Source organism: Pollicipes pollicipes, unplaced genomic scaffold (genome assembly GCF_011947565.3).
Source record: "Pollicipes pollicipes isolate AB1234 unplaced genomic scaffold, Ppol_2.1 Scaffold_5724;HRSCAF=6776_pilon_pilon_pilon, whole genome shotgun sequence".
Classification (NCBI taxonomy): Eukaryota; Metazoa; Arthropoda; class Thecostraca; order Pollicipedomorpha; family Pollicipedidae; genus Pollicipes; species Pollicipes pollicipes.
The window spans coordinates 12,552,430-12,623,099 of NW_023596746.1; the positions used below are offsets into that span (position 1 = coordinate 12,552,430).

Below are 70,670 nucleotides of genomic sequence, written 5' to 3' on the forward strand. Positions count from 1 at the left end.
TTACTCCTTGAGGTTTGCATGACTTATGCTGCTGCAAAATTTGACTCTATTTGTAGGAGCCGGTTACTTATTCGTACTTGTCACCCGAAGATGTTCCTCACTGTAGCACTACAGAAACACCCTGAAGTTTTGGTAGCGAAGATCATGGATAGCGAAAACTAATGGAATACTTTTGAGATATGTTTTCTCCGAATCACTCTTTTGCCAAATAACAGAGGCATCAAAAGACAGACAACAGACACTTAAACATATATTTATTGAAATAACCTGCGCAACCGCGCGTTAACACATAGTCAAGAACATCCTTGTACGACACAACAAAACAGGCGGTCGGTGGGGCGCGTGGCTGGAACGGTGCATCTCGAGCGTCTCGAGTCTCGAATGCTCGACAGATCTCCGCTCGTCTCCGCTACAGATCTCCGTCGTCTCCGCTACAGATCTCCGCTGGTCTCCCCCCGGGCCGAGCGCGTCTCTCAAGGCAACGGCGCCGTCGGGATGTCGGAGCTCACCGGCCGAAAGCCCAGCTCGTCGGCAATGTAGCTGTAATCAAGGGCGGGTCAGCGAGATCACTTTCACCGCAAAGGTGACCTGGCGGCCGCCACCGCTGTCGCAGCCTGGTGCGCGCGTTTGATAACCTCGCACGCACTGCGCCGGCCTTAGCACGATCGCGTGCCTGCAACTGTCGAGGGAAATCGCCGATGACGATTCTTGTAACAGGCAGTCGTAATTTGAATGGCTTTTTTTAGCTCTTTGAGCTCTCTTTGAGCTGAATGGCTCACACGCGGCACCTCTCGCGTCAAGGGCCCGGTAGTGTGTGCCCGGCAGTCCGAAGCCGGGCCCGCCGTCCATCCGTTCGTCTCCCGCCATTCACCAGTTCATCTTGCATTTCCGCAGCGTTCTGTTCATCCAGGGTGGGCTGCACACACCAGTCACGAGCGAGCACCAGTGCGCTCCGGGCGGTCCCGTGGAGTCCTCCCTCCCTTCCTCTTATGCCCGCGCAAAAAACGGCGAGGGGTCCTTGAGCGGTCCCACCCCAGTAGCAAAGGACTCCCGGAGGCATGTGATCTTGCCCTACCACCCTCCATTCTCCTTCATCCCATAGCCCTGAGGTGGTCATTACTGACCGAAACGGCCCTAATCCCAACCAAACCAAACAAAGTCCGCCGTGCTGTCAGGCAATTTACAGCCAGGGACTACGGTCGCACATCTCGCGGCGCAAGGGAAAGTAAAAGTGGTCTGCGCCGCTGCGGGCGCTCGCCCAGTGGTGCACATAACGGGACGGGCCGCTGAGGCGTGTGACCTTGAACCCACTGACCGCCATAACAGATCGATCGTCCCTGCGTCGGCCTTCGGATCGTGCGATGCGACCCTTCGCCCGCCACCGGCGCCTGGCGATTATGGTTTCGTAGAAGGACGACCGGTGATCTTAGCGCGGGGCCAGGGCCGCGCTCGCTTCGCGCATCAATCAGCTTCTTGCTTTTTCCGGGCGGCGGTGACAGGCATCGGCCATAGTCTTTTCAATTTTTGGGTTGTGACACGGGTCCTCGGCGACCCATCGCAGAGCAAAAAGCAAGCGAAGACGAACACTACGCCTGAGCTTTTCAATGAGGTGGCCCGGCTCTAGCCGCAACAGGTCAGTTTAGACTGTTCCGGGGGCGATCTTCAAGGCTGTCGTCACCGTAACGGAGCAGCAAATGTCAGCTGTGCGATGTGACACCACCTAAAGGGGTTAATGCTGCTCACCGTGGTGCGCCTCATCATACAGTCAGCACGCTCCGCCACCTTTCCACCCTGACCTCATCTGGCGTCGCTACCTATGATCCCTATTGCGGCTATCGTCCAGCCCGCCCGACCGAGACAGACGCGACTCATCTCCATCGCTCAGCGGTCGATACTCACCTGAGCTTCGTAGAAGGAGCCGTCCTCCTTGGGGTAACGTATGACTCCTCTGACGACGTTGACGCGTCGCACCTCGTCCTGGCCCTCGTCGTTCTGCACGACCACCTCCTTCAGCGCCCCCTCTTCCTCGCGATCGATCTCGTTGCCAGTCTTAAACCTGCGGAGCCGGACAAGAACACCGCGTCTGAGTATTTTCGATATGATCTGGAGGTTCCAAACAGGTTTTGCCATGTGCATGCAAGTAATTTCGTAAATGGACGAATGTCGATTCTTTGCTGCTGGTTACAATGAGGGCGACAGCAACCGGTAAATCGAATCTCCGGCGCCGCAGTGGGTTAAGGCCAGTCACAAGCCCCAACAACTGGATAACAGCCGAGGAAAATGCATCACACATGCGGTCTTCCCCGTTTTTAATCGATTCATTGCTGAGAGAGTAAAAAGTGTGGAGGGAGATAAAAAATGTTTCCACGTGGTTATCAACCCGCGGCCTTCCAGAGAACGGATTGACGGGTTTGGAACGGATAGCGATCAATGTAAAACATTCAGAGACTATCGCTGGCCCCTCTCTTCCACCATCTTTGAACCTGTCATCCCATAGGATATCAAGGTCCCATGACTACAGCCCAATGGCGCAATCAGTAGCAACGGATCACTGCCGTCAGCGAGCGCCGTGATGAGCTGTAATGCGATGGGTCGGCGCTGGCTGGCGCAGTGACGTCACGGCGTTGTCTGCGTCACCCCGTCCGGCGTGACGTCACAGCACCAGGCCGGCCAGCCGACTACCCACCTGAACTGGTAGTTGCCATCGCCGCCGAAGTCGTTCTGGTACTCCAGAATGGGGATGGGTGTGGACGACGCCGTCCTGGCACCCTGAGGTGCGGCCACGGTCACGGCGACCAACGCGGCGAGCACGAACTGAGCGACAGCGTCACGTCAGACACGGGGACAGAGTCGCCGCGGACACAAGCAAAGATCATAAGCTGAGCAATAGGGTCAAGCGCTCCAGGCGCTGCGCTGCGTCAAACGAACGCCATGGTGCTTTTGCTGACCTCGGAATACGGAGAGATCGAAAGCAGAAACGGAGCAATAGTTTGAGCGTGAAGCGCCCGGAGGCGCGAAGCCGCACCCATACCGAGCCTACTGTCAGGGGGCCTCATGGCGAGGAGCATTGGGACTGCGTCGTCGGTACCCCTGCCATTCCTCAGGTGTGCCCCACTTACCAGTTTCATGGCGATCTCCTCCGAGTGTCGCGCGCACACGCGCCGCTCTCCTTATATACTCCCATTCTCCGAGTTGGTGGCTGAACTAGAGCGTCGGCGGCCCGCGCACTCCTCCCGGCCAGGCGCCGGCCCGCCGCCCGCTCTGCCCGGCGCTGCTCGTTACCCAGAGGCGGGGAGAGGGCGCACCCGGGCCGCCCTGGGAGGTCAGCGGGCATACATGACCACTAGCTGGCGGCCTGACCAGGCGGGGTCGGTCCGAATCCGGACTGCGGAGGCGCGCTGTGCTCTGACAGTCGCGGGGTTGATGTCCACTTGTCAGCAGACAGCTAGCTAGCGCGTAGTTATCGAGAACGGCAGGCGTTTTGTGCGATGAACTTTCACCACTTCATGGCCAACGCAAAAGAAGCTCGGTGCATTGCTCTGTCTTATCATTTCAAGGTGCGTCTCCTCCCAGCTACCATGCACTTGCCCCGAGAACTTCCCGCATTCAATTCGGCCTCTGCCAATTGTTCATCACCAATTGCTGCAGATCATTGTTCCCGGACAAACAATGATCGCGTGCCTGCCTAAGAGCCCGTAATCTGGCGACTGCATGTTTTGCAGAGAAAGAACGTCGGACGCCCTTGCTGTACGAACGGCAACACACTTGAAGCTGGCATGCGGCCCTCTGAATGGGATACTCACCCGCTGCTGGTTTCTGCGAGTCCGGCGGGATTTCCCGGACCTACGCCCCACCCTGCTCGTGCACCGCCGGCCTTGACCACCTGACCGTCCGCAGGCGGTTTTGCGGTGCCTCAGTGGCTTGCATTCCAGCCGACTGCGGCTTCGGCCCGGGGTTGACGCGGTGCTAATCGCTGTCGCCTTCGCTCGGTCATCCAGACCTGTTCGAGCGGAACACGAACACCGCGGAAGAACGCGGATGTGGCTGGGGACACGCACCGAGGGATCCGCCGCGGAACCCGCCATTACGGAGAATTTGTCCTGACCGCACCGCCAGGTTGACAGACCACTGTCACACAGAGCGCGCGCGTTAAGTGGGGAGGTCAGGGGCAGCCAGGTACGCACGCATAACGCATGTCCCTGAAGTTTCAACGTTGAAACGAAACCGGAGCAACGCTCCTGTGTTCAACACCGGACACTGCTCAATCAGAGACGGATCCTACACGGACCAATCCGGAAATGGGTCTGAAACGTAAGAACGAACGCTGAACGCAAGACGGAACACAAAACGCTTTCTGCTTGTAACATAAATCGCAGCTATTGCCACGCTGTATTGCCAATGTACATCTCTGGTACATTAGCCTCGTCGAGCTCTTACAAAATGCGGACGTTTTGCTGCTGCGACACAACCATATTCCTCAGCCTGTTCTCCAGTCCAGTCCAAGTTCACTGTTGAGTAACCATGGGGTGTGATAGCATCCAAAGGCCGCTGTTCCACATTACATCAAAATGACACCGTATTCGTGACGCCAGTGCGTACCAAGTCGTCGCCCGCTCTTCAGGCACCGTCCCGCCCATCGGGTGCGCGTCGGTCCCCCGAGGCTCGTGCGCTCCGCCTGCCCGGCGGGGCGACGTCGTGCCGGCCAGGGAGTGACCTTCTGTGTAACGACTCCGCCTCGCCATCGCCGTTGGATAGCGTCCGGCCGTGCACGATAGCACCGAACAGCGCCGCGCCACCCGCAGGGGCCGAAAAAGCCGCGCCGTGCCGGGCGGGGACGGTGCGGCGGCGCCCGGCCCCGCCCCGAGCCCTTGTGCGCGGCTTTCTCCGGACGGCGGGCCCTCACGCACTGCCGTCACCTTGGGCGGCTGTGCGCCCGTGCCGCGCGGGGAGACGCACCACGCAGGCGACGGCCGCGTGGCTGGACCTGGCAGGGGTACATGTCATGGGTGGCGCCGAGATGAACTCGGCGGAGGGTGCGTGATGTCGCGTGGGAGCGCCGCGCTGGACTGCAGAGGACACACTGATCGGCACGGCTAGGTGACGTCACAGACGGCTTCGTCGCATCAGAGCTGTCCGAACACGGCCGCGGCCGCAGGAGGCAGTGGGACAGGGGTCCTGCAATGCGTCGGATGTGCCTGGAAGCTGCTATGGCCACCAGACCACATTGTAGCCACCATTTTCAATGTGATGCAGTTGTGATTGTCAAGGAAGTGCAAACAGATGTGCTATGAACCTGCTGCACACCGTGCTACAGCAAAGCCGCTTCGCGCAATATGTTGCTAGCAGAGCATTGACCTCCGTGTACGGGCCGGGCCGACCTTTAGGCACGCGTGCGGTGGTCCTAGATCTCAAAGCCGCTGGAACACAACTCACACCACTCCCAATTTCCTTCCCACGGTGAGGCCTTGGCGACGTGCGACGAATTCCCGGAGCTAGGGTTGGAAAAGTGCAGCTTTCAACATCGCAGCATTTTTCTCTGATGCAAGGACATCATGTCCACACGCACCTGACAGATGTAACAGATGCATTCGTTGCTCCCATATGGTAATCCGGGCCACGCCCGGTGATTGTCTCTGACGGGATGTAGCAACCCGGGTGATGAAAGTAAGGAGCAAACATAGAACCGATGACTCAGATTGATAAGCTCCAGCACCACACAGGCCATCGCAACACAAATCTAGCGGTATGGTTCCCCATTCAGTTGCCTGGGATTCAGCCCCCCCCCCCCTTCAGCTTTGAGGGGAAGGCGGCTAAGTCTGGAGAGAGACCCAATTCTCAATACTTTTTAGTGGTGGGTTGAGCTATTCTTCCTGTTCAGACCCCAACTTTTGCTGCAAGACTAGGTCTCTGAATATGTCAAAACCGTTTGGTGCAGTCAAGTTATTTCTACTCACTTTGGGCACTTCATTGTGTCCAACTGGCTGGAGGACTAAAACGTTGAAACGTTCACTGTAACAGTTTCTTCCTTCTGGAATGATGCAGCCTAACGGTTTCCATTCGGTGCTAAGACTTAGACTCAGTTGCGCTTGTCAGCTGATCTGGACCGCTCAGCTGGTGCAGTTGATCGAGGTCATGTTCACCGTTCACGCTGGCAAGTAGAGTCCTAACGTTGTCGACGTGTTCGTGGCACCATTCCACATACATTCTTAACGTCGTCCACCACTCACTGCCACTGCATCCCACGCAGTCATCCAGGTGGCAAGGCCACACAAGATCGGGATAATTTGATAGCGCCTACTCACGAAACAGCGAAGGCTGAGTGCCATTCGATGTATAACGGTAAATAACTCAGCGTGCACAGTGGTTTACAGGTGCAGCTCGAGCTGGCGGAAGCAGCCAGTGAGTGATGGTTATCGGTTGTAGCAATTATCTGTCGTTCAAGAGCTGTAGTATAGAGACGGAGTACAATCTCCCGAATTCCCGCGATGTATTTTCGTAACTCATCTGGTGGTCTTTTCACACATGCCGCATCTCAATTCGTTTTTTGCAGCATATTCTGCAGTGACCACCTGCTGCAGACAGATATTTACTTCTACCGCTAGTGACGTCATATCTGCGGTCATCGTCATTTGGAATTAAGAGAAATTAGAATAAGCCATTCTGAGTTGAAATCAACTTGTTAAATAGGGTTCTGAGTAATGTAGTGTGAGTGCTAGTTTGCTTAATAGCACAAGAATATAAAGAATAGCAAACAGCTTAAAAGCAAACAAACAAAAAAATAAAAAAATGAGTTCCATGGCAAGAAAGTGAGAATACGGGTATGAGCTGATTAGTCAGGAGATTATGGGTCTGAAGGAAGACCTAGGGAGGGTGCAGAGTATGTGTGCAGAACTGAGGAGTGAAAATATAGTTCTGGGGGAAGAGCTACAAATTTTCAAGGATAGGCAGAACTGTATGGATTTTAGTAAGACTGGAGATGATGTTCAATACATGGGCTACCCTAAGTTAGGTTAAATTAGTTAATTGCATGACAAGTGGCAATAGGAATTATGCAAGAATCAGTGACTTACAAATGCTGCTGTGATACAAACAGGCTGGATAGGATGGGATGAGGTAAGACCTCTTTAGGTTAGGCGTAGTAAGGCTACTTTCATGGAAATAAACATTGGTATTCTGTAACTAACAGTAATATAAGGTTTGTTTTCCCTGACCCCATCTTAACAGAAGCCAGATATGCCTATTGCGTTGGACTCGGTGATAAGCTCATGTGCAGGAGTCCAAGGTTTTTTGTTAGAATGTTTTATGCTTGTTGAATTTTCTGTTGTTGTTTTGTCGTTGAATTATTTTGCTTTGTTTTGTTTTAAAAAAATACTATGGAACAGAAGTGCAACGTGCAGCACCAGATAATTGGTGTTACATAGTTTTTGACGCTCATTACACTGTTATGAAATTACTATGCGTTAATGTATTATGTTCCGCTTAAATGGCTTAAGATGCTAAAAAACAAAACAGTTTTGTCAGGTTTATGATATTACGTCCATGCCAACTTAAAATGCATGTCTTTGTTTGCTGAAGCATCTCTCACTAGCCCATAAGTTCGGTCTTTTGTGAACTTGATTTTTCTGCCTCCTGCGGTCTTTTTGCGATGGAATTTCTCACTCCCACCCTGGTTCAAAAGCGATTAGAGTTCTAAATTGCCCTCACTGCTTACGAGAGCTGACCGTAAGAGTATATGCAGCAAAAAGCAAGCCATTTTTCCGGTCGGCTTTCCGCTGCATTCCTTCCTTCGCAACGCCGTGACTTCTTCCCTTCAAAATTGTCTTGGCCGCGATTAGGAGCAGCTGCCTCGCCCCCATTTGACGCCGTGTTAACTGTTGTCGAAAGCGCTATATCGTATATCGTCGTTATGAAATATGTATGCGTGTTTCTGAACAATGAATATACGATTGCATCATTGCACTGCGGGAGTGATTGCATCATTGCACTGCGGGAGTGATTGCATCATTGCACTGCGGGAGTGCTGCATCGCGCTGCGTCACGTCAGGACTGCTGCCAACTTCTTTATCTGTCTTTTGCCTTTGATCTGTCGCAAAAACCTTTTGTACATAAAGTGCCATCATGTTTTTGAGGTTAGGTAATCACTACCAAGGGTCGGTATCTAAATTTGCTTGATTTTATGAAAGCGCACGTGGCCATGAAAGGTTGTAGTCGAAATAAATGCTCCTGTTTGCCATACTTCCAAATGTTCCACGAATTTTGAAAGCATCATTCTTTTTACCCAACATGTCAAAATGTTCGGGGAATGTGTTTGAAACGGCGAAAATAATCCTGTTCAGAGCCAATTATATGTACAAATATGTATATATATATATATATGCATATATATGCATATATATTTATATATATATACATGTAGATAGATAACTCCATATATGAAACGTTCTCGGAAAGCAAGAAGTAGAAAAAACCATATGACGAGGACAGCATTAGCTATTATGAATGTAATTGTCAACGCTTTTTCATAGCCACCAATGCACGGCACACGCGAATTTTAGTGAACAGTGAGACGAGAGAGATGTGAGCATACATCTAATGAGAAAAGAGTTAGCATGCATTGGAATAATTTGAAGAACGCCCTGACTAAGCAAGGAACCATTACAACTACCGAGGATACACACACACACACACACACACACACACACACACACACACACACACACACACACACACACACACACACACACACACACACACACACACACACACACACACACACACACACATACACACTTAGTGCATAGCTACACACACTTAGTGCATAGCTACACACACTTAGTGCATAGCTTACGCGCTAAGAACTGACTCATAACAACATGTGCGGATCAACTTATGTAACTTAAATTATCCCGCGACGCGTTTAACCGAACAACGGGTGCATTACTAGGTAAAATAAAAAAGACGCCCGTTCAGGATGCACCATAATGTAAGTTGTTCAGTGCACTAGCGAGGAACACAAACATCATATAAGATAAACTGTCTTATAAACGATAATGGTTTAAAACACGCATATGGCACAAACAGAGTCATATGTGTCGTATGTCACTATGTATCATATGTGACACAAACGGTGTCACAAAAACGTGTTGTAGAAACAAAAACTGCCTCTCCCCTACGCCAGAGCATGCTTGGACACCTGACAGCCCATTTTTGGCTTTCCATTTTAGTATCTTGGGCAGAACATATTCTTCGCTTGATTTTAAAACCATGGGGTAGACAATTAAAAAAAAAAACGCCCAACGTGAAGTAATATTTATGTTATGCCAGAGAGGTCGTGTTGAGTTGCGTTGGCTCCGACCGTTGCCGGGTCAGGTGATGTCGGTTAAATGTAGTTATATTTCGTTGTAGCTTTGTACTATTGTCCCTTCGTCCTGATACTGGTACGTAGCGCTTTACAACGTTGACGAATTACACATACACACACACACACACACACACACACACACCTGTTTGTAAGCCCTCCCAAGTGGGGACCGCGCTAGACTACTACCGAGTGGGGACCACTTACACACCTCTTTAAACATGAGCTAGCGTTACGAAATTAACATCTTAGTGCTGCTGAAAACCCGAAGAGTGCGATGGTAAGCATTTCGTAGGTCTTGCGATAAGGGATCAACATCCGCAGGATGCTGCGAAGCGGGGACCAGCTACTATGACGTCAAAGATGCGTCATACGCCTTACACTTATCAAGCTAGGGACCGGTCTCCGCATTGTAATGTGTATCTAAATTGCCTTCATTGATGACATGGAAAGAAAGGGAATTTGGGTGAAAACGTCGGTTCGGTCACGTTGGCAAACCAACTGACAGGGAAATGGAACTTGGTTGCTGATGCCTTGCCCGCACATTCTTTGTTTTTGAAGGAGCCGTGATATTTATGTTGATCTGTGTTATATTATGTCATATTTGTATCATATTGTATTATATTGTTATATCTGCATTATATTGCATTATATAATGCTATATTTGTATTTTATTGCAATATGTTATGTGATGTTCCCATTATGTTGCATTGTGCTGTTATGTTTGCATTATATTGTATTATATTAAGTTATATTTGACGCATGGCACGATCTACAGTCAACTTTTTGGTTTGCAACAGATGATTTTCACTTCTTATGCCTACTCTTATGCTACATGTTGTGCCTTGTTCATTCCAAAATTATGTCTCTTCGTCTGTGTTCGAAATTTTTTCCAAGTTGACGCCAAAACTTTGTCAAGACAGGACGCATAACATTGTGTGCGAATTAGAAGTTGCGAAACTATGTGGGATTACATCACATTTAGGTGGTTGATTTCAAAGCATGAATAATGCGTAAAATGAAAACAGTACACAAATCTGAACCTCCTTGCATTTTTCAACATTCCGAGTTCTTCCGCTGATGTCCTTTCATTACCCCTGTCTTCGGTACCTGGCCGGTACCTGTCTGACCAGCCCACGGCATAGATGAAGAACAAGCACAATAACAAATCACTGCCTTGGTTGGAGTCAGGCGACGCCATATGACCTCAGCAGGTGAGTGCGTCGTAAAGCTCCAATGATGACGACGATAACCACGATCAATCGATAGTCCTGGTCGACGATGATCGACGAGTCCAGATCGACGACGATCTGGAGCAGGTCAGGTCAGTCGGCCATGCAGGTCACAAAATCGGTTTCAAACTTCTTGACATAGGTCACTACTGCAATCTGTAAGGCAATGTTGAGGTCTTCCGACGGGGGCTTTCTGCTATTCATTTTTATTTTTTGTTATTTCCATGTGGGGAGGGCAGCATGAGACAGCAAATCCATCAGTTCCGATCATGGTCCACCACAAACACACTCTTGTGCAAAAGGCTTCTTAGTTTGTTTGCAAACGGGTCAAACAACCTCACCGCAAAGCAGGGGTTGCAACATAACACAACAGAGGATCTAACGTCCGGAGCCTCTCGAGCTTGCAGGTAAAAGAACATTGCCACCGCAAGGCAGCGATTGCACACAACTCAGCAGGGGATCTAGATATGGAGCATTCCAAGCTTTCAGCTGAAACTACATTTCCATGGCACACTTGTGCTTCTGGATCACATTGCATGTGCAGAACTTAACATCCTTCCAGGAACGCCGGCACAGTGCAGACTCCTCCTTCAGTGCCGCTAGGCAGTCTGCCATTCCTGGGCACTTCAAAGAACCGATAAATGGTTTCATGCGCCTCTGTATAGCCTCCTTTTCTCTTTCACTCCACAGCACGACCTTCCTTTTGGCTTTGGGCCTTCTTTCATTAATCCTTGGCCCCCTGGGTGGTCCGTTTTCTGCTTCAGCTTGGGGATCGGATATATAGATCGCAATAATGCTAGTACTGTCGTTCATGTCGACACTGGGAGCGGGATCACCTTCGACGACATCGTCACTGCTGGGGTCAGGGTCATCCAGGGTCTTTCCTGCGAATCCGCCGATCCCTTTGGCCATCGCGAGTAGTATTTTACTCACTTTGGCAGCATGCACCGTCTTTTCGGGAAGTCTATAGAACTGCCTGTGGACCCGTATGTCATGGCCCATAAAGCGGGCCACGATATCCATTTCAATCTCGCTCAGTCGCAGCAGCTGCAGCATGGTGGCCACATGCTTTCTGTACTTCGTGGCTGTGATGTTGTTGACACGTGCCCTTCGCGCGAATGTCCGCACGCAGCCGCTGCCTCTGAGCGTGCTCGCATCTGGGGCTGCGCTGTTGACGAAAATGTGCGGACAGTCGAGAGGGACCTCAACGTCTTTCCTCGCTGCGATCAGCTGATCAAGCGTCCCTCGCATTGTGGCTGTCAGCATGATGGGCACATCGCCTCCTTTTTTGCCCCGAACCACTACATCTCCCAGCGAATGGCATAGCTCTCGCTCTACGGGAGACATGTGCTGCAGGACATCTTCATTGAGAGTTTGGTCCCTTTCAGTGTATGATCTGACCGTAGGCCTTGACGCTTCTCCCGGCCTTCGCCGGTTAAACAAAATGATGGATGCTCGCGCAGTCTCCGACAATTTAACATAGTTCTTGATAAAGAGTTCCTCTTCCAACAGCCGCCGAGCCTGCACCTCCTTCGTTACACTCTGAACATCCGCATTGAGGGAAAGGTCGACGGGCTTATTCCACTTCTTTTCCTGGAGAGTGGTAAGCGAACGAGAAGACACGTGTAGCTTCCAATCTCGTTGGTAGAGCAGGAGGAAATCGTCCGCAGCCGTCTTCGGGGTGGCGTCTTCGTTGGTGGTCCCGCGCGTTTTCAGTATGCCCGCGCATTCACTGAGGCCATAACCAAGCTTGAGAGCAAGCGATGGGTTATGATATTTGCCCTCCTTCACACCGGCCAGGTTCTTGACCGCGCCTACCACTTCCATGAACTTTGCGGGGTGAATAAACATCTCTAGACCTGATCCTGGGTTTGACACATTCAGCTCCAGCAGCAGTCGTCCTAGCTGCCGCATTTTTTCTCTGATGTGTGCATGTTGGTGGCGCTCGTGGCCCAATCTTGTGTAGAGACGGGCCCCGAACTCCATGATAAGGGCATCATGCCTGCAAGTGGACGGAATACTATCGTCTCGCATCTTCGCCATCAGGTTTTCTAAACCAGCCGCGGCATCTCTGTGGCACGGCAGCAAGGACCTTCCCTGGGACTGGACTCGGCCCCCAGAGGCAGTTTTCCCATGGGCGTGGCGCCGATGCCGAAAGAGGCTGCGTCTAGAAAAGAAACCGTGAAATTTCCCACATGGCAGCATATCTTCCACGTTGATATTCATATCTTGGGGTAGACGCCTCTTGGGACGATCGTTCCTCGCCCATCTCGGAAAACAGCAGAGTTATGTTTGAAATTGCCTTTATGAATGATACCTTCCAGAGTGACTCTCCTCTCCCTTGATCCTCTTGGAAAGGCGAGTGCGTCAAGTACGTCGGGTTCTTGTTTATGCTTCCGGAAAAGATGGCGCGCAGATTTTGTGTGCAGGGTATCGCAATAGGGACAAACGTTCCGCTTTAGGGATAGCTTTCTTGTTTTAGGAGATTTTTCAACAGAGACACTGTGTTCGCCGGAAGCCCTACTGCTGTTCTTGGCCACTACCTGGGCCTCATCCTGGTCCTCGTCCTCGTTCTCGTCTTTGACTTCCTCCATATCCTAGTTCTCGTCCATATTTTTTGGACTGGCCCTCGTCCTCGTCCTCATCCATGTCCTCGTCCATGTCCTGGTCCTCGTCCTCATCCGTGTCCGCTGCTGGCCGTGGGTCGGAGAGGTACGTAGGATCTTCATCTTCATCGTCATCAGGAGTGAGGCCAGAAGCATCACTATCATGATCTGCGGACAGACCGATCGCCGTTGGTTACCTAATGACGAGTATTAAGCAAAAACGAAAACAAAAAGCCAGTACGTCGGAAGAAGGATCGTTCGGGTTACTCAACGATGCGCTACAGTGCCAGACCTATCGGAGTTGCGATTCTTTTGCCGAGGGGACCGAGACACAACGCGCCGGTGGTCAAGGCGAATCAGGGTACTTCGGGCTCCGAAGCCAACGTCTTAGCCAACTAAGCCACATGGCCACGTGGCTGTTTAACCAAGGGGACATCGATTCATGGGGCGTCGGTCTACTGACCCCGCTCGGTGCTAGGGTACGGGCAAGTGCATGGTTGGCCACAGTTACTCTGTGATGCCTATTACATTGGATCACGTTGGTGCGTGTGTCCATGCGCATGTTCAAATTCTATGAACAGTTTCTTTCATGGACGGAACAAAAATGTTCGTGATGACGGATATCTTGGCAAGTACAAAAGAACCACTTTATATTTAACTAAAAGCAAGTAAAAAACAATGACGACACACAAGCTGCAAAACGTTACGAAACAACGAAACAAAGCAATGAGCAAATTTCCCGCGCAGAGCAGTTGGGATTTGCAGCAATGACAGACAGTCTATGCCATGACACGTTATTTTGTTAGGTGGTATGTACCACTGATCAGTTTCAAACCCAAACAGAGCACAATCACCCTTGGTTGCTACACCCACTCTCAAAGGGCACTGTGCGATCTGATGCTCTCGTCTTATGCTGCTGCTCACGCTTCATTCAATGGTTTAAGAAACTTTTTTGAACCATGCACCAACCTTTCTCAAAATATAACCGGATTAGGCTTGGGGCACTCTTTCTCTTGAAACCCATGTAGGAACTCTGAAATAAGTTGAAAAATGTGAGAATGCACGCCAATTAGGCAAGCAGAAGACAACTAGAGGCCAGGAGTGGCACACGGAAAAAGTTGAGGGGCCCTGGAGTGGCCAGAAGGGGCCTTAAGAATAGTCAGATAATTCTGTATTTGTAAAATCAAGCAAAGAAACGTTGGCTCTTACTCTAAACGATCATTTTCGCATGCGCGAGGAAAGAAAGCATTTAGGAGGCCCTGGAACACCCTGGAGACCCGTTTCATTACATTTCATGACGCTGTTTTTATCGTACAATCACACCCTCGCCAAACGATCATAACACATCAGCATGGAAGACGTCACGGCTAGTTGCTAGCATCGCCGAAAATCCACGCTTTCCCAGGGCACGCGCATGGGCATAGATAGCTCACGTGTCTTTGGTTGCACCACTGCAAGGCATGGGTAAGAGAACCGGGGATGGATAGGGGCAGGGGCTAAAACCTACATGCTTCTGAAAATTTAACATTGGCCCTTTGAGCGTTCACTGCAAAAATAGTCCATTGACTACCATCTTTTGCTTGGTTGGGTAATGGGCCGCTGGGCGCATGGGTCGTAGGGTTTTCCACGGCACGCACATTGGTCATGGGTTTTGTCGAGGTCTTTGGAGAAAAGGGAATCGGACAGCCCGTTTGCCTCCCATCTCGGCACCGCCCATGCTCATTTTCAGGTAAGTATAACAATGCATATATAGGTTTGTTCATGCTCTGAAGAGCTATGCCAAGAAACGCATAGACGGAGCACTCAAGTCATTCAGTCTTTCACTGAATGTCTTAAAAATCGGCACACGGCTGATCAAACGAAACGCAACGCACGAGTGTCATTCACTGAGGTCCTACCAACAAGGATCACTTGTTAGCTCGAGGAGATTGGGACAATGTATGCTCTTACCTGAAGCCACTATACTTCACCAGTGTAAACATGCCATCTTTGCTAGTGGTATGCTGAATAACTTCAAGCGGTATGATTGGTGCCTGTAACAGCAAGCACGAGCATTTGTAAAACACAACACATGTTGGTTGCCTTTTGACTGTACCAAACAGGTAGAGAAACATACGTTAAGCCGCGCGTATAGGAAACCAGACGTACGGGGTTCGATTCGCTGCCTGGTCCAGCCTTCCTGCCAGGGCGGACGCCATAAACTGGGAAGAGAAGGCTGACCACTGAATTGGGATTGTCTGCATCACAAGTCGGTGGGGAGCTAAAGTCGTCCACCGGGAGAGGAAACCAAACCCCTGCAAAAACATGTAATCCAGACATATGCGAGACGCACGTCAAGGTTAAAAAAGATCAATTACGCAAGACCCGTCAACCCTATTCACGTGTCTGTTCACACATAAAGTGCATGAATACAATATCATCCAGTCTGTTTACCAGAAATCTATCAGTTCCTGGAATGTCACCTTCTTGGCCGCCATGCTTTCTTCCATGAAGTGAATGCCACTTTTCATCACAAGCTAGCATTACATCACTTGGTCAAGGGAATGGTATTAGAAGGGAACACTTTATTCATCGCAGGTCTCCAAATCGCAAGAGCAAATAATACAGATTTAAGAGAAATGGCAAATGAATGGCTTTCTTAAAGATGAGTAGGGGACGGTAATAAAATGATGAGACGTATCCGACATCGCTTGTACTTGCTAAGTATTGCTTGTCGCGTATATCCTGAACCCACCACCAAAATAGTGTCATGTTTGTTTTCATGCCAATCAGACCCACTGACCTAGTGTTTAGGGCCAGTACGCCGGTCATGTCATATCCGTAACACCTGACCAGCCCGAACGAAAGCCAGAAGCTTACTAAGTATGAAAAAGAAGGCGTTTTAAAATGATTTACTCGATCAACCCGCACGCTTGCGTATGAAACAGAAGGCGCTTTAAAATGTTTACTCGATCAACCCGCGCGCTTGCTAAGCAGTCTAGGCCGTTTATTTCACAATTTTGTAAATTGACATGCGGAAAGAATGACCATTCAAATCATCAATAATTATTGGCAAGGTGGTGAAATATTTGCATCTGTCTGTCGAATTTTCATAACTGCTAATGCGTGCTAAGGATGAACCAAAAACACCGAAGATTAAATGTATATCTTTCTTCAACTTTTGAACAGCACTTTTGAGCAGCACACCGGAACCGACGATCAAAGGCCCGTTTGGAGGGTATAAGGGTCTAAAAAACTGACTGTAGGTCACGTAAAGAATCGCGGCCCGCAGGGTCGTGACTTAAAATACTATTCAGAGGTCCCCTTGCACCGTTTTAAGATCACCCCCCCCCCCCCCCTGAGACAATCGGCCCGAGACCACGAACACCGAACAGTCGGCTCCATGTCCGTCTGAGCCCTTGAGACCCATTTCCCAAGCAGAAACAGGGCCGGGGCTCGCGATTTGTAATGTTCGGGGTCCCTGGTACAACGAAGGGCTTCTGTGTCGGTTAGGGGCCACCGTGCCGAACTGTGGCGGCAAGTAGCCCCGAGTCAGAGCGATTTTGAGGGGGCCCAAAGAGGGGCCGAAGGGTCTCTCGAGACCAAAAATGGACCAAAGACTAATATAAGAGACCAAATACTAATATAAGATTAGAAGAGTCCGAAGGGCTGGCTGTAGGTCACATTAAGGACCCCCGCTCGTAGGGCCGTGATCTCAAATGTCAGTAAGATGATCTTTGGCACCGATGGGGACGCCTGAGACAGAAAACTCCTCTATTTCGGTCAACGATCGCGAACAACGAACAGTCAGCTCCGTGTTGGTCTGAGCTCAATAAGAAAAACATGTCTTTAATAACAAATGGGTCAAATGAGGCGATTTGGGGGGGGGATTTTACTATCAGGGTGTCCTCTGTCAATCCTGTGCCCCCCCCCCCTTATAAAACCTCTGGCTGCGCCCCCTGCTGCTCTCTATTGGTTAAAAGGCACACGTTAAGCTTTCAGTTTGTGATTTATCTAGCAGAGTGGACATATTCTCGTCTTATTTTGCTACTTCCTTTGCAGGCTACGCCCTTGATTTAGCTGCTCCCCAGCACTACCACAAATCACTACAGTCCACAAATTATGTTAGGTTAAACTATGTTTTGCCTGGAATTGAGAACATAGAGGGTGGAAAGCATATGCAATATGCACATTTTCAACAGATTAATGAGTTGGGCCGGGTATCTAGTATCTACTGTGTTATCTAATGGAAACTGAAATAAAAACAAAGGAATTGCACCTCCAGGTTACAAAAGACTGCTACATCGAGCACCTGTGGAAGGGTCCAAGGAATGCATTGGTCGAAAAGTTGAGTTTTGATGTTTTATTAACTGACAAATCATTCTCACATGACGTGGTGTGAGCAGGCAGGAAAAGCTATTTGCTCCCCAGGACGTGGAGGGCCACAAGCAGATCAGTCCGCAGATCACTATGCTTTTATGGCCATGCTGGTCAAAGTTGCATTCATTCTGAAGTGATCAAGCACGCATTAATTGCAGCTTCCAAAAAGCATGGCTGTTCACATCTCGTGTGTTGATCTGCTGGTTGAAAGGCTTTAAGGTTTTTTGCCATCACTACTCGATATCAGGGTTCACGTTTCCTATTCCGTTGGGGAAGGGGGGGGGGGGGTTCTAGCCCCCCCCCCCTCCGAAATTTAGCTATAGCTGTCAACTAAGAAATGAAATGGCGCCAAATTCAGAGAGAAATTGGTTTGTTGATGATCTTTGGGTTAGGCTTCATCATTTCACAAGTTTTGGCAACCCCCCCCCAAAGCCCCCCCCCCTACTCACTTTATGTACCTACGCCCCCACTCAGTGCATGCAGGTAAGGTGAGAATGGTGCACCCCATTGAGGGGTAAATAGGAACATGAGGTGAAAAGCACGCTGATCGAGTCGCAGCGGCCACAATAAGCACGTCAAATCATGATATTTAAAGAGCACTCTCAGTCCTTTTCAGAAGATCCGAGCTTTCTCCCAACAGATCTTGAGGTAGTTTGTTGTACACTCACTAAGACACAGTAAGCAAAGCAGTGTCTGCCAGCCTCGTAGCGGATACATGACAGGTGGAGGCGATCGTCCTGCCATGAGCGCATGGAGAGAAATCAAAATATTGGTCGGAGAGAGAGTGCAGGCCGTTCAGTAAAGGTAAAACGGCAAAAGAGACTATGGCCGGTAAAGTATAGTGCAGTGCAGAGTAGACGGTAAGGAAAGAACAGACTAATACGGTTCACCCGCCTGGGCAACTAGGTAGAATAAGGTAAAGAAAGGCAACTAGGTAAGAGAAAGGTAAACAGGTAACTGCTTGAAGGTAAGCCGGCCCGCCCGTCCCAAATTGCTCGATATGCGATCGAATTTTCCTCCCCCGACACGGCTCCTGTACAAAAATCGATCACCCTTTGAACCTGCGTGAGGTTTTCATCAGAAAAGTTGGTAAATATAGAAATGCAGTGCCGTGTGTGTGTGGCAGAACCAGATGGTGCCCATAGCGTCAATCACGTCTTGAGGAAGATCATGCCGAAAGTGGCCGGTTCCGATCAGAGGCCCGAAACATTTGTAACATGCCGAGCTATTTTGTGACATGTATTTCATGGGCGTCTCACGGTAGTGAAAATAGAATAAAATTACGTCCAGTTCCCTTCCGTAGTTTCAGGGCCGATGAGAGAAAAATAAAATTACACCTTATTTCCACCCCAGTCTCAGGGCCGATAATTAAAAAGCAGCTCACAAAAACTCACCTGAATAGCTTTGACACGCAGGGTATGCGATATCGACAGAAGAGACGCACAATTTTCCGTTATTTACATTTCACACATCCAGATGATATAATAATATTGCAAGCGACACACTCCGGATTCAAAACGAAAATCATGTGGCAAAGTAAGTGGGTAGCGGCAGTCACATTCAGCCATGGAACAGTACATCAGGCGGGGCTGGCATTCTCGCTTCCTAGACGATTCGGTGGGTCGGTTTGCGGTCAGTTTAGCGACGGCCTGAAACGAATGGCCGGTGTCCGACTCAGTATTGGTGGAGATTGTTTTGCTATTTTAAGTGTGCATGCGCCAGTGGTTGTTATCCAAGAAGGACAAAATTGCATTCTTTGATGGGGTGTGGGATGTGCTCGTGCACTTTGCTCAATTAAACACAGCGCTGTGCGAGGGCTTCAGTATTCACTCCGGGCTGAACGATGCGGAAATCGAAAAGTTTAAGGTTTCGAGCGCCAGTAAGTGGCTCTCTGACATCATTAACGGGTTTTGTCTCAGAAATATATAGTTTAATTTGAACCCATCTGAGAGGGAACACACATGGAGGCAGTTGGGCCTGTCATTGCAATCGCGTATAGACTATGTGATTGTCAGTGAGACACTTTGCGTTAACTTTGACGTGCAGCCAACATTGAGGCGCGGGCGTTAGAAGTGTCATTGTGTCAATAGTGTCATTGTGTCAATAGTGTCATTGTGACCACTGTCACGTCTGCCTCGCGCCGACGGAGCCCCGGGTTGTTTAGATTTTGCAATAAAGTGTTGGCAGACAAAGGCTCTGCAGATTCGGTGATTGCGGAAATAATGCGCGCAAGAAATGGTTTGGACATTTACACCGGTGAAATGAGCCATAGGGTGAACCTAGAAATGCTGCTTTGCGGCGTACGGGTAATAAGTACTTGGCGTAACAAAACGATGGCATATGGCGTAAAGAAGCAAGAAAAGCAATTGCCTGGTCAGGCTAAGGCAGAAGAAAAAAATGTCAACAATCTTGACAACAAACAACGAATGTTTTATAGAATATGTGTACAGAAACTGGATGACATAACATGACGTGCAAAAAAGGCAGTAATAGCCTGCGGGGCTATGTGGGTAGAGGACGGTAAGAATGTGACCATTCATTTTCTGAGCAGGGGTAAGGAAATGCACGTGCACAGGACAATTACTGAAATTAATCACGCTGGACAAGTGTTACGAGACAATGCAGCTATCCCAGGACACTACACGGAACATTCAAATGATGTGTTTATGTCAAAAGGTACCGATAGAGGAATGCCTAGATAATGATAATGATAATGATAGATAATGGGGTGATTTCTTTGGAGTGATTAAATCCCAAAACTCACCGATCAGGAACATGAGCAATGTGAAGGCCCAGTCAGCGGCGAAGAATGCAAGCTGGCGTTGAATTAGACTGCCGGTACCGCGGGATTTACAGCGAAGAATGCAAAATAGCGTTAAATAAGACTACCGGTGTCACGGGATTTACGGCAGATTTTTTACGCGCTTCTGGAGTTATCTCGAAAACACCGTGATTACATACATCAATGACGCTTTCGTTAACGGTTTTATCGTATCCCAGCGGCGAGAAATTGCAACTCTGATTCCCAACAAAGGAGACCTGGTTCGACCACAAGATAAAAATGTATATGTTGCTACATATAATCTATAAAATGGTTGCAAAAGTTATTGCACCTTGCATTGGCTATCATTCATAAATTGGTGCCTCCAGAACAAACTGGACTTATAAAGGGCTGTGTTACAGGCAAAAACATAAGATTAGGGGCAGATGTCATTGGCTGTGGTGATATGGGTCAGATTGGATGATTAATGATTGCATGCGACTATCGGGCCGACTTCGGTTCGCTTCAACATGATTTTTTATCTCTGTTCTCCAAGCGTGTAGTTTTTGGAATAATTTAATACCCCGGATTAAAATCCTATACAGTGATGCTTTTCTGACAATAATTTGCCTGTCGACAGTTTGCACCAAACTTGTTTTAATACAACTGCGGCTCTTTCCAGGGGCCTCCACTTAGTGGAATGTTACTCGATGTGGCAGTAGACGTTTTGGCGATAGGCATAAAAGATAATGGATTTCCGAAATCATAGTGAATGGTATAGAGGTTAACTTGTGCTTATGTCCTGAAGACTTAGCATTGTTCTGCCGGGACAATGAATCATCAGAGGCAGTACTACGCGTTGTGAATGAGTTCAGCAAAACTTTTGGGCTGGCTCTAAACGTAGACAAGAGGCGGGTGATGTGGTTAGGTGCTCAAAAGGACAGTCACCGGTCCATTTCAGGAATATTGTCCGTAAACAAAGTGAAAGCACCTGGTATATTGCTCAGCACAAACATCTTCTGTGGGGCGGATAATTTAGAACATATTTCCACAAAAATACATCAAACTATTAACTCATGAAGCCAGCGGTCATGAGCAATAAAGGGCCTAATCACTCTTCTAAATACCAGACATCATTTCAACTTGTATACATGTGCGCGTGTGTGATGTCCGCAAAGAAAAGCTTAGCGGCGATTCAGAGTAAAAGACTGCGACTTGCATGGCGAGGAACTAAAGTTTTGGCATGGCCGCCTTAAGTTGCTAAAAAGTAACAACCCAGGATATAAAGCACGGTAGGCTTAAAGCACACAATAGAAGCACGGGAGTTCACAATAAGGCCGTATTTATAAAACACCTATACCAGCAAGGGATCAAAATGATTGGCAGTTTAACCAGGAATGATGAACACATTCCTCAAACATCCTCAGGTAAGGGTCAACTCCCTGACGTGTGAAACTTTTTTGACCCAGATTGCTGGAAAATCTCTTGGAACTGAGAAGCTGTGCTGCTCATATTTCTTTAAAGATGCAACAAGCTCCTGTGCACCTAGAGCACTAACCAGATAGAAAGATGAGAATACTGTGGCCGTAGTTGGAAAAATATGTACAACATACCGTGCAAACGTACGAAGTCCACACAATTTTGAGCACTGCAACATAGCCTGCTCCCCAGATACATACCCATGAGACGATACTGATACATTCAAAATGTTACTGATAGCCCTCGAGGTGTACATAGTAATCAGGCGAACACGTTAGCCCGTTTTATACATAAATGTTATGTAGTAAACCGTATATGGGGGGAGCTCTTCACGATATCAACCATCGTGTCTTTAGATACAGTGTGGCATGCATTGTTCGGAATTAAAGCGTGACGACGTGCACTTAATTTCATCAGTTTTACCACAAAGCAATATACTGTCCGCTCTACACTATTGCATCACGCTGTGGAGCCGAACTACAAAGGAGTTAAGGGTTTGATAAATAATCGTCTATAAATCGAGAAACAGATCGCGAATGTCAGCAGTAACAGGCTGATTTTGCAGCTTAATGTACTGGATTGCTGCATGAAAGCGGTCTGGTAAAACATGAATGGTGCTAAGTAATACCCTACGTGTTTGTTCTCTTGTTTTGGGGCTGCTCCACTGCTGCACGACGCCCAACCCTGCCGGGTAGTAGCTTTTTCTTTCGCTCTTTTTTGTGGGTATTTTTTCTGGCGGTGGGTTTAAATGAGCAAGCAGTTTTCTGATGTGTGCCTTACTACGGGAAGTGTGGCACCAAGGTGGTGCACGGCTGATGTATGTATTATCATGCACGAGTGTGATATGTGATCCGTGTGCAGATCATGCATGAGTTTTTTATTCATACATTCTCCATGTTCATGATACATGTGTTAATTATGTCTTGATGACATGATTGTGTACAATGCAAGAATGAAGTATTGTATGAAATAAACAACAGCTTGAAACACAATTATTTACACGTTTAGAAGGCAAGCCGGGAGTATATAGTGGTAAGTATTTAGAGCAGCGCGAACCGTGCTGTAAACTGATGGTGGAGCACGAAAGGCAGAACCTCTATTTTTTCGCGTCGCTTCAACTATCAGAGTGTGCAGATAACAAGATCAAGCTTATAAAGGTGAAATATGCACCACAGTGTTATCTTTGAATGACGCGGAGTGATTTTGAGTAAGACTTTTGGAAGCATCGTCTCACGACGGTCGGCTGTTGTTGCGCGTCCGGTGGCCGCCTCCTGGTATTGTCTGCAACGGCTGACGTCGTCCGATTTAACGGAAACCGCAACACCGCCCATCACCGTTCTTGTTCCTAAGATTGGGAGCACGCACGCAGCGCAGGGTCAAAGCTTTTGGATACGCAGGGCTGGTGGCACGCAGGGTCAAAAACTACTAGATGTAATTTGTTTCACTGGTCGGTTTTACAAATAGATGGACATTCTGGGGACGGTGGAAAGCCGAAGCAGTTGAAGAGCAGCAGTTGGAAGCAGTTGGAAGACACGGGCAGTTGGCCCCAGATTGGGGTAGAACCTATCATTGAAGCAACAAGATTGCTTGTGGCATGTGGTCAGCGGGGCTTTCGTTGGCATGGAGGTCAACTGCTCCATACCCGAAACGTTAGGCCACGGACGATCGCCGCGCTGCGCTGCTTCATAAACAACACAGGGTCCTTTCATTGGTCTGCTGCAGGGTCCTTCCATTACATTACACTTCTATTCCAGGGTGTTTTGTTGTGGACTATCGTCATAAGTTCTCACATCTCCTTGTCATTCTCAGAGGGCCCGACAGATGCGAGACCCTCTGCCGTTCAGAGCCCCGTCCCTGTCCCTGTTCAGTAAATATCCCCTGGCCGACTTGGGGCCCATTCGTAAACAGGACCCCCGTTGCTTCAGGCGTCAATGGACCGGTGCAAATCACGGGCCCCAGCCCCGACCCTGCTTGAAAATGGGTCCCCAGGGCCCAGATCGTGACGTAGCCGGCCGTTCAGTGTGGTTGGTCTGGTCGAAATGGAGCCCCGCACTGTCACGGAGGTCCCCAATCGGGTGAGAGGATGTGAATTCGCGGCCCTACGGGTGGGGTACTTAATGTGACCTACAGCAACTCATGCGGACCCTTCGCACCCTCGAGCCTTCTAGTCACGCTCCTGATATTTGGTCCCGAGGGACATTCAGGCCCTCTTTGGGCCCCTCGAATACGGCCCATGGCCGACTCGAGGCCACTTGCTGACACAGGGCTCCTGTTGGCCACTGTGAGCCCCTGAACGACACAGGGTCCTATCACTGCTTCATGTGCCCCAACCAATGCAGATTGCGGACCCACAGTTCCAGCGCCTTGCCCCTTGTACGAAAATGGGCCTCCAGATCTCAGACCGACTTCGAGCCAACTTTTGGATGCCGATGGTCTCTGGACAAAAGAGAGCTTCATATTGACCATGGAAGTCTAAATCGGTGACAGAAGCCCTATTACTGAAATTTGGGGTTAGGGCCGTAAGGACCGATATCGTTCATGTGACCTACAGCCAGCCCCTTGGGTCTTTCGGCCTTCCAATCGGAGGTCCCTCAAACATTGCCCCTGGCCAACTCGGAGCCCCTTGCCAACACAGGATCCCCTGTTATGCAATGTGGGACCCTGACCAAAACAGGAACCCATCATTGACTCATGGATCCCGCCTAATGCAAATCACGGGCTCAGGCCTTTTCCCTGCTCAAGAAATGGGCCCTCATGCCCAAATCGACATGGAGCGGAGCCGAATGTTCGGTACTAGTGGTCCTGGACTGGCACAGGGCCCCCATCAACTCAGAACGCGAAGGGCCCTCTGATTGGCATTTGAGACCCGGCCCTACGAGTTGGGCCCGTTAATACGATCTCCGACCAGACCTTCGGCCCTCAAACCGGTCCGGAGGGGCCCTCTTCAGGCCAAGATGAACCCTTTCCGGATAAAAGGCTGGCCCTGTGGTTGTTTGGTAACACAACAGATGAATTATCTTCACATAAGGAAAAGCCCTTTGCGGTCTACCTGAAAAGTGAGGATGTTGGGGGCAGATAAATAGTTTTGCCATCACCTTAAAAGATGGCGAGGGAGAGCGTCCAGTTTCCTCGCTGTCCCCCCCCCCCCCCCCAGCACTCATGCTCCCGCTGCCACTGGTCACTGGTGATATCCAAGGATCTTTTACATGCATATATATGTTTTTAGGCGGTCTTCTGTTACAGCTGGCAAGCCTATATTTGCGTAATATACGTTTACTTGTCCCCTTTTTGGGCCCCCGCTTGAACTCATGGCCCGTTCTCAGCCTCAACATGTGCTTCCTGAGCTTATTACTGGCTCTTTTCTGAATCTAGTTCTTGCCCTTTTAAGCCCCTATGGTTTTTTTCTAATCAGAGGTGGTTCATTCCTAGGCCTAAATCTTACATGCGCTGCAAAATAAGGCATAAAGACGTAAAGACAGAATATCCGTAGGGCCACAAAGGCCCTAGGATGTTGGCCTATCCCAGGTCCCGTACACATCCTCAAAACTAATCACCTAACCTTAAATAAATTTGGCTATAAATGGGGTCTTTAGAGCAATAGAACTTGCCCAACGGTTTTTAAATGTTGTCAGAGAGGAACTTCCCACAACTATGTTTGTCAACCCATGCCATTAATTCACTCCCTTTTGACTTAGTGGCATCTGTCTCGTGATAGTTCTACTTCTACCTTTTGCTACATGAAACTGGTGTCCTCTATGTCTCGGCCAAATTTCGAGTGCCCCATGCAGATCTACCTAGTCAATACTCTTCATAGTCTTGTATACCTCTATCAGATCCCCTCTAACTCTGCGATACCTCAGGGAATATAAATCCAGTGCCCTAAGCCTATTCTTATATTCTAAGTCGCCAACCCCATTTGTCATCCTAGCCGCCTTCCGTCGTACTCTTTCCAGTCTATATATTTTTGGAACCATGGGAACGAAGCCTGTACACAATACTCTAGGTGTGGTCTGAGTATAGGTAAGTATGACTTGGGATCAACAGAGAAATGGGATCAAATGGGACGAACAAAACCCACGGTGGCCCATTCTGATTGTAGGCGGGTAAAAAAGCACGTCCAAGGTTCCGATGTGGTCCCTCAGGTCTGGAAAGGATTTATCGTGGACTCAGCGGGGTCTTTTAAGGGCAGGCCAGGACTTTTGGGACGGATTTGTGCCTTCCCGGGTCAAGGGTGACATGGCCCTTTCCTGGACCACGATGTTAATATTTTCAATCTTAAATAGGTCGTGCACTGAGTTGAAGTGTCGACAATGGATCCGTTCTAAACATGAAGGGTCGCTTTCGGAGTCTACCATGGCCCCTGCCCGGACTTGGGGTGGGCCCTTTTTGAGCCTATTGTGGGTTTGCAGACCAGAGATTGACTCTTCCTAGGCCTAAGGTGCGAGATGGGCCTTTTCGAACCTGAAATTCTTACCTTCTCAGTGCAAAATTGATCCCTGCTCTGCTTTAAACGGTCTGTTTGAGCCTATGATCGACAATTTTGGGAACTGTGAGGTCCTCTTCGAGTCAACGATGGATCCTTTCCAGACAGACAGGGACCCTCCTGAGTTCATGCGAAAGACTGAAAATACCCTTTCCGTGCCTTACAATATGTAAATCATTTCCATACAGCAAAGGACCGTTTCTGTACCATCTTTTATGGGTTGGGGGTCCAACAGTTTTGCCCTCGCCGCAAAAGACGGCGGGGTAATTTTGTCCCGTTGACACCCCCCCCCCCCCAAAAAGCCAGTTAATGTATTCTTTTAGGCCCTTGCATCCCACACCACGAGAGCCCGTTTCTTTCATCCATGGAGAAGTCTGCACATTTTTTCCTTCAGCTTCGTTCAGACATATTCGTCTACCCTACACATTCATAATAACACTGTAGCGTTTGTATAGGTTTGGCGCCTTGCTCCCCCGTATCCTCTTCCGCGAGCTCTGTGCGCGCCTTTGTCAGAGTGTATGCCTACTGTTTGTGTTCACATTGGCCAAAATGCAAATATTTGCACCCAGATACCGGGAGGTACCTCGTATGTACCTGCATTGGCGGCACGCAACGAACTCCATACCGTTTGGAAACTCCCGTCCATAACCTCTGGGATTGCCTCCGCCACGCTACGTTGCTACATTTCCATAGCAATTTAGCCTATTTGTTACCACAAAGCAGTGCGTTTAGTCCGAAAGGTCACCATCTTGGCATGGTTGTCGTGTTTCGTGGACGACACCCTCGGTGCCGCGCCCTGAACCTGCCCTCACGCAGTGTGCGAACTCGAAATTTTGACACAATGCTTAAAGTAGTGCCTTGAATAGGTACGCCAATATCAACGACCTGCTCCAAACCCTTTCGAAGAAACCAGCGAAAGCAAACGAGGCAGCCGGGATGGAATATCAATCTCTGCGCCAAAAAGGGTTTCGTCCACACTCTCAGCCGTTTTCCTAATCCACTGGAGCGTAGCCCGCGAAACCACAAAAGACGGAATGAGGCCTTAGTTCACCATCGGTATAAATCGTGTGTAGCGGCCGCGTATCGATTCATTATACCAGCTTGATGCGATGTTGTCGCGTGATGGCCGTAACGCATGCTGACTGCAGTGCCCGTAATGGTAAAAACTGTCAGTTGACTGCAAATGTTGACTGCAGTCCGTGTACTCATAAAATTGGTACGGCTTGGTACAAAATGTCCTTTCATTTTTCGTTGTGTCGCATGTCACTTTCGCAAAACACGCTGCAAACCACGTCTTGTAGTCTTAATAATACGTTCATTGCGCAAGGAAAACACAACTGCCTCATGAGTTTGTGCGTAACAGGCCTTGCAATCGATTAAACGTGATACATATAATTGCACCACATAAATATCGACATTTCACATCTCTCGTGAAGACCCCATGGCAAAACATCTAAAACTAAAAAAACAAGTGTTAACAGGATTATTAAACTCGTGACCCAGTTTACAAACCCATGTACAAATGTACCGCCCTGATGCCAAATGGTTCCACGTCACTTTCCCCAGGCCTCCTCTGTCTCCACCCGTTGAGAGGTAGGGTATAATCCGCTCCCCCATCCCACGCAGGGGCTACGTCTGTCCGTCGAAGGTGATGTCCATCTCGGGCACATCAATCACGTAGAGCAACACGCCCGAGTCGGCGTCCGCGCCGTCCACCAACAGCGCCGCCGACGGCGAGCGCGCTAGGCTTGAGTCCAGCGTGTCGCCGGCAGGTGGCAGCGCCAGCAGCAGCGTGCTGCTCGGCTCGAGCGTGAGGATCGAGTCGGCGGAGCGGCCGGCACTGTAGAGCGAGTCCAGGAAGCCATCTGCCGACCACTGCTCCTCTTCCGCCCGATGCATCTTGGCCATGTGACGGCTGAACACAGAGACGCCGCCCCGTCAGCGCCCTCTCTGAACAGGAGGGGGGGGGGGGGGGGGGGCACAACGCGGGCTACCAAGCGGGCAGAGCAAGCGCATGGTCACAAACAAGTCGCAATCATTTAGACAAACACCACTTATTCCGCGTCTCAAATATAACAATGGCATACCCAGAAGTTCTCCCTACAGTACTCAGTTTTAAGTGACGGCAGCTGCTAACCGAGACCGAGGTGCACCAGCCGTCTGTCCCAAGAGCGAACTCGCCGCGGCTAGCGCACCTAATGCTGCTCTTCAGCCGCGTGGTCATGTGGCAGAAGGGACACTCGTACTGGCCGCTGCCGTGCGCCAGTGAGACGTGGCGCTGCAGGTCACGTGGCTTCAGGAAGGTGCGCGAGCACGCCGAGCAGCGATGGGTCCGGCCCTGCGGGCGGACGCACAAGGGTCACCGAACCGTCATGGTCATCTGCAGCATGGCAATCTTTGATCACAGTTTCCAACACCCCGACACGACGCATGGCAAGTGTGCACGGTCGACAGCCTTTCGATCACGTGGACGGCCCTCCACCTCTATTTAACCGTATCTGTTGTGCTTTCGAAGTCCCCAGTCTGACCTCGACATGCGTTCTGCTCAGAAAAGCGGTCCAACTTCCAGACTTAACCGCTTTCCTAAACACAAGGTCTGCGTGGCACAAACCAATGCTCCTCCTCCGAAAAATGGAGCGCACGACGTTAACTATGGCCCCACTCCTCTCCACCCAGCAGCCGCCCGTAAGACCCCCTCCGTTCCTCCTCCACGGACCTGGCTATGCTCCAGCTGGTGGTGCTTCAGGTGATGGCGGCTACTGAAGCACTTGCCACACGTCTCGCACTTGTTGGCCAGCCGGTGGTCGGGCTCGTGGGTGCGCCTGTGCCGCTCCATGTTGACCTTCTGCACGAACGGCTTGCCGCACACATCGCAGGGGAAGCGCGCGTCACCCGTGTGCAGGCGCACATGAACCGCCAGCGACTTGGCGGACTTGAACCGTTTGTCGCAGTGCGGGCAGGGCACCTGACGGCGAGAGGGGGGGGGGGGGGGGGGGGCGTTAGGCGGGGTACCGTCGCAGTGCGCACAGGGCACCTGGCAGCCAGCTGGGCATCACACGGGCCACCGTCGCAGGTGCCCTGTGGGCGGGGCACCTCATAGCGAGCGGGGTGTTAAACAGGACACCGTCGCAGTGCAGGTAGGGCACCTGATGGCGAGTAGGGGGTTACACGGGGTACCGTCGCAGTGTGGGCAGGGCACCCACTGGCAAGTAGGGGGTTACACGGGGTACCGTCGCAGTGTGGGCAGGGCACCTACTGGCGAGTGGGGGGTTACACAGGGTACCGTCGCAGTGTGGGCAGGGCACCTGACAAGGAGCAAGGCGTCACACGGGGCACCAGTCAAGAGAGGTTGCTGTGTCCACAGTGATGGTAGCATTGTAGTAAAAGCAAATGTACCCCCCCCCCCCCCCGCCCCAGTGAGTATACAACGGCGCAGAGACGTGAACATGGGGCAAATAACATTGATACGTAAACATCTCTGGTCATGGGTTTCTTCACGGGATTTTTCCAGTATAACATTCAAATGCCATGGACCACCACTAAGAATTCAGGGAGGCATCTGGGACGTGAAAGAAAGACCGCTTTTCCCGTCACCCCTCTGAAGACCAGAGCACCTCAAACGACAGGACTGACCTGCGCCTCCGCGTGCGTCGCCAAGTGTGCCATCATCGTGTCCTTCCGCTTGAACTTCTTAAAGCACACTTCGCAGGCGAACTGGCGCTCGGCGTGCGTGAACCGGTGCAGCCAGAGCGCCTTCTTGCTGCCGAACGTCTGTGCGCACACCTCGCAGACGGCGGCGGAGGCGGCCGGACGCGCGCCGGGCGACGCTGGCCGTTCGGGCGACGCTGGCCGCTCGGGCACCGGCCGCTCCGGCGCCAGCCGCGAGCACACGTGCGCGGCGAGCTGCAGGCGCGCGCGAAACCGCTGGCCGCACGTGGAGCAGCGGTGCGGCAGCTCGTGCGCGCGCGCGTGCTCGGCCAGCGCCGGCGCCGAGGCGAGCCGGGCGCCGCACTGCCGGCAGGCGACGGCGCCATCCCGGCGCAGCTGTTCGTCGGCGCCGCACAGCGCCTCGTGGCGGCGCAGCGCAGCGCCGCCCGAGAAGCGCCGTCCACAGCACGAGCACGCAAAGCGCTGCGAGTGTATCGCCGCGTGTTTCTGCAGGCTGCTGGCGCTGACGAAGCGGCGCGAGCACTGCGGGCAGGGCAGCAGGCCGGCGGACAGGCAGGCGCGTGCGGCAGACGTGCGCCGCTTGGGTGGCCGCTGAGGCGAACTGGCGACCGCAGTCGGCGCAGCGCAGCGCGCCCGAGTGCCGGCGAAGGTGGCGCCGCCAGACGGCCGGCGAGGAGAACAGCCGGCCGCAGTGCGGGCAGGCGAGACCCTCGGCGGCGCGTTGCGGCCCCGGGCACGGGTGTGAGAGCAGGGACGGGCGTCTTGCAAACGTCTGAAGAGGACACGGTCAGATCAGAGGCGAACTATGCGGGAGGTGCACAGGGTCACAAGGCGACGACGCAAGAGGCCGCGGTCACCGTGCCGCCCCGGGAGCTGCGACCAGTGGCCCCACCTGGAGGCAGCTGTGACCACGGGCTCACCCTTAGATCGGCATGCTGGTGGGCCCACCCGGAGACAGCTGTGACCATGGGCCCACCCTAAGATCGGCATGCTGGTGGGCCCACCCGGAGGCAGCTGTGACCACGGGCTCACCCTTAGATCGGCATGCTGGTGGGCCCACCCGGAGACAGCTGTGAGAATCCTTGGTCCCAATGTTGGAGACAGCTGACCCACACCTTGAGGCAGCTGGTGCAGCGGTGGTCACCGCGGTGACGGCGCAGGTGGGCTAGCAGCGCGCGGCCCGTGGCGCAGCGGCGGCTGCACAGGGCGCAGCTGGTCTCGGATGTCTCTGCCGCCAGGTGGCGGGCGTGATGCTGCAGCAGGTGGTCCGCTAGCGCCACCTCGCCGGCCGGGATCTGCTCGCAGAGGGGACAGTCCCGGCTTGGCCCGGCCGCAGCCGCCGGCCCCTGCCTCTCTGTGTTGGCAGGAAGAGCAGGCGCTGCCTGCGAACGGGGACGGTGTGTAAGCATGGCAGGAGCAGTTCATAATGTGAAGTTAACGTAACAAAGTGACAGGCAAGGATGAGTGGGTACCGGAGAACACTGGCCTAGGCGGTGCCTAGGATGTGTTAACGTTCTGTGTAATTTCATGACCGTCGTCGGAGTTAAATCATTGACGTTACAGAATCAATTTCGTGGCTGCGTTTAGGCCATTTCAATCATCAGTACTCGCGAGTGTCGCCAGCATGAGCGAGTTACGCCTGCGCGGTCACGCTGTGTCACCTGTACGTCCGCCAGGCGCCGCCAGCGGGGATTGACCTCAGCCAGATGGGTAGGTCCAGTGACATGGGAGGGGAATGATGATGATGGACAGGGTCGGTAACTCCGATGACATGGGAGGGGACTGATGATGATGGACAGGGTCGGTGGGTCCAGAGACATGGGAGGGGACGGATGATGATTGATAGGGTCGGTGGGTCCAGTGACAAGAGGGGACTGATGATGATGGACAGGGTTGGTAGGTCCAGTGACATGAGAGGGGACTGATTATGATGGACAGGGTCGGTAGGTCCAGTGACATGAGAGGGGACTGATGATGATGGACAGGGTCGGTGGGTCCAGTGACATGAGAGGGGACTGATGATGATGGACAGGGTCGGTGGGTCCAGCGACATGAGACGGGACTGATGATGATGGACAGGGTCGGTGGGTCCAGTGACATGAGAGGGGACTGATGATGATGGACAGGGTCGGTAGGTCCAGTGACATGAGAGGGGACTGATGATGATGGACAGGGTCGGTGGGTCCAGTGACATGAGAGGGGACTGATTATGATGGACAGGGTCGGTGGGTCCAGTGACATGGGAGGGGACTGATGATGATGGACAGGGTCGGTGGGTCCAGTGACATGAGAGGGGACTGATGATGATGGACAGGGTCGGTGGGTCCAGTGACATGAGAGGGGACTGATTATGATGGACAGGGTCGGTGGGTCCAGTGACATGGGAGGGGACTGATGATGATGGACAGGGTCGGTGGGTCCAGTGACATGAGAGGGGACTGATGATGATGGACAGGGTCGGTGGGTCCAGTGACATGGGAGGGGAATAATGACGATAGACAGGGTTGGCAGGTGGGGCCAGACGTCGGATCGCACGACGTCACAGGGACCTGACGCCGTCCCGGTCCGAGCGTCTCGAGCCAGCAGCGGGACTGACCTCGGCTGGGTGGCCGGGGCTCCGCTCCCGAATGAGCACCACCTCGGTGACGTCGGGCGGCGGCTGGCCCGGCACGCCCACCGCCAGCGTGTGTCGCAGCTTCTGGGCGTAGAAGGGCGAGTACCAGACTCGCAGCTCGGAGCCAGCCGGCACGGCGCGCCGCACCAGGTAGTAGATGTCCTGTCCCATCTGACGGACACAGCCGCTTACCGTCACACGCAGTCGTGTCGTGCACGGACCTAAAGTACCGTCGATCGGTAAATGGTATGGTATTGACACTTTTATTTATTAGCAATCATGTCAATGCATGGCAGTATTGCTACACACGCCCTGAGTGACGGGACGTCAAATTGATTAAGGACTAGTGTCATTGGGGCTTTACGACGCACTCAGCTGCTGAGGCTATATGACGTCGCCTGCCTCTCAATCCATTCCATTGCATGCCATTATGAATGAATGCACAGGCCCGGAGTTTGGCTAAACTGTTGCCGCCGTCCACCCCAAGCTGTTCGGAGCATGTTGCCAGGACAGTGTCACTGCCATCCAACGCCAGATGAGGAGCTTTGGGACCGAGGATAGACGAGGGCAAAACATCAAATCAAGGACACCAACTGAATGGATACAAATATGTGTACATCTACAAGTGCTTATGCACAGTGAGCTAGTTTCCAAAAAATGAGTGAATTTTCATAAGAGTGAGCTTCAATCCATAAAACTTAATATTGTATTGAGCACAGAGCCAAGGTATCACCCTGAACATAAACCAGTCATAAACACAACGCCAGCCAGCTCTCAATTGCCACGGATCACGAATCTACAGTGCAGCATTTCCTTTTCACGCACAGCTCTTTCTTAGGCAAAATATTCCAATATTCTGACAATGCTATTCATTTTACCCTTAAATATTTGCTCATTAGTGGTTTACTTCCTGTTCTCCTAGCCCGTCCAGACCTTTCCGGTGCTTTGCTCGCCCGCCTACTGATTTGACTGTCTGGGGCGGGGTGGGTTCAAGTCACTCCAGACTCGCCGCTGACTGCGGTGACCTGGTGACCAGGGGGAGCAGCTGGGCTCAAGGTCAGGTGACGTCAGCGGGCGGGGCAGACCGTGCCGCGCACCGTGGCACATTCAGCTTTCGCCCTGCACGCAGCCACTGACCCGCCATTGCATGATCAGATGGCAGAATCATGGCACAGGCACTGCTCACATTGCATAAGCACTGTTTGATGTGGACAACGATTACGGAAATCGCCCGTTGAAAAGACGGGCACTCCATTTTATAAAATGCAAACAAATGCACCTTCAGCAGCCTGGACAAATTTTTTTGAAAAATGACAGTCTTATACTGAGCGAATGTATGTGATGAAAGCAGGACCATACTGGCCCTGCTGTGGTGATGATGGCTAATAAAAGATTACTAGCTGGGGTGTTATGCTATAGATGTCAGAATCTGACTGGCCTGAGCCTCAAGAACAAGGCAAGTCTACATCGCCCCATCCAATTTCCAAAAAGCTTCCCATTTTTTACAAACCTTGGAAAAAGTCCCTCCAGTCAGACTTGAGTAGCAGCTTGCTCCAACCATCCGACCCACACTAGGAGCATCCTATCGGGCCATGCCTCTCCCCTTCCCACGCAGTTAACACCAGGTCACGTGCCTGCAGGCAGACCAGGTTCTGCAGGTGTGGCTCCGAAGATGGTGACACCAGACACATCCAGTTGCACTGATCCTCATCACTGGTATCCAGAAACTGGTCTGACCCGTCGCTGGTGCCAAACACCTGCATGGCGGACAGAAGAGACCATATGACAAGTTAAATGATGTTTGTGTTACGCATAGCACACTTTTCCGATGTTCTGCCATCAGAGGAGGATGTTGGAGGTCATGCAGCTCCTTAATTATATCACATGAAATCTTGACACTGCATTTTCAGGCTTGTATATTATGACTATGAATCATACTAGTACACCAATTGCACGTCCTGTTTACACAAGCAATAATAGATGGGAAGTGGACAAATGAAACAAATGGACATTCTGGAATGCCGACTGCGCTTGACGATAAGTGCCCTCTCTTGCCTTTAACGGGAACTGGTGGTTGGCAATGCTGTCGATACGTGGCGCCACCATCGGTCCGAACAACGTGCCGCTCTGTAGCTGGGTGGTGGATGTGACCGACACGGTAGAGTCGAGGTGGAGACGCAGACCCAACATGGATGGCAGAGTGACACGGGCCCGACTGGTGATGCTGTCGCAGACCTACCACACACACCAACGATAAAACATCAACCAGGGGCGGGACGCATCACATGTGATCACGTCAAAAGTTTATCAGACACTGACTCAATGAGATATTGCATCCTTTCTTTCACATTTTCAGCATCCATCAGTGGAGACAAAGACAGAGGCAGGGACAAGGGACATGACACAGGAGGCAGGGGAGAGAGTGGGAACAAGACAGCAGCATTATTTCAAAGACTACATTGTGAATGGTGCACACTGGCACACAAGTCATCATGCTGTTGATAACATGTTGCAGGAGTGAAGCATGGATACCACTTCAGCCAAGCTTGCAAATCATGTAACAATTGTGGTGATCATTCAGTTTGACCATGTAGAGCCACTAAAAACAGCAACCAAGCACTTCCTTTTTCAACTCAAATTCCTCACACAGTTTGCACCAGGGCAGAATTGCCTGCATCAGGCTGAGTGCTTAATACTAAACAAGATCTGCAGCCCAGAAACATACCCTGGGAGCTTCCAGAAGCAGCTGACAATCCATGGTCAGATGCTTTCCTCCGCACATGTCACAACATGCCAGAACATCTTCTGGCAGGGGGCCTGTGAAATAACATGACGACTGACAGATTTTTGACATCCATGTGTATAAAATATTTGCCTTGCAAGATATCATCACTGGATTGCTGTGATCTATGGAGGTAAGAAGAGAGAAACTGACATGCCTATATACAAAACATGTATTCTCACAACATAAGAGAAATAGCTGCAATAATGCTCTTAGCAGGAAACTAAATTGAGGTGCATACATAAAGCAAGCTTCAAGCCTTACACTTCTTTGATTACTTAACATACATTATAATGTTGCACTGTCTAAGATAGGTTGTACCAAAATGACCACGTTGATACACCTTAACTATACAAGTGCATTAGCAAAACACCTCAAGATTATTGTTAACATCATAAAACTTAGGATCATAATGCACCAGGTACTAGGTTCCAGGTAACAGGACCAGATTCCACTTCCCAGGGTGATGAGTTCAACACTTCACAACCCATTCATCTATTAGATTACTAGTAATGCTAGTATATATTAGTAGGCCACCTTAACCTTGTTGATCACCAACTGCTATCTTTTCAATGACTTACTAAATCAACCTGCACATGATATTTCTAAGTGGGCCTTGTTCAAAGGAACTTAGTTCAAAAACCATACAGTCAAGTCAAAAAGCATGTAAAAACCCAAGCTTTATTTCGTGCATTATTACCACATCATTTAGTCTTGTGCGCACTGGGAGCTACCACAAATTATTTTCCATACCAGGAAGATGGCTGTCCTGACCAAAAAGTTCGTCAGGGAAATCCATTGTCCCCAGATCCTAGTTACACCCGTGTGCCATTTTACAGTGTTGAGCGGCACACGAGCACACAAGGCCAAGGCCGTATGAGACAGGTAAAACCGTCCGATGATTCTCGCTTCATCTTCGCTTAACGTTAGCGTACGTCACTGGGACTGAGACTTCAATGCGCGGCGAGCCGCTAGGCGCCGGCCGTAATGCTAACCAACGACTGGAATCATGGGTGTAGGAACAAGAGGGGGGGGGGGGGGGGGGCAGCTGAGCCATGGCCCCCGCTTTCGAAGGTGGGGGACCAGCAATGTTAACTTCCCCCCCATTGTTCAGATTAAGGTTATGTTTAGCTTACTTCTGCACTACGTTAGAGCTGATTTTACCTGGTTCACTAGCCATCTTCCTCAAATTGCGTCATCTTTTTCATCCGGTCATGGCCATCATGGCCATGGCCATCGTATGATGTCATGGCCATCGTCCGCTCATGGTCATGTCCATCGCTTAGTATCATAACCCGCAGGGCTGACGCCACGCGGCCCGTGAAGACTGCAACGCCGGGAGTTGGGGCTGTTGTTGCCATGACTTGCCAGCGAGCATGTTCAAAACCATGCTACGTAGTTTTTTTATCAGTAATCAGTTCTGACTGAATCTTGAACATTTTGAGACAAACATGGATTAGCCATGTTCTCGTAAGCCACTAGCCACTAGCTCAGTTACAGGGGCCTTAAAGACTGAGTTTTGATATCACATGTAAAGCTACATAACTTTCCGTTTGGGCCAAAGGTGCTTCCCGAAACATTGAGGAGCAAGAACGCATTCCTGCCTTCCTCCTTCCGGTTGTCGGCAGGGAAGGGAAATGCAAGAAGTACCCGCTCTATACTGTGCCACCCCTGGCGAGGACTGGGGATGATATAATGCGTAATTTCATGGTGATACAACACTCACTCGATCGATTATTGAGGCAAACCTTAAAAATACCTCTTAACATATTTTGCAACTCGATGCCTGGGTAGAACTAAAAGGGATGTAAACCATCTGTTTTATCTTGTTCTACATGCGCATCACACTTTTGTAGCTCACCCGTCGGCTGACCTCCACATTAACTGCCTGTATCCAGGCCGCCTGTACTCAGGCCGTCTGTACCCAGAATGGCTTTATCCAGAACGCCTGCACCCAGACCACCCGTACCCAGGTCGCCGTGAGGCTCGCTGATGCCGAGGCAGGCGCGCCCCACCAGGTCAAACACTGGACGCCTGGTAAACGCTGGGAGTAAGGACGAGAATAGTGCGGAGTCTGCGCCCCGTGCCACTTGGGTGGTCAGCGCATATCAACGTTACGTCAGACCCACGAAAAACCTCGAGTTCTCGGCATGGTGACTTGTAAGCCAAACGGAGCTGATACTGTGCTAGGGGGATTTAACGCACCAGACAAGCACTGTTATCAGATCGCAAGGAGATGTGAGTGGTTTTCAATGCGATGGAGCCGCATGCTAGTTGGTAAAAAAGTTTATTTCTGTGGCGTCCGAGTAACAAAATGAGTAAGTTTAGCTATGTTTTGAGCTGTGGTAATATGATGTAGGCATTTGTACGCTCATATCTTTATATAGAAGGCCAACACACGAAAAGAGTTTTCTGCAGAATACGATACTAAGAGCAGACATTATGCAAAGTTGACATAATAAACATCGGCATATGTCACGAGGTCTCTTTTCCAAATTTATCTAGATGGCTTTTTTGCTCTTAGTTTGATTGCCTAAATGACTGCGGTGTCAACAGCACATACTTTCGTAATATTTCACAAATTTGTATTATTGCTACAGCGCTAAGGACATGCCAACGCCTTGGGTCATATCTCGTGAGCCTCAGGTCAGGTGTCCTGATATTGTGACCGGGTTGATTCTACGCATCACATAACTTGTGCGATTTTTCGGAGAAACATGAAACATGACCGGATGGTCGGGTTGCGCTGGGTGGGAGACGACACCAGCTTGTGGGTTAGGTCGATGTTAACAGGCTAGGTAACGCCACCCTTTATTCAAATTTCTCCTGAACTGAGATGCGCATTAATTTATTTTTCGCTGTCATTTTATGCGTTAAAACCATCACTGCAGCACTGCGCGAGTATCCCGGCCATTTCGCCAGCCGAGTGTTGCAATGCCGTTCTCTCGTGTCATGCAATATCTTGGCAAGACGTCATCGACGGCAGGAAAGTGCAATGGTCTTAAAATATTGCAGGCAATTTTCCTCTAAAGGTAGCTCGTAGGCATGTAAATCAAGTATGACTTGGGTCGTTGTGGCGTAGCAACCGAAAGTAATATGCAATAGCAAATGCTAAAAGTGGCGTGATTTCCATAACGTTGGCGTGGTCGCTACCATGCTGCATCTGCTATGCTGAATTCTTCAAACTGAGCCCCAAATATTGGTTCCATGGGCTACGGTCACTGGCGTCCTTTAGCAAGCAATGCACCAAACCCCCGGGCAGTGATAGACCTTGACTCGCGGGCGGGCCGGCATCTGCCGGTGACTTTGCGAACCACGGCTGGACATGTCCTGGTCCCCTGTTGGCGCGGGCGGCTTCGTGCGTCCAGTCCGCTAGCGGCTTGAGCTCAAGACAGTGAAGGGTGGTGCGAGGAACAGGAGAGAATGAGGTACAGGAACAGGGGTTGGGGAGGTTGGAGTCGGATCCGAGTCACCGGCTGTGGATCGTGGTCTGGCGTTGGCACGTGGCAGAAGGTGGTTGTCTTGATCGGCTCAGTCGCGTCGGTGGTAAGTCTGAGTAGAAGTAAGTCTGATCGGCCCTCAGTCGCATCTGCTTTTTTCCCATATCTTAGCTTCATATTCTTGAAGTCCGTGGGAAGTAGGCGCAGTACTGTGTAACATGTTTGCGCATCCGTTGTCTGCGAATCTGACCCGCATGTAATGTACGCTTTGAGTGCCGGATATCCAAATGTGTGGACGCGTGACGTTCAAACCTTTACATTCAAATTGAGCGAAGCACGTTCGATCAGTCAAAAAACAAAATCGGTTTTCATCACACCTGTGATCATACGCCGAACGTGCCATATCTCGATCACGCCATATATTGCTGGCCGAGTGGCTTGTCTTCCCGCCTGCCAATGAGACGATGTACGGCGGCAGGTGTTCGGCATTCTGCTGCTATATTTCGGTTTGCGCATGTGGTGGAAGATGTCCGGCGATGACTCCGAGGCCACACAGTACATGGTCGAACGTCTGGAGAAAGCTCACACACCTCTCGACCTGGTCAGGTGAGGCCCCCTCACCTATCACCACTCGTCCTTCGTCACCATGCGCTTATGCTCGTACTAACAACAAACAGTGATAACAAGTGATTCGTCAGACGAAATCTGAACGTGCCACTCGCCAACCGACTGGTGACATGACAGGTCGAATCAGTGATATCAGCACGAAACGCCATGAGCCCCTGGTTTTTTGGCATCATGAGTTTGGCGATTTCATACCGGCGATCATCAGCCTTCAAAATAACAGAAGATACTGTCCCACCCCCCTTGGTACCGCATTTTGCCTCTTTTCACCACAAGAGGTTCCCGATAAAAAGTCCAAAATTAGTATGAGCATCGTTATTGAGATCTACCACTTTCAACAACGTCCTGGCTGTGACCGTGATACTATTGATTGGTTGAACCCATTTTATGGTGGGTGTTATGCAATGTTAGCCGACGATTCAAGCCTTCAGCGAGGCGGAGCAAAGGGTGCAAAACTAACAGAATGGTCTGTTTTTGACGTAGATAAAACAATAGCCGTAGCGTTGTTCATCGGAGAGAAAACAGGGGAATGGAGATAGGATGCATTGTTATTTCGGCACCATGCCTTTATCTATACGAATAGCAGGAGTCTCCTGCCTTTTTCCGATGAATAACGCTATGACTGCTGCCTTATGCATGTGAATAACGTTCCTTGCAACTGCGTTTAACAACTTACTTAAGCTTTGTTTTTGCCCAACCTTCTGTTTTAACAATCGGATTAGACAGTATTGATCTGGCTGTTGAGTCGGGTCTGTGCTAATTATTGGGCAAAATAGTCCCGTCCGTCTTGCAAGCTGATTTACCAGTACTACGACACTAGGAATGATCAAGCCCGCAGATGCATGCTATGTGTTGGCTATTTTTGCCTCCACCGTTTGGCTGGTGTCATGCGCCTCTGCCCACGCCTGTCTGATTTCCCTGGCTTTCCGCGCTCTCTCAAGGAGCTCGCGACGAAGCTGTACCACGCTGAACGGGCCAGCTCGGAATACCGCTGGGAGGAGGATTATACCTCTGGAACGATGACTGCTTGAAAAATATGTGCGCAGTATGGTGCGTGAATTTGGCGGTGGTAGGTGTGTGTCGGCGTATTTAATGTTTATAGTATGCTTCAACTTGATTTATCTAAGGAGTGAGTTATAACTACCGGTTTATGTAATCAATCGCGGAGAATTAATGTTTTATTTTTCAGGGTTAAGGCTAGGATGCTTTAGAATGAGTTACAGTCAAAATGTTCTGACATAAGTGTTGTAACGCATAGTTTGCATCTTGCATTGAAATCCGATGTCGATTGTATCCTCTCCTTTCACTGGTTTGGACCAGTTTCGACACATAAGCTTTTGAAGGCAAACTTTTGAAATCTTTTAAAATGCGAAATCGACCGCAAAGCTTGGAACAAAGAACGAATGTGTGTTGGTATTATGCGATAGGAGGTTCTCCAACGGCTTTAGAGCTTTATCGTGGAAATCGAATTGTGTTTTAAAAACTTGGAAGACATTTTCCTTTATCTCATATACTGCGGATGGTGGCGCAACTGCTGCATCAAGCGAGGGCCGGTCTAGTTTATTGTAAACACGATACGTCACATAACATAACGATAACGATAACGATAACATAACGTGTCACATAGCGATCCAATATGTCGGTCATTGCTTTGAATAAGGGATTTAAGATTTTGGCACTGCGGTGCCCGCAGTCGGTAACAAATCAGTACACGCTCTTTCGTACTTCAGCGATGTACCGGGAGGCGCTTGACCTGGTACCTGGCACTGATAGCCAGGGCGCGCTCGGAGGATGAGTTGTTGTATTCGAGCCCGCTGATATATCCAAGCTAATAGACACACCAGATTCACCGGATAGCTAGACCTCTATGTGAACTTGTTTGTGCCACATTTGCAGACCTCTGGACTATGACTTTCGGCTCAAATAACGTCGAACAAGGTCTAACTTGAGAACCACGTCTCATGTGCCTTCAGATCTCTCGCGCCCCAGTTTTACCGCGGTACCTTTTCTACGTCAAACGCTGTTCAGATTCACATCAGGTCTGTGACCTCATCTGACCAAAAAAGGTCAAAATTAGCAAAAATCTTCAATGATAATTTTTATACTTGAACGTAACATAACGGTCATGAACGGCAAGTTCCTGAAAGCTGAAGCTTGGTGGAGCTTATTTTAGGTCATTTACTAATCCTGCCTTGGTGAGTTTAGTATGGTTGTTTGGACGTTTTTGTGATCAAGGAACTGAAAATGGGCGTCATAAACTACCCCAAGGCTGCCAATGAGAAAGCTGTTTGGTGTTTAGCCTGATTTGACCTTCCTAACTGAATCATGGTCAGTATAACGATGCGTTACCCTGATTGCAATTGTCCGATTGTCCACTGAGGTGCGCGTTATTTTGATTGTTTTAATATTTTCCAGTTTCGTTCCGATTCGCATCGTACCTTAATGTCACGTTACGAAAGCGACCAGTGTTTGCCGTTTGACCGCTCGACCGTTCGCTGTTTGTCCGTGGCTGGGATAGCCCGCGGCCGGTGACAGCAGCTGTGCGCACGGCCAAGTGCCGCCAGAGGACCGGATGGAACGCGCCGAGCATTGCAACCGCTCTGATACCCTTCTGGGAGGACCTGGTCGACTTCAATAGATCGATCGGGATGGGGAACTGGGTGACAACGGGTGACATAGCTCCAGCGGAACGGGGTGACACCGCGCGCGACACGGGCGCGATCCCTGTGTGGTCCCTGGACTTATGCTTTGGTGTAACCTCGAAAACCACATGGACAGGCCAGCAAGCCTTCAAAAGTTCAAGACCACCTTCAGACTTAAGATGCAGGGAGTCATCGTGTACAAATGATCGGACGATCGGGCACCTGTAGCAGGATCAGCTGCATTGTATCTTGCACCGCCAGGGGCCATCTGGGGTACCTTTTGTTGGCGCGACTCGACAGGTGTGGAGCCTATGACTATCTTTCACTTGTGATTCGTCATTCAATTTGCGCTCAAAAACCATCAGTCACGATTGCGCGACAAATTCACTAGCCGCTGTTGAGGAGAACGTGAGTTAACTTTTATCTGGACCTTCCTGTACTTTTAAGAGCTTCCGCATATTGCATTCAATTGTTTTTTCCAGTCCATGTGTTATCAAACGAAAACTTGTCAAAAGCATTTGCAGACTGGTCTATATATGAATTTATATGAGGGACTTGGCATGATAAAGATATATCTGTAGCTGCAGGGCATTACTCAGTACAAAATGCATATGCCTCTAATTGTGATGCATCTGTGTACTTATTGCCTAATCGTCCCAAAAAACATCCATTTCTTCGGACCAGTATTCCATTTTTGTTCACTTGTGGTGGTTCAGGGCGACGTTTGGGGGCTCAAATAAGAATTAGAAAGGGGAGGGCTCAGGTCTCCCGGAACGCATATAAAGCGATGCCCCGGCTGGTGTGTACCTGCACACTGCTAATACCGTTCCTGAAAACTATGAGGTACCTCTGCTTTGAATGCACATGCTGACTGGTCCTAACATTCGCATGACCTACAACAAAGACCGCTGCTTACACTGAGTGAGCTGCACTGCTTTACCTCTGAAGTCTGCTGTAATATTGATGAATAAAGTTACACACCTATAAATTGCTGCAGTCTGATTTATGCTATCTGGTGTGCTCCAATGTACTTTTTCCAAGGCAAAATGTATACCATGCGTGTCTAGGTTAGTACCGTATCCGTATCTTAACTGCATGCCATGAGTGTCTAGGTTAGTACCGTATCCTGTCCACACTCGTTTCTCTGCTTGTTTTGGTGCCCATTGACGCATTGTTCCGCCCATATCTGTTCAGAATCAAGTGGGAGCACGACATTGTGCGCCAGGAATGCAGCGCAGAGAGAAATCCATGTGAGTGCAGCCTGGTGCTGCGAAACCGGAGGACGTACCGAACAGTTATCGTCATCTCCTTCATCATCTTCACCATCGGTTTTATTGGCCTGTTCGGCACCTGCTGCGAGAACCACACCACGCTCTTCCTGGTATGTGCCAGACACTTAAGGTGGATGCCTAGTATGGGATCTAAATGTCAAGTAACAAGTTGAACTCTGGTTTGAAACAACGATAACCACACTCATACTTATCTCGTGGGACAGAGAGCATGAACTTAGAAAACAGCTCATGTTTTGTCCTCTTGTGTGCAGAGCCTATAACTCCTTGCTCCGTCCAGCACAACACGTTTTGTCAACATATCTATCGCTATATTTCCATACTGTTGATGTGAATGTCCCGGGTATTTTTCATCAGCACTTCCTCGTAGGAAGTCTTTCAGCCATTTCGTATTTTAACTCGCGGTGGATGTTGCGTTGTTAATGCCAGAGCCGTGCGTGTTTCGATGCCCCAGAGCGACGCCCAGTTGTGGTGCAAGGACGCATCGCTACATGGGGCACGCGTTCTGTATGTGTAGCGGGCGGCACCGCCGCTTGGCTGACGTCCAGCTGTCGACAGTTCGTGCTGCTGGCCGGCGCCATGGCCCTGGTCGAGTTCGGCACGGCGGCGGCGCTCTTCCGGTCATACCAGCAGCTGACTGTCGTCACGCCCAACGTGCGACGCGTGATGAGAGGTCACGTGCCGCCCTCCACACAGCTCACGAGCGTCTCGCCGGAGGAAAAGGAGGCCTTCGGCAGGGCCATGGGCTGGTTGGACGAGATGGGCAGCCTGGACGCGGCAAGGATGGGGCCACACTATTTCTCTTGGGGCGATGAGATGCGCGCTATTTTCGACTCCGCCAAGAAGAAGACCCTGCACATCGCGTTCGGTGAAGTGGCGGGCCTGCTCCTCTCAAGCGACAACAGTGAATCCAGGAAGCCAGTGAACATGACACTGGGCTATGATCCACTGTGCAGTGCGGGCCGATCGGAGCTGCGACGCAGGAGTCTGACAGGTTACCTGGCCGACACGCTGCGAGGCCAGATCAGCTCAGCCGCCAAGGACTTCATGGACGACTGGAGTTCCCAGGACAAGTGGAGGGAGTTGGCTCCGAAACTTGATTACATATGGAACCTGCAGAACATGTCGCTGAGTGAAAAGACTTACGAGGTGGCTATCAATCAGGGCTGCCTCTACACGTTCAACATTCGCATCCTGCGGGAACTGAAAAAGGTACGATGTCCCTGATGTCACCCTAAAGCCCCTCTCCCGGGCATTTGCTTGACGCCGGGGTGAATGGCTCATTAAAGTGCACTTCGTTTCACTTCCTTGGTTTTCGTTCCTCCAACTTGTGCTGACTTGAAATGCATGCAAATGCGATCCATTAACATTTATAAACACGTATAGTTGTGATCGTCGCCAGGACGTTCGCTCGATTTTGGTCCCAAGAACATTTTAGCACCGCTGAACCCTCCGTTCATTAAACCCTGTTTAACCCATCTTGTTGAATCTTGTGGAACATGCTCTCGTATTTCACAGGTAGAGGAATTCGAGTCGCTGATCCTGACGAACGCGCTGATCACCTTCTTCGGGTTCGTTCTGCACGTGCTGGCATCCGCCGCCGCCCACCTCCTGGTCCGGGAGTTGCGAAATTTCTTCGAGTCGAGAGTTGCCCTACAGAGGGAGGCCGTGGGCGATGCAGTCACAGTGGTAACGAGCAACAACACGAGCAACAGCACCAACCAGCAGAGCAGCGGCCAGCAGCAGCAGCAGCAGCAGCAGCAGATGATGATGATGCCTATGATGTCTCAGCCCTGCTACCAGCAGCCCGGTCAGCAGCCCTACCAGCAACCATATCAGCAACCATATCAGCAGCCGAGTCAGCAGCCATATCAGCCAACAGTTCAGCAGCCGTATCAGCATCCAAATCAGCAACCAAATCAACAACCGTATCAGCAACCTAATCAACAACCGTATCAGCAACCCTGTCAGCAGCCATATCAGCAGCCATATCAGCAGCCGATTCAGCAGCCATATCAACACCCAAATGGGCAGCCAAATCAGCAACCATACCAACAGCCAAATCAGCAGACATATCAGCAACCTTACCAGCAGCCAAATCAGCAGCCGTACCAGCAGCCAAATCAGCAGTCTGCCCCGCAGCAGACCGCACCTCAGCCTCAGCAGATTATTGAGCCGGCCAGCTCTGCCCTTCCCGGACAGGGGATCCAACGCCCGCAGCCGAATGCTCCGCAGCAGACGACGGAGCGGGCCCAGCCGTCCCAAGGGCCGCCAGCACGCGATCCGGCGCCAGTGATGGTAGCTGCCGCCCGGACCTCAACTGCAGCTCTGACTGGGGATCTGACTCCCACGCCGCTCTGTGAAGGCGGAGAAGAGAAGCGGTTTGCTCTCAATCCCTTCATGGAGCCTTCACCAGTCGGGACCGAGGGCATGCCGAGAGTCCGAACTCCAGGTACGTCGGTCGAACAGGTGCTGCCACCTATAGAGCTTTTGATGTACGAACACACGAGCCACGTTCGTAAACAGAGGAAGCGCTAGTGTGTTAGGATGTTCTCCGACCCCAGGGGCTTTTCCTCCTTGGTGTGAGCGACGATGCTGTAGTTTCCGCTGTTTTGCTCCGGAAGTCAGCCGCGTTGCCCCTCCTCCAGCCTGGGCCGTAGTTTCCTAAACGTTGGCTAGTTGATCCTCGTCATATCCGGCGGATGTTCCTGCTTTAGGCAGCGAATGGTTTTCGACAGCAGAGCTTCACTGCATTTCTCCAGGGTTTTTCAGCTGTGCATGTAGGCTTAAGGTTTCTTTGGTCTTCACTACGAAATCGCAATCTTAAAATGGCCCACCTTATGCTGCCACCATTGAACCTGAGCCTGCTGCCTGCAAATAGTCCGCCATATGCTGCCACCAGTGAACCTGGGCCTGGTGCCTGCAAATCGTATAATTATTTATCCATACCAAAAGGCAAAAGGGCAATTCCCCATGTTTTTGTGTGCAATGCATAACAAACAGTTTCCAGAATGCAGAATTTTGGAAGGGAGTATACGTATAACCACTTATTATACGCATTATAATAAGGGGTTAGCATCATCACGTATTATTTTGATGCGTATACTATCATTACTTTTGCACATTTTACGTATCGTTATTTTTATTATGTATTACGTACGTACGTATTATACGTATTGCATTCATAAGTATATTATTAGAGAGTAAACGTGTAACCGTACTCAAGTTTGAGCGTAGGTCCCCTGAACGCTATAAAATGTGGTGCCCTCTCGTACGATTAAGAAAACTCAGTGACACGGACCCGAAACAAGGGCATACAACTCCGGTATAGCTGTCGTTCCTCCTAAGCCCTGTAAAGGGATTATGCCAAACCCAGGCGAAGAGATTCTCAAAACTCGAATGGAAGCCAAGGCTTCACAGCCCCTGCGCAGAGGGATGTCTCAAATTCAGGCAAAGCAAGTCTCAAGCTTAAGCGGAGAAGCCCAGAGCCTAGGTGGGGAGCGGTGCCCCAGACTCCTAGAAAAATGGTGTCCCTAGCCTTAGTAGATAAGCACTCCAACGTTCTAGTAATGCCCATTCGTCCATGTCCATTGTCCGGTAGTCCCAAAGCCGAAGTAAGGTGCCTCCAAACCAATAGTGTATATGGAACCCAATGCCCAAGTTCCTGAGTTCAATAGATAGGGCCCAGTCCAGCAGAGAGGCACCATAAGCTCAAGCAAAGCCTGTCCGTAGCTGTATGAAGAGGACGGCTTAAGAGAGCAGGCGCCGACAGACATAGGTAGAGGGCTCCCAGGGCTCTGGTTGAGGTGTGCCCAAAGTCGGGTGAAGGGTTACCCCGGGATCTGGCTGAGGTGTGCCCAAAGTCGGGTGAAGGGTTACCCCGGGCTCTGGCTGAGGGTGTGCCTAAAGTCGGGTGAAGGGTTACCCCGGGCTCTGGGTGAGGTGGGCCTAAAGTCGGGTGAAGGGTTACCCCGGGCTCTGGCTGAGGTGTGCCTAAAGTCGGGTGAAGGGTTACCCCGGGCTCTGGCTGAGGTGTGCCCAAAGTCGGGTGAAGGGTTACCCCGGGCTCTGGCTGAGGTGTGCCCAAAGTCGGGTGAAGGGTTACCCCGGGCTCTGGCTGAGGTGTGCCTAAAGTCGGGTGAAGGGTTACCCCGGGCTCTGGCTGAGGTCGTGCCTAAAGTCGGGTGAAGGGTTACCCCGGGCTCTGGCTGAGGTGTGCCTAAAGTCGGGTGAAGGGTTACCCCGAGCTCTGGCTGAGGTGTGCCCAAAGTCGGGTGAAGGGTTACCCCGGGCTCTGGTTGAGGTGGGCCTAAAGTCGGGTGAAAGGGCACTCCAAGCAGACCGCACAAGTACAGCACAGACCAAGTAGACAGCTAGGACCTGATGAGCCCTGTCTGCGTTCTCGGTAGCTGGGAAAGTCCAAAACTGAAATATTGGCAGTGTTCTACTGGGCTCACCCCGAACTAAATGCCGAGGCGCTTGAAATGAAAGGGCGAGGTCAAGTTTAACGGCAGACTCGACATCAGAAGAAACAGACGTTTGCAAAGTTAGGGGGAGTGGTACTCCGGGTTCGAGTAGAGCGCACCTCTCAAGCGACACGAGCACTCCCAAGCACTCCACAAGCACTCCATAAGGCAGCCCAAGTTGGAGGGGTATCTCCCACCCAGGTAGCAGTGGCCTCCTCACCTTCAAGCCCAGCTGAGTGGCGCCGTAAACCTCGAACCAAATTACTTTTCGTTAAGGCCTTCATAATCTAGATTAACGTTAGCGCTTGAAATGAAAGGGCGAGGTCAGGTTTAACGACGGACTCAACATGAGAAAAAAATGGGCAGTGTGACCATTGCCACCACCGTGACCCTGCTTCGGCCGTTGCAGGGTACCCGGACCCGCCTCCGCCGTACCAGGCTCACGCTCCGACCGACGAGCGCCGTCCTGGCGCTCTGCTCTCCGGCGCCGGGTCGAGCCCAGCGCTGCACCAGCAGCACGCGCCGGGCAGCGTGCGGTTTGCCCCCAGCGCTGCTCAGCAGGAAGGGTCGACGCCAGAGCCAGCACCCGCTGACGGGCACGGCTGGGCCGCAGCAGACAAACCGGGCATGTTTTAGGGCGGCGTGGGTAGGTCGCAGAGCGGGGAATGCGGTCTGGTGTAGAACTTATCTCTGCGGTAGGCGATGTGATGGTCTGTGCACGGGCTGTGGGTTTGCCCAACATTCAGTACGTATGGCTACACTGCAGAGGTCTCACTGCAGTGATGGCGACTTGGGTTGTTGCTTGTTCAATATTATTATCGCTTTTTCTCGTTAATATACGTTTGTAGCAAAATCTCGCGCTTTGAAATGAGATTGCTTTGTTGTTCACGATTCGAGAAAAAAATTCATTTAAGAAACAGAACTTCCACCTGCATACGCCAGAATCAGGGTGATAAGTCCCGTTTTGAAAAAAGTTAATTGTTCCTCCACTGGCCGGATAGGACAGACGATAAAAATTTGGTAGTAGAGGAGTGAGGGTAAGACCAGGGCAAAGACGAAAAACCAACAAGTTCGTGTGGATTAGAGAGAATGCTCAACATTTCGAGAAACTGATGCAATATCAGATGTGATGAAATAAGCTCACTTATAGCTATTTGTATACTTTTAAATGCAAACCACTCTACTAGTTGCTGTACTTCCACTTAAGTACATATGCTTCTTTATACGTCATCGTTTAATTGCGTCATAGAACATTCGTATGACGTCAGGGAGCCGCCAAGCTGGCTGCACAAAATTATCTCCCTATCGGACGGGCTGATTCACTTGTGGTACTTCAACTTCGTGCAAGGTGTCGTTGCAATGGATGCAGCGTTTCCAGAATCCAAATATCGTTGCCTGCACGTGTTTTGGTCGCTTCTCGTGGTGCTCTGACATATCAACCCGTCAGGTTGTTGTTCACTAAATAAACAGATATACATGTACTAATACTTGTGGTTCTAATGCTTGTGAAGTTTATGAAATGTTACTGGATCTATTGTTTTTTTATTGCATGTTGCTTGTTATCATGCATTTATCATCGAATACTGGCATTCACATGCTTAGTATAGGTGTTATTTTTTTCCAAAAACCTTACTTTCGTGATGACTAGTACTACTGTCCAACTTTCTGCATTATGTAAGACAGAACGTGATTTGTGTTTAAAACTTGCATTGAACGCATAACTTTGGTAAAGACCGAACTGAAGACCTTTGGTTCTAGAAATCGTGCCCACGCATGCCAGACGCGAATAATTCGACCATCATATATTTGTCTTGGCCTCAAACGCCGCATGACCAGTGAGGTGACAGTATTTGAGTGACATGTCAATAGCGCCATGCATCCCTGGGTGGCCTTGAAATATAATGCACCAAAAAGCCTGCACATCTCCGCGGGCGTGTAGCTCAGGAACTAGAGTCTGAAGGGGGACAGGGCTGTAAACTGTCCCGAATAACGCCAAAGATCGCTACCACAGTTCGAAACCCATACGAATGTGGGACACTCCGTTCAATATGCTACGGTAGGTCAGTCGCCTGGAGCGGTTGCAATCGAACTGATTCGCTATCATGGTACGAGCATGTTATTGTTGACATTAGTATGCGTAGACTTGCCTTCGATACGATCACCAATGCTTGGTAGCGTCGGTAAGCGCCAATCGTACATTAGTCGTGACAACCAATTACCCGGGCGCTCTGAGCGCACACCGCCGGTGTGATGGGCCTCCAATAGGGCTCTTGGTTGTCAGTTTCGGTGGGCCCCCGGGCCTCTCTTCTGGCCTCATTGCACACTACCCTTGGTCGAACCGGGGCCCCTCACCAACACAGAACCCCCTGTTAGGCACTGTGGGTCCGTGACAGGTACAGGGGCCCCGACTAGTTTTAATTACTGGCCCCGGCTTTGTTCGTGCTTGAAAATGAGCCCTGAAACACATCCTGATACTGAGCTTACTGTGCGGAGCTGGTGCTGTCTGACCGGCATTTAAGCCCTTATAGACTCAGGATGTCCCCGGTCAGCCGAAAGGGCCCTCTGGCTAGCATTAGAACGTCCGGCCCTGCGGGTTGGGCCCCTGGGTGCGAACTCCGGCTGGCCTTTCGGTCCTTAATCGTCGGTCGCGAGGAGCCCAAAAGGCCCCTCGAACATTAAGTGGATGGGGCACCTGCCCCCTGTGCCCCCCCCCCCCCCGTGCCTGCGCCATTTCGGCTTAGATCACAATGCATGCCAGCAATAGGCGACGACATGCCCCCTAAGCCAGACGACCCTTGTTATCTGGATTAAGTGCGCTCGATTTGAAACCAGGCCCGTCAATGTGCAGACGCAAAGCAAGGCAGCTCTGGCTGCAAATGTAAAGCAGCTCTGGTTGCAAATGCAAAGCAGCTCTACCATGCAAAGCAGGTCTGGCTGCGTAAAATCATCGGTCATTTCAATCATTCCTCTGAGTTCTTTGCCCTGCCATCGGTAAAAAGCGCAGATACATCACTGATTCACCAGTCCGTGCCCAGGTATTTCTGAGATTATCTCCAACAAGCCAATCCTTTTCCGGCACTACCAGCTTCTGTGCACCCAACAGGCCGTGGAGCGCTGTCAGTGCTGACGCATGCCGTCATCTGTTGGGAGAAGGCCCAGGAATGTGTTTATGTCATCTGCGACCATATGATTTCATATGCTGGTTGTTCTTCGGAGAAGCGCAACTCCTAAGCTGTTGCTGCCATAACCGAATGGCTAGTTCTGAAACATATGACGCGGACTGAGGAATGCTGCATAAAAGAGGGGGTCTAGAGCTGCAAGTGCTCCGGTTTTGTGCATTTTGTGCATTGTGTTTGGGACAGCGCATACACCACATTTTTTAACACGTTTTACCCACTAGATTTTGGGGCTTACGTTGAGCCCAGCTGAATATGTGACGATGCCAGCACACCAGTCCACCTTTCCTTCAGCCTCCTATATATCACAAGGCAATTTGAGATGAACATTTCCACATCGTATGAAGCTTCATCTGTTGCATTTACGGACCCCTGCATAAACCTCTTATAGCACCGCTGCATTTGCGAAAGCCATGCATAACACCCCTATGGCACTGTTACATTTACCGAACCCCTGCATAACCCTCTTACGACACTGTTACATTTACGGAGCCTCTGTGCAACCCTTCTCGGCACGGTTAAATCCACGGAACCCTGCATAACCCCCTATGCAATGTTACATTTACGTACCCCTGCATAAGCCCCTTATAACACTGTTATATTTACGAAAGTCATACATAACGCCCCCATGGCACTTTTACATTTACCGAAACCCTGCATAAACCCGTAATGGCACTGTTACATTTACGGCGCCTCTGCATAACCCTTCTTGGCACGGCTAAATTTACGGAACCCTGCATAACCCCTTGTGACAATGTTATATTTACGGAGCTACTGCATAGGCCCCTTATAGCACTGATACATTTATGAAAGCTATGCATTTACCCCTTATGGCACTGTTACATTTACGGAACCCCTGCACCATGCATACTCGTTCAAAAACATATGTGTCGAAATGGCCAAAATTGCGCGGGAAGCACGCCGATGCACGTTAAATGATGCCACACATCGCATGGTTTCATGAACGTTGGCATGCTAAGATGAAGCGTATTATTTTCACGATACATACACGAGAATCTTTGGGCTCGCCTACGGAAGTGATGTGAATGCAAAATTCGCAAACAATCGCGAGGTCTTACAGAGACCAATCTGCTCTTTTCCCACGAGGCTCTATCACTATTATTACGAAAATACCATGGGGTCCCCTCAATCCCGTCCCTTATCACCTCGCGTTATGAAAATACGGCAGAACCGAGTGACAGTTGAGTCAAGGCTCAGTTGTGTTGATGTGATGACCGGGACGCCGAAAAAGTTATGCAATAAGTTAAAGAAGCTGTACTACACCAGGATGCCGAAGAAACAAACATTACAAAGGTCCCAAAGAAGAACAATACGAAATGAACAAGCCAATGATGGGTGCCATGTTTGTCCAATACACAATGGGTACTACCTGAAGTGAACAAGAGCACACGCACACACACATGCGTACACACGCACGGGAGGAGTGTGCACGAATATACGACTGCCGGCCGTCCAGCTCACCTGGCCGGCTCATCCAGCGGGCGTACATACCTCTTGGTGGTAGCTAGGCATACCTCAGCATCTATTTAACGTAATGTTTGCAACACTTGGCCGTCGTTTTCGCCGTCTGGGTTCGTTGATAGCCTTCATGTGCATGATTGTTCGGACGCGAGTGAAGGTCTTCAGCGCAGCAGAAGGGATAAGGTGGGAAACCTGGCTTGTGGCGTCGCCAGGAAGTCGGCGGCCGCCTCTGACCTCCTGTTCAGCTGGTGCGACTCCGTAGCGCGATGCAGAACGCCGCCTCCATCCGGCGGAAATCCTCGCGGAAAGCTTCCGCCGGTGCCGGGAGCCGCCCGACTGCCCAGCCTGAGCCACGGAGGGCGCGCTGACCTTCCTCCAGTCTGTGAGGACAAGGATCGGATCGGTGCCTTGTGTGGCACGCAGGCTCGGACGAAGTCCTGGCGCTGTCCATGCCAGGCACGCCGGTGTCTGTGTCGGCTGCCCCAGACTTGGATGGTGTGTGTGGGGGGGGGGGGGGGGGGGGAGCAGCCGCTGGTCGCTGGCCCAGTATTCTGACACACTTGGAGCAATGTCGCTGAATCTTCGCGACCGTGTCGATCGTCCAGGTCTGTGTCACCATGGTCATTCCGCGGCTTGGAACTCGTCTCCGAGACTAGCTCCGAACAGACACGTCTCCTCGGCCATCTCAGCTCTCCGAACTGCTTTTCATTTGAAACACTCTCCAATGGTGCCGATAGTGAAGTGGTTGACGCGTCTGCTTTTAACAGTACACACCTGAGAAACCAAAGGTACGGGGGTTCGATGGCCGCAGCGCCCGCCGTTCCTGCCAGGCTGAGAGTCAGGCAACGTCATAAAGTCTCAACAACTGAGCTCGTCGCAGAGCCCCAATGACACACACACACACACACACACACACACACACACACACACACAACACACACACACACACACCACACACACACACACACACACACACACACACACACACACACAAACACACACACACACCACACACCACACACACACACACACACACACACACACACACACACACACACACACACACACACACACACACACACCACACACACACCACACACACACACACACCGCGCGCACGCGCAACGCGCACGCGCACGCAAGACGCAGACGCAGACACAGACAGGTCTCCGGCTTCGGCTTCGGCTTCGGCTAGTAAGCCCACATAGCTGTCGCAGCCAAATAACAGGGCCGGCAGTCCGCAGTGCAGGGTGGCCATAGTGTACTTGAAGGTCGGGGCTAGAGATGGAGCCGCTCCTTTCCCGAGCCATGCCAAAGAAACTATTTAGTCGGTACTAATTTAGGCATCGAGCCAGCATGTGGTTACGATCTCCGAACAGCAGGTAGGTGCCGGATCCCAACAGCGGGTAGGCGCCGTCTCCGAACAGCACGTAGGTGCCGTCTCCAAACATCAGGTAGGTGCCGGCTCCCAACAGCGGGTAGGTGCCGTGCTGTCTCCCAACAGGAGGTAGGCGCCGGCTCCCAACAGCAGGTAGGTACCGTCTCCGAACAGCACGTAGGTGCCGTTTTCAAACAGCAGGCAGGTGCCGGCTCCCAACAGCATGTAGGTGTTGTCACCCAGCAGCAGGTAGGTCCCGTCTCTTAAAAGAAAATAGGTACCGTCTTCCAGCAGCGCACGCACAAAGTTTGGCTATCATCCCTTACTTGATATCGTTCTCGATAAATAATGATGTATTATGGCATAGCATAGGATCAGCATATGATGACAGAAAAGACATGGAGCAGCTGCAAAAATTGAAGGTACAGAAGTTTGAAATTTCAGAGTAGAATATACTTTTACATAACAAGTCAGTCCATTTTGAGAGGCAAGTCAGGCCGCACCATGCAAACAGAGCACAGGTTGATAAATGGGCTATTTGCATGAATATAATCACCGAGGCACGCCTGGCATTTTCTGTTGATATTGTATTTTATGTACTTTTTTCTGACGGAAGCATATTATGTGATCGGGCGGCAAAATTGTGTTTGCATAACTAACACTCTGTTATTGTGCAGCTGGAAAAGTTCCTGTGAATGAAACTGTGATGTTATGCTTGCATATCTGAAACATTTGAATGGATATTAGAAAGAAGCCATCGAATGCCGATATTTGAGACGTTAATGGAGATATCGAGTTGCAATGCTGAAGTACGAACGGACGCTCAGCCTCAGAGATGGTACGCGCTGGTATACATCGACTAGCGACCTATTATGCAGTGGCGACCTACATGCAACAGGGTCTAACCTCTGCCAAACTTTTTAAAATAGAATCGTTACGTAAACGGGTGAGCGAGACGCGCGAGTAATACCTAGATGTAAAGCGAGCTTCGTGTAAATAGAACAATATCATAGCCGCCTTGGACCGGATCTCGTGCGCCTGCGACTGATTCGCGCGATCTCCAAGGCCTTTGAAGACACTAACGAAACTTCGTCGTGCCCGTAGCTCAGTTGCCCTGTACTGACATGACGTGGGGTTTTTACTGCAATTTAGATGACATTGCAAATTAATGCCCGCATTTCAACCTACTTGGCATGCCAACAAATCCTAACGGTTCGTACTAATGGGCTCACGACAGGTGTGCACCGAATAACCATTTGGTTTCCTTGTAAGTTCTGATGCTTAAGGAGCGTGGTTAAGGAGGAAACGAGGCTGCAGACCGTTCATAAAATTTGTGCATGCATCAGTATGCCCTGATTGATTGTTGACAACTAAATATAGCATCGAGGACAACTCAAAATAATTAGATTAAAAGCCTTCCATGGTGCTATGCGTAATGCAACAAAGTTGGCGTGCCTGCGGTGCGCTGAAATAATTTGTAGTGCAAAATTTGTTGTTGTGCCTGATTGTAAACCCCTGCGGATACACCCGCAAGATAATTTTCACACCGGTAATAAGCGGCGTTTTGCGCTGCGCGACGCGATATAATAGCCTCTTGGGGCCAGCGGAAAATGTCATCAGTCATTAAATTGACACGTGACATGAATTAGAGCTCGTATTATTCATTCATCTGTCTGTCAATTTGTTTTTTGTTTCTCGATCGGCACTTCAAGCTTTTGAATCATTATTTGCTGAACTGTTCACCTTTGCCTTCTTAAGCATTTGCATTGCTTCATAGCTTCAATGGAATACACTGTCAGTCGAATGATTTTAATGATTATGTGATCAGTCATTTATATAATCCATCGTTAGTGAGAAAAATGTAGCATCACGCATCTCTGCGCATTGAGAGCCCACAACAGTTATTCCTGCCATCTCATTTATCTGTAGCACTTTATTTGGTCGGCGGGACCAGCTAAGGTACACCAGAATATATACCATGGCATCAGTAGAAACTGGATCCAAATCATCAGCATGACTGCAAAAAGTGTGCGTTTTTATTCCCTCGAAGAACGCTGTTTGCGTCAGCACTAGTTTATGGTACTATCTACTGAACGGCGGAGCGGCGCGCAAAAGCTCACCGCGTGGTCACGCTGTCACATGGTATAGAGTAGACGACCTCCAAATCATATCCGTTTACGCCCTCTAATCACATTTGTTCCGCCGGATCACAACATGACCAAGTGACGCTTAGACACGCAAGTTCCGGCCGCAGATTCCGTAAAGCCCCGCCCTCAGATTTCTTAAAGCCCTCCTCGCACATACATCGAAGCCCCGCCCACAGATTCCGTAAAGCACCTCCCGCAGGTTTCTTAAAACCCTGCTCACAGATTCCTTAAGGCCCTGCCCGCGAATTCCTTCAGGTCACCCCCGCAGATTCTCTGCCACGTGCTCGGGTGGGGTTCCGACTGTCCCCCGGAATGTGTTTCCAGAGTGATTTCCAAACGGTGCGGCATAGCCTCTCCAAACAGTGCATAGCTGTAGACAATTGAATAGCGAATATTTTGGTGCAAGAAATAGATGCGCTTTGTAAGATCGCTGACCATGGCAGGACGTCATGCCATGGCAGCCGCCTAGGAACATTTCTGAGGAGTGTTCAACAAAGTGTGAGAGGAAGCCATACAGTTCTGAGATAGTTTATTAGGCAATAAATTCATTTAATTTAGAGTTCAGCTAATTCCATTAACCTAAGGTCAGGTATGAAGGTCACGCCGAGGTCAAAACTACACTGCGTTTTTACTGGAGAGCTTGGTTTATGGGGTAGTTTCTGGTGTTCACTTCGAATTTATCAATAACCAGGACCGCGGCAGACATGTCCCATGATTTTGTTAAAGGCCAGAGTAGCTCTCTGACCTAAAATGACCCGGATTAACATCCTGTTTTAGGAACATACCGCCTAGTTTAACCCCTAACGCTTGTCCGAATGACAAAGTAGTGCACTTCGTAGGTATTTGGTCACCTTAGCCCAATTAAATTCAACCAAAGTCAATGAACTTAATTGGACGCCAATGACCTTTGGCTTAGAAAAGGCATATAGGTTCACGGCGTTTTTGACCTTATTTGACCCCAAGGTCATAATCTAGAGACCTCAAACATGGACACCAGCTAGTTTACGTCCAGGTCTACCCACTCTGTGCATTGCATGTCTAGCTTTCTTAGTTTACGAGGTCACAGAGGTCACATTGAAATCCCAGCCGAGTGAAGGGTAGTTCAATCGGCCACCGGGGCATGTGTTAAAAGCCAAGCCCGCGGAACCCTCCAAACCCCGCCCACAGATCCTTTAAAGCCCCGCACGCATTATCCTTAGAGCCTCTTCCACAGATTCTTCAAAGTCCCGTCCCCAGAACCAGAGTTCAGTTTGTATGGCACGAGTGGTTACTGGTTCCACGAGTGGTTACTGGTTCCAGATCACCCGGTGCCCAGTGTCAGATCCCCAAAGCCTCATCCCCCGACTGCGAGCCTCCTTGCAGATCTCCAAAGCTCTGTCCCAGATCCCCGAGGCACCATCCCTGATCCCGGAAACACCGTCGCCAAAGCCCTGGACCTCTGTTCTCAGACTCATGGAGCATCTACTTCAGATACCTTGAGGTCTCGTTGGAAGAACCCTCGGAGCTCGTTCCCATGTCCCCGAGGCCCCAACGCGCTGCCCGAGATCGCCGGATCACCGTCTTCGAGCCGCACTTACGTCTCCCGTCGCCCCGACCTCCGGGACCCCAGACCTCCACCAACTAGACCTCCAGGCTCAGTTCCGGATCCCCCGAGCACCAGCTTGAGATCCATGGCCACTGCCCCAGATTTTCGAGTCCCCCGTCCCCTGATCCTCAGGGCTCTCTCCACAGGTATCAGGAACCAGGTCCCCAGACCCCTAAAAGCCATCTCCGATCCTCGAAGCCCGTTCCACAAAGCCTGGAGCCAGGTACTGAGATACACAGAGTCCGCCCCTACATTCCAGGAACCCTGTTCAATAGATCTCCAGAGGCAGGCCCCAGATCCACAGGGCGCATATACAGATCCACAAGCCCGTTAGACAGATCCCCAAAACAGGTCCCCAAATCCCTAGAGCCCGTCTGCAGATCTCGGAATTCGGTCCGCAGATCCCGGACGCAGGTTCCAGATCTCTGGCGCCCTGTCCTAGATCCCCGGATTTCCGCCCCCCCCCCCCCCGATCCTTAGAATTCGGCTCACGATCCCCAAAGACAGGTACACAGATTCCCAGCACCCGTCTCGGGATGACCGTGGCCCATTCCACAAATTCCCAGATTCCGATGCCTGGTTCCCTGATCCCCAGATCCCTGATATGGGCTCCCAGATATTTATCCCCAGATCAAGGAGCCTGGATCCTCATAGTCGGGGGACCTGATTCCAGATCGCCGTCCCCATATCCAATTGCCTGTTTCCTAGATCCCAGATCCTGGTTCCCAGATCCCCATCTCCTGATCCCTGAGCCTGGTTTCCAGGTCTCCCTCTGTAGATCCAGGAGCCTGGTTCCCAGATCCCCATCTCCTGATCCCTGAGCCTGGTTTCCAGGTCTCCCTCTGTAGATCCCGGAGCCTAGTTTCCCAGATCTCGGGCGTTCCGCCGCCGCGTCCTCTGAGCAGGCCATTTGAAACTGAATAGGCTCGCCGGCGGCGTCCCGCGGGCCGCGGATTGGACCCGGCCGTGCGAGTGGCGGTTACCGGTTCGCCTCAGCAGGCCCGGGCCAGGTGCGCAGGTCGCACGTGCGCGCCCTCAGGAATGCGACAGCCAGCTGGCGCCGGCGTTTAAAAACCGACGGCCAACGTCCTTGCGTGGCGCGGATGCGACAATGAACGGTGATTCGTTATTGGGGGAGGAAGATAAGGTTACGGGTGGCATTGGGAAGCGGTTCGTCACGGATAGCCGCGCGTGTTTACCTAACTGGCGTGGGGGGGGGGGGGAGGGAAATGCCCGAGGTTTACCCGGGCGGCCCGGACTGTGAGCATGTTTCTCCATTTGCAAGATCGGCGCACGGGCAGCTTCGTGACTAACTCCACTCCGCCTACTCAACTCCGCGCCACCGCATTTCCACCTCACTCCGCCCTTTGATGTACGGCCAGGCTGGTGGTGGGCACTCGAGTTAGGTGTGCAGCGTTTATGGAAAGGTTTGGGTTGTTTGGATTAGGGCCCTTTCGGCTGGTCATGTCCATTTTAGGGCTGTGGGATGAGGGGGATTGTTAGATCAATGTCACATGTCAATGCCAGATTCTTGTAGAGTTTGAAGATGCATTTGAAAATAAGAAATCCATGCCTTACAGCTTGTGGAAACATCTCGTTCTTAAAAGCAATGTAGCGTTTGCCTGAAGTTGCCGTGTTTTCGGTTGGCTTCAGCAGTGCCTGACGGTTAAACCTATCGAACGAGGTGACTGGATGGAACAGACAGAGTGCAGGCTGCTGTCCAGACTCTGATCATGAAGTGACATTAGTAACACTACTTATATTAATTGCATTGGCTATGTTAACCCAAACGTATCATTTTGTTTCCCTACTCCCGCGCCGCCCTTGTGTTCTCTTGCTGCCGAGGACATTCCCTCCTCTGGCGGCCTCGTTCCTCCCGTGTTGTTTGTACTGCTTTTGAATGCTTGTAATGGCTAACTGGCGTTAGAGAGCTTGCCAACGGGAGCTTGTTGCACGACCCTAAACACACCACCTAAAAACATTTGTTCAGCTCATAGAATAATTGTACTTCCGGGCTCCTTGCCCGATATGACTGCGGAAGGTTTTATGAGTTCATCGCCACGACACGGGCGCCCCGTGCCAGGTCGTCTGGTCCTGAGTTGAGTCCGGATGTAGATGTTGACTTAAAATTTCTGTAAGCCGGCTTATGGTGCCCGGCGAGAATGTTATACCTTACTTTACCCGGCTTATGTTATCCGGGGCAGAACTACGGGGACGGGTTCCATGTGTTTGGCCAAAAATGCTACCGTTACCCCTTCGTTTTACGGGGCCGTATGGAATGTGACGTGTGGGGACCTCTGTCCACACCGCTGACGAGGTGCCAGGCATCATTAGATGAATGGGGCAACGCGAGACATCTGAGTTTTAGAGAACCCTAGATTAAATAGATTGGAAGCTTATCGAAGTGGCGTAGGTACCTTCTGGCCTCGCCATGCACCGCGCAGGTCGCATTCGAAACCGCCGAGTTGGCAACGCAGTGTTCCACTAATGAACGCCAAGCAGCGCTGCGTAGCTCAGTTACGGAAAACACAGCATTGTCTCAGAAAGAACTTGTTGTTTTGTGTGTGCTATTGCAAGCCATGCCGCAATCAGGACACCTTGAATTACAATTAGGCTGACAGATTCAGTTCGCAACCAGTTGGCAGTTCGCCATACCGGAATGGAGCCGAATTATCGACGGAGGAAACCAAAAATGATCAGCGATCACTATCAGTGCGCATTCACTCACGTTGCCACTCCATCATTATCACTCTTGGCGGGCGGTGTGCCACGTCGGCGAGATGCGAACCGCTTGACTGCTGGCATGACGACCATTTGGTAAAAAGTATTATGGGTTTCTGTGTCTGGAGTCTGCGGCAATCGCCAAATCTCTAAATGGCTTAAACACGCTGGGGCCTAGATCCGTTTCGTACGCCCCTCGTTTCGCCAAACCACTCCGTCATCGCTCAGCATATCCACGCGTCGCGTCGGGCGGTTACCATGGCAACAACCGCCGCGGCAGCTGTGTCAACAGGGCGCCCGGTGGCGGGCGAACTCAAACGGCACGGATTCACGAGCCAGCAAACGAGCACCAATAAACTCGGCGTCTAATAGCTGGTGAACGACCCCCACTTTACATCACAGCCCGGTCGTCGCAAGCTCTCGTGCTCTGATTGGACCTCTGAGAGCACACACCGCCCAGCATAAGGGAGATCGCGGAGGCGCCCGTGGCACGCGTTCCCAGGCTTCCGCGTCGCCGGGCGTTCGCGTAGCAGGGGTCGGGGACGGGGACGGGACACAAAGCCCGCTGCCTGCCCGGGTGTTGTCGGGCCTCCATTGGGCAGTCAAAGGGAGATGAATGGGAGCGTTGAAGCCATACGCCACCGGCTTTGGGTGGCGGCAGTTGGACGCGTGGCACGCGCCGGCGCGGTCGCAGGCTCCGCCGCTAAACGGAGGACACGCCCGCCTCGGCCACCACTGCGGCACGTGGACTGCGCTGTGCACACCGGCAGCTGCAGCGGGCCGACGCAACGGCGGCCGTTTGTACAGCTAATCTGTGACCAGACCAATCGATAGTCGGCGCGGTCCAGCGATCCTGGGCGTGCCGCGCGTCGGAACGAGGAGGGTGGACAGTGCGACTCTGTCGGCCGGGGCGAGACGCGCCAGCGAGTGACCGCTGCGCTCCCGGCGCTCTACCGGTGCATCACAGCCGTCTCGGTAGAGGTGAGACACAGCAAGAGTCGTCGCAGGAAGCCCCGCCCTCAAAGGACTTTCCCTGGCGAGGGCTCGCCGCTCGACTCGGGCCCCTCTTGACTGGCGATGCGGTTCAGCCGGGCCGAACCGGGCAGGCGCCCAGTGCGCAGCCGTGCGCTGGTCGCGCGGCGCGCGGCCGACCTCAAGACGACGGCTCGCTCGCCGGGCAGGCTGCGCTCCCAGCGGCTGAGCGCGCGGCTGCTGCTGTGGCGGGGCGTGCTGACGCGCTCCCAGCTGCGCGACCTGGGCTCTTCGCCCGGCTTGTCGTCGGCGCGGGCCGCTGCGCCAGCGGCCGGAGCCGGAAGCCGCTCCAGCTTCCGGCGGCGGCCTGCTCTCCCAGGGCGCTCGGTCACGGCCGCCGCCCGACAGCGGCCAGGCCGGGCACGCAGGGGCCACCCCGGCGTCCGGGGGCCCGGCGCCGACTGAGGCGCAGCGAGCGACAGCACCGGACGGGTCCGAGTCAGGCTCGGTCGGGGAGCCTGCGACGTCAGGACCAGACCGTTCACCGCCAGATGGGGACATGCTGGCTCTTACCCCAAGCCGCCGAGCTGAAAGGCTTGTAAGCTCAGCATTGCATCACTTAGCGCCAGGAGAAGAAGCTATTGCACCAGTGCCGGATTGCCCGATCTTAGCGGAAAAGACAGTGATATCAGTACCGAAAAAGGCAGCCCATCCTTCGAGCGAGGCGTCACGGAAGAGCGCGCCGCCCAAGCCGCCGAGGCCTAGCAAGTCAGCGCCCTGTCTGCTACTGCGGTCTTCTCGGGGCCGAGGTCCGTCTCCGGCGCCGCTCGCCGACCAGGAAAACGCCAAGGTAAGAAGCCGCCGACTTCCGGTTCGCACGCAACAGTAATTGGCGGCGCCGCTGTGCGGCTGCCACGGCTCTGACCGGCTTCGAAGGCCGGTCAGAGCTGGGCCGGGCCGGCGTCCCTAGAGGCCGACCCGGCCGGTATCCCAGCACATGGGGCCAGGCTGGCAGGGCACCAGCCCAGGGCCGATGCTTTGCAGCTCGCACAACCTGCGGTAGTTCTGCACATCTCGGTTGTTCGGTGAGACCCCCCGATCATGTGGCTGCCATCGGAAGCATTTCTGGGATTTCCAAGCTCTTTGGTGGCGGCTGGTGGTGTGTGCATAAGGGTGCCGCATTCGGCTGGACAGCAGACGATTTTTATAGGTCACGCATCGTTCTTGAGCCTTGTGAAATGTGGAGCACGTTAACCGAAGGCTGCTGTTCCTTGTTTTTCCGCGCACGCGACCGAGGCCATCAGGGCAATTAGCCGGACCTAAAGAGTACGCCGATCGGACATGGTTTCCGTGCTGCCATTGGCATGTTGGCTGGTAGGTGATTTGCGTAAACAGGCACAGGTCATCTTCGTCACAAACTGAAACAGATCGACATGCATATAATTAATCATCTCCGAGAGGCAAATGCAACGCCACGCACACCCACCCACCCACCCACCCACACCCACCCACACACGCACGCACTTATGCACGCACGTATATATATATATATATATATATATGTGTGTGTGTGTGTGTGTGTGTGTGTGTGTGTGTGTCGGATAACACAGACGTGGTCGAAGCACGTACCTGCCAGAGAAGGGCTCCGTCCGCTAAGTGGCCGCCATTGCGGTGTTTCCGCCTCGTGCCTGACCTCAGCGTAGGCCACGCTGGGGCGTGCTGTGGAGGCGGCGTCCAGCCGGTACCGCGCGGAAGCCGGGCTCGCCGACCCTGGGCCGCTGAAGCACACCAGCGGCACAAAATAGCACTGACGGCCGGCGCCGTCGGCTAGGGCACGGTATCATCCAGCCGGCGAGGATCCAGGTGCGCCATGGCATGCGCCCGCGCCGGCCGCCATCGAACGCCTGCCTTGCTTCCGTTGGCGTTCTCACACGCATGTGACTGTACCGTGTGTCGGTTGACACGCGCTATCGGTCATTGCTTTTCCTGGTTCATGGTACACTGCGGGCGCAATTAACACCAAGCAGATGATGCTGCCATATTCATCCCACCCCAGTCCAGCTCACATCACTATCGCAATCCCGTCCCGCCCCCGCCACGCGGTGACAGCCAAGATGCGGTGTCGGTGTCTGCCGTGGTCCGACCAAACTCTCCACGGCCAAGGTCGGCTCTCAGGTGTGCTTCGTCTTGCTCCTCCCACGCCGGACTCGAGGTGCTCGCCCCACCCGCCATCCCCTGCTTCCGTGCTGTCCCTCGCCCGTCAGGCGGGTGCGGGGGCGGCGGCGCGGTGGGCGTTGCCACTTGCGCTCGTAGGCGAAACGCCAGGCTGAGCCCAGGCGGTGCGGGCGTCGGTCGGTGGCGCCAGCGACGCTGGCCGGTCTGTCCGTCGCCGCGCCTTGCGGGCAGCCGGCGAACGGCGCCGCTACTTCAGCCGGCGTTCTGCTGAGGCGGCAGCGCGGCTGCGGCGGCGCTGCTGAGGCAGCGACGGCGGCGGGGGCAGCAACGGCTGCCTCAGCATGGGCAGCAGACGGCGGCGCCCGGGGTGCACGCGGACCGGCCAGCTGAAGGAGCGTCGCTTGGCGCCACGGAGGGCCGCCGGGGCTCGGGGTCCGGCCCACAGACCGCCGGCGGGGCCTCGCCGCGTCGACGCAGCCCAATCTGGCCCAGAGGCTGAGCTCTTCCGCTGGCCGCTGCAGGCTACACCAGCCGGCGCAGGCCAAGGAGGGGCCACGCCATCTTCCCGGTCAGGTTCCAAACGGCAAGCTTGTACTTTGTGAGGAAGACGCCGCTGCAGCCCCTGACCTTGAGTAGCGTTTATAGTTTAAGTCACAGCCTGATCATTCATTCAGCAGGCTTTTGTTGCTATTTGAACAAACGTCAGCGAGCTGGCCACGGTGATTGTTTTCTGTACCCGGTATTTGTGACGGCACCTTTTTGACTAAACAATATGATAATATTTTTGAGGTTTTGCTTTACTGATCAACGTGGGAACATAACTTGTGGCACCTGAGCTACTGACCATGTTAGGGAGATATCCGTAAATCATTGGTGGTGTTGATAAGCGATAACTCAAAGACTTCGAACAACTTGTTAACCTCGAACTGAATCATGCACATTCTGAGACCATTTTGCACTTGGCCCTTGTTGTTGGAGATTTTCAAACAAATAGGCTCGTTTGGAATGAACTGGATTCCCTGGGTGCATTGCAACGAGTTCTAACCACATCAGACGAGAAGCGAATTTTGCACGGTTTCGCACCCTTCACGTGGGGCGCTGCCTATCCCTGCTAACACGCTCTCAGTGCATGTGCGAGCGGCGCTGAGCACGTCCACCACTGGCCAATGATCTCACTGACCACTGGCCAATGATCCTGCTGTTATCTGGCCCCTGACTCGTCGTTCGCGCCGTAGCCCACGGCACTTCAGGGTTACGTCGGTCGGTGAGACCACACTTCAGAGCTTCACTGGCCGGTGAGATCACACTTCAGAGCTACGCCGGCGGGTGAGATCACACTTCAGAGCTACACCGGCGGGTGAGATCACACTCCGAGGCTACCTCCAGAGCTACCGCGGGTGAGATCACACTCCAGAGCTACACCGGCGGGTGAAATCGCGCTTCAAAGCCTCACCGGCCGATAAGACCGCACTTGAGAGCTACGCTACGCCGGCCGGTGAGACCGCACTTGAGAGCTACGCCGGCCGGTGAGACCGCACTTCAGCGCTACCCCGGCCAGGGAGGGGGAAGCGGGGGGGGGGGGGGGGGACCATCGCGATGCAAACGACCTTGAGCCTGTTGGAGGGCCACAGGGTGGAGCCCGCCTCTGAGGCGGCCGACATACGGGCTCAGCACGAAACTCGAGTCGGAAGAACAGCTACACGTGCCAATTTGATTCCAAAAGGAGTCATTCGGCATAAACAGAGGGCCATCGCGTGCGATATTTCCATCCGATAGCTCCGCAAAAATGGTGTCTTGGCTGATTTCCTGTACACAAGTAAATGGTTTCCATTTTGTGGTACATACCAACCTACACCATGTTGGCGATCATCAAAACCAGCCCCATGCATGCGGAAATGAACGCAGGTGAACGCGAGGCTCAGGGAAACTTGAACCTAGCACGACTGTGGTCATGGGAAAGGGCGGGAAGCACTTGCAGCTACTTACGAATGTGGGACTGTGGGCAGCGGCACTCTGCCAACAATCAAATTGATAATTCTTCTAGGAGTTACTTCGCTGCAGCTGATATACCACTCTATTGGCGCACTTCCTCATTGTTTCTTTTTCACCATCTGAATTTTAAGCTGACCGCACCACCCCATATGGAGCCTCTAACCAAGGCTCTAACGTCTTCTAAAGCCGCGCCATGCTTGTGTTTGATTTCGTTTGTAGTCGGAATCGGCTTACTCTGGAATCAGCACATGCTCGCTGAGTTGGGGTAATTAGGTGGTAAAATAAGAGGAGTAAAATTAATCATTCTTTGAACTTTTTGGGAGTCTAAACTGGACTCGCCAACCAAAAAGTCTGTGAGCTGGGGTGAGCTAAATATGTCTGATACAAGCATCTACGAACCTCATACACCGTGCCATTTCGCCAGCTGCCCTCATCCGATCTGGCTCCATCTAAATGGGTTCCAGAATTGAGCTACACATCTCTTTGAAGCGGAATCAGAGTCGGCCCAACATTGTGCTGTGGTGCTCGACGTCAGAGTCGGAATCAAACCCTGCCCGGTGGATCGGAGTTGAAATGAATTGAAATGAAGCGAGAGCAAGCACAGATCGGGGAAGGGCTTACTCGTGAGCAGGTGACAGTTATTTATAATGTTCTAATCAATAGATGGTTATAAATACCCTGCAGAGGTATCAGTTATTACCTGGATTGCCTCCCACTATTGTGGCATTATATTTGTGCTAAGTTATATATAAATTTTGAAAGCAGATCATTCTTTATGCATATTTGTTAGAAATCACAGCAAACTCAGCATTGACGACCTTTTTTGATGTTTTCCCAATAAGTTTGCGACGGTTTTGCTTCTTCTCGATGCTCGTTTAAAATGGCACCAAACCTCATGATAAAGCATTATGTGTTGCCATATTGCATGGCCTGGTATGAGTTATATTCCCAACGTTTCATGCTTCATTGAACATTTCCTAGAGTGGCAGTTTTAGACAGAGTCGATATAATCGGGCGTTTGTAAAATTAAAATTATTTCGTGACTATCCTATCATGGATCTCATGTCTGTATACGATGCATCAGTTTTTTTGCAATATCGGTATAGCGCAAACATACTACATGCATATCACAACCCAGACATAAGCTTTTACACATTACATATACTCATCATTGTCAGATAGCAACATTCACGTGTGACACGCAAAGTATTCAATGCCCTTGCGCGCGCTCTCCTCTCATATATATATATATATATATATATATATATATATATATATATATATATATATATAGAACAAAAAACGTACTAATATTCGAGATTTCTTCATTTCTAGTCCCGTACAACGTACTAAATGGGCTAAGCACAATGCGCGCATGCGGTCAGTCTGTGCCAGAAATTATCTTACTAGCGGGGCTTCGTCAACGACCTGTAGATCCAGGTTATGAATGGTGTTCACTTACACAAATGGCCTAAGCCAGGTTGCGTCAGTTCTGTCGGAGCGCTGTGATGTGCCGTGCAGCTGTGCCCTTGGCACGCGCCTGCTGGACTGAGCCCCTGCAACTTTCAGTAGTTCGTGCTGCATGTCGCTGCGGTTAGGCTCAAAATCTCCAGTTTCTGGCAAGCGTGCGTCACAATGGTTCTCATGAAAAATTATCCGTTCAGGCTACACAACCCCGCCCCCACCCCACAAATCCTCCCGTCCCTCCCCAGCCTCACTGTTTTGAACAGCTGTCATGAATGAGGACTTCCTCTTAAAAATATTCCAACGCAACCCTTGATGATGCGTTATAATTGTAAGTGCGTCCTGTCTCGCAGTCCCTGTCAAGTGTGACCAATAATGGTAAGTATGTAAAACTGATGCAGCTATGATTCATTCAAGGCCAAGTCAAGACAAAATGCAAGACAAAGTATCAAATAACGGTGCAATTTGCAACAGATCATTGGCATGTTCAATTTTCTAGCATCCTATATTTTCTGGCATTGCGTATTCCGACTTGCGTATTTGGTGTTCTTGTGCGACACTTCAAAAAGCGACGGTACAGAGGAGGCTTTCCAGTTTTGCTGAAGACCTGCAGAACCTGTAAATTCGAACAGGCGCATTGTGTCGACAGAATTATTCAAACCGGCCACGAAAGAGTCGAGTTTACCCAAACGGTGACGGGATTATGGCTGGCTTTCCCGGTCCTGTCCACGGCTGAGGTGGAAAGTTAATCCCTGTTTTTGTCTTCTGTGCGATACCCACCATGTTATTGTCTTCCGTCGGATGCTCTGGCGGTTTGATGTGGCCGAAGCCGAGCCTTCCCACAGCAGCCGTCCTTCGCTGGGGACGGGCTCCTCGGTCACAAGCAAGGCCAGACGAAGCTGTGCTGCCGGGGCAAACGATACAACCTCTGCAATGATATGGAAAGGCAGATCATAGCTGTGTGAGCGGTATAGCACAGTGCTGGGCGCGCTGCTGCTGACAGCCAGGTCGCCAGTGTGACACCGACTGTTGCCGCTGTTTTTTGGTGCCCCGTTGCCGTTCACGTGGGAGGGCGGCGACATCAGTGGCCAAGCGTGTGCACGGTCAGAAGTCGCAGAGCACTGCTAGGCTAGGTTCGGGTTTGCTACATGCTGGCCCCCGTTGAGGTGTTTTGACCAATCATCTGCATTTGATGTGCCTGGTAGGTCTGTATGAAATGATATTAATGGTCATGTTTACGTTGGTTCCTTTTCACCGCCTGGGTTAATCCGAATATTGTAAGCCGTTCGATTATGACTTGCTTTCGGTTCCAGATGGAATGTCATCGCGTACCATATCTTTGTGATCTTAACCCCATCGGTCGGGACCGATAGCTAAATGGGCCTGCGATTGCGAGTCTGTGACGCGGACCTGGCGAGATGGGTGAGAAGGGACGCCCCGACCCGTCACCAGACGCCTGTCCATACCCGCAGCCCCTAGGCTCCACGGTCTGACCAACGGGGCTCAGGTGCACGTGCCGCACAAGCCGGCGGCTCGGGACGGCTGACGCACGCACGAGCAGCCGAGTTCACCTGGGCGGAGTCAGGAGCGGTTGCGAGCCCCACCAGATAAGGAGCCGAAGTGAAGCTGAGCTTAAGCATCTGATGCCGTCATGCATGGAAGCGGCGTCAAGGCACCTGGGCTGAGATCAGTGCTGTCGGCCCATCGGTGACCGGTTCGCCGTAGGCACTGCACTCAAAAGTGAGCGTGTCGGCCGCTCGGGCTCAGACCAAGGTCATTGGTACTTCGGCGATGAAGTAAAATCGTGACGCCGGGAAGAGTGTACCGTGTCAAATGACCTGCAAACGCTGTATCAACATTTTTAGTAGTTTTTCATAAATACAACAGTATTTCTATTGGATGGATTTCCGGGATAAGAGCTCACGCTAAGCAAGGTTTGTTGCGTGAGCCCGTACCCACCATCCGATCGTGGAGTTCTTGGTTAACGGTATGATTTTTTGGCGAAAGTTGAGCATTCCAGTGTTCGGTACGGCCACTCCGACCTCCGACCTCATCTGATCTTGGGCAGTCGCTGACACCGGCTGCGGGTCAACCCAGCTAGGGGCAAAAAGAGGGCGCCAAAGCAACCCGGACCGACCCAACCCGCCACAAATAGACTGGGAGGCAGGCGGCCCAACCTATCGAACTACGGGTGCAGACGGAGGTCACGAAATGCGTGCAGTTTGCTAGTGAGTGCACACATAGTAGATACCTTTCAAGGATTTAAATTTCAAAAGTTGGTCCACCGCTGTTCACGAAATATTCTGTTAATCCAATCCGTGATTCACCTTTTCAAAAAGTTCATGAATCCGTTCCGGCCCAGTGCGTTGTGGTATTCAATGTGCCACAAATTCCGCATGAGTTCACCTTTGCATCTAATTCCCACTCAACACGAAACTCCGAAATGAAGCATAAGTAGCATAGTCAATTCCACACAAGCTTGTTACTCTATAGATCGGGGGGGGGGGGGGGAGTGGCTAAGCCGATAAGGATGACTTGAACTACTCAAAAACCTGTTTTCATCCCGGATCACGGCCACATTAATATAAGCCCGATGTTGAAAAAAACAAAGCAGAAACAGAAATGTTCCGTCGATTCAAAAATGAAGCACATCACCGTCGAAATCGGCCCTACAGCCGGCTAACCGCAGCATGTTCAACGGCTGCGCATCCTGGACCACCAAGCGGCCCATCTGAAGCACCAATTGTCGTCACGTCTTGACGGATGTGAAATCACTGACGACTATCGCTGCGGCTAAACATGTTTTGACACTCAGTTGACGTCTGATTACCACCACAGTCACAATTGTGCGACAAATACACTTGCCGCTGTTGGGAGAAACACAAGCTGACTTTTATCTGGGACGTTCTGTACCTAAAAAATATGCTACGTATTTGCGGCCAGCTTTTTCACCCTAATCCAGGTGTTGTTATGTGCAAAATTTGCATAACAGTTGCAGAATGGTCTACCACATGAATAAATTCGCATGGCAAAACTTTGTGTAGCTACATAATACTATTTGATTCAAAATGGACATGATGCTTATAATGATCTGTCCGACTGTTTACTGTACTAAAAACTAACCGAACCTCTGAAGCTAACAGAACATCGTGATACAAACGGCAAGCATTTGACGCCTTTTAACAGCGCAATCATTGAATAATTCTTCCATTTAGCTACGATTAAGGTGATTTTTTTTAGAACGAGGAAAAAAACAGACAGCAAGTCCTCACCGAAGCACCAAAGGTGCAAAATTAATTCGATGTTTCATCAAGTTGTAACCTGTGCTCGCTGCAGCGGCGTTTCTGGTGTGCCGCGTGCGCGTTGACACATTGAGGGGTGCGGAGGTAAGGGCGAGTAATTAATAATGTTAGGAAAATTGCTCCCGACTTCAAGGTAATTTGTGTTCTGTAAACCGAATCAATTTTGTTCTGTTAGCACCGTTAAACCTGTCAATAAGGCTGCTTTTCGGTTTCCAGTGGATTCATATTTGAGACAAAGTGGATGGGGAAGGGGTGTTTTGCCAAGTTCATTTCTTTTAAGAATATTGTGCGGAAACTGCTGTTGAGTTTAAATATAATGTAGCTTGAGTAATTTTCAGTCTGTCTGAAGCCATGGGGCTTGCAAATCTTAGACGCCTGGCCGGTCCTAACCGGTATTTTCAACAGTTTGCTATCCTGATCGTGCCCAGTCCGTAGATAAATCTGTAATCCTGGGGTTCATCCAATCATTAAA

The 70,670-nt window shown here is 51.3% G+C and overlaps 4 protein-coding genes across 4 annotated transcripts; 1 reads left to right on the top strand and 3 right to left on the bottom strand.

The window, feature by feature from the left end:
* Positions 1-234: 234 nt before the first annotated feature.
* On the bottom strand, positions 235-3,229 carry LOC119103417 (uncharacterized). The gene is made up of 4 exons (XM_037226947.1): positions 3,120-3,229; positions 2,687-2,814; positions 1,900-2,056; positions 235-540 (listed from the first exon to the last, which is right to left on the bottom strand). Exons 1-4 carry the CDS (start codon positions 3,126-3,128, stop codon positions 283-285), a joined length of 552 nt encoding a protein of 183 aa, XP_037082842.1. The 5' UTR covers positions 3,129-3,229; the 3' UTR covers positions 235-282.
* A 24,370-nt stretch (positions 3,230-27,599) lies between these two features.
* LOC119103774 (zinc finger protein 467) lies at positions 27,600-30,110 on the bottom strand. The gene is made up of 4 exons (XM_037227422.1): positions 29,912-30,110; positions 28,995-29,243; positions 28,474-28,616; positions 27,600-28,193 (listed from the first exon to the last, which is right to left on the bottom strand). Exons 1-4 carry the CDS (start codon positions 29,945-29,947, stop codon positions 27,908-27,910), a joined length of 714 nt encoding a protein of 237 aa, XP_037083317.1. The 5' UTR covers positions 29,948-30,110; the 3' UTR covers positions 27,600-27,907.
* A 624-nt stretch (positions 30,111-30,734) lies between these two features.
* Positions 30,735-36,242, bottom strand: LOC119102684 (PR domain zinc finger protein 15). Its single transcript, XM_037226142.1, has 7 exons — positions 36,097-36,242; positions 35,287-35,378; positions 34,617-34,796; positions 34,196-34,318; positions 32,544-32,732; positions 31,223-31,329; positions 30,735-30,750 (listed from the first exon to the last, which is right to left on the bottom strand). The coding sequence occupies exons 1-7, from the start codon at positions 36,140-36,142 to the stop codon at positions 30,735-30,737; spliced, it is 753 nt and encodes a 250-aa protein (XP_037082037.1). The 5' UTR covers positions 36,143-36,242.
* Positions 36,243-38,726: 2,484 nt separating this feature from the next.
* Positions 38,727-48,440, top strand: LOC119102685 (protein transport protein sec31). Its single transcript, XM_037226143.1, has 6 exons — positions 38,727-38,889; positions 39,262-39,389; positions 43,244-43,430; positions 43,897-44,550; positions 44,857-45,790; positions 48,214-48,440. The coding sequence occupies exons 1-6, from the start codon at positions 38,767-38,769 to the stop codon at positions 48,438-48,440; spliced, it is 2,253 nt and encodes a 750-aa protein (XP_037082038.1). The 5' UTR covers positions 38,727-38,766.
* The last annotated feature ends 22,230 nt before the right edge of the window (positions 48,441-70,670 follow it).

Bases quoted from the DNA above. Each gene is read 5' to 3' on its own strand.
- LOC119103417 (XM_037226947.1), bottom strand. The intron at 2,057-2,686 runs GTGGGTAGTCGG...CCGGCTCCGCAG, and splicing joins GATGGCAACTACCAGTTCAG to GTTTAAGACTGGCAACGAGA. The intron at 541-1,899 runs GTGAGTATCGAC...CCTTGATTACAG, and splicing joins GCTCCTTCTACGAAGCTCAG to CTACATTGCCGACGAGCTGG.
- LOC119103774 (XM_037227422.1), bottom strand. From the start codon at position 29,947: ATGATGGCACACTTGGCGACGCACGCGGAGGCGCAG. The intron at 28,617-28,994 runs GTCCGTGGAGGA...GTCCGCCCGCAG, and splicing joins ACCAGCTGGAGCATAGCCAG to GGCCGGACCCATCGCTGCTC. The intron at 28,194-28,473 runs GTGCGCTAGCCG...CTCTGTGTTCAG, and splicing joins CGGCTGAAGAGCAGCATTAG to CCGTCACATGGCCAAGATGC.
- LOC119102684 (XM_037226142.1), bottom strand. From the start codon at position 36,142: ATGGATTTCCCTGACGAACTTTTTGGTCAGGACAGCCATCTTCCTG. The intron at 35,379-36,096 runs GTATGGAAAATA...GTTATTTCACAG, and splicing joins TCAGGACAGCCATCTTCCTG to GCCCCCTGCCAGAAGATGTT. The intron at 31,330-32,543 runs GTCAGTCCCGCT...CCCCGTTCGCAG, and splicing joins GCCCCGGCCACCCAGCCGAG to GCAGCGCCTGCTCTTCCTGC.
- LOC119102685 (XM_037226143.1), top strand. From the start codon at position 38,767: ATGAGGTACAGGAACAGGGGTTGGGGAGGTTGGAGTCGGATCCGAGTC. The intron at 38,890-39,261 runs GTAAGTCTGAGT...GTACGGCGGCAG, and splicing joins TCGGCTCAGTCGCGTCGGTG to GTGTTCGGCATTCTGCTGCT. The intron at 43,431-43,896 runs GTATGTGCCAGA...AGCTGTCGACAG, and splicing joins ACCACACCACGCTCTTCCTG to TTCGTGCTGCTGGCCGGCGC.